This window comes from Bufo bufo, chromosome 1 (genome assembly GCF_905171765.1).
Source record: "Bufo bufo chromosome 1, aBufBuf1.1, whole genome shotgun sequence".
In the NCBI taxonomy this organism is placed as follows: domain Eukaryota; kingdom Metazoa; phylum Chordata; class Amphibia; order Anura; family Bufonidae; genus Bufo; species Bufo bufo.
The window spans coordinates 726,385,838-726,457,926 of NC_053389.1; the positions used below are offsets into that span (position 1 = coordinate 726,385,838).

Genomic DNA, 72,089 nt, shown 5'->3' on the forward strand with positions numbered 1-72,089 from the left:
ACAAAAAAACTAAGCAAAATAGTGGCATATTATGGAAGCAATCTCCCCTACTTCTACACTACCTCGGTTTTCATTTTCAGGTATTGGTGCTGTATAGATCACTGTAGGGTGACACTTGTGTGCAGTGTGAATGAGGCCTAAGGATAGGGTTGCTTGTTATAATAGACCTAACCTTGCTAAGAAACAGAAGGGCTACACTTCCCTCTGCCGTGTGCTGTACGGAAGGGCCTACCTGCACAACCCCCTGAACCGTATACGGTACTCAGCATTCATCCTTTGCATTGTCTTACAGGACTTAATTACACTTCATACATGAATACATTTTATAGGCACAGTGTGACATGGTCAGAAAAACCTAGAGGTAGCGACACAACAACGCGGTGACATCTCTGTACTTTATTGATTTGACATCAAGGTCTCGGCACAGTCCGTATGGTTACATTTAATGGCGTCTCTGAAAGTCACATATATCAGTGTATTTACTCTGGATGAGAAGAGGCTGCAGAGGTTCCCCTGTCTTCTACTGGGAAGGTACTGCACCCATATAAGACACCTGAGCATGCAGGTATAAAAATACTACTGTGGAGAAGGACAAGCTCCAGCCGCAGGACCTTCCAAACAGAGAGAAGATACAATGGAGATGTGGAAGTGACGCCATGGAGGCATACTGAAAACTGGAGGAAAAAGACATTTATTTGAGGTTTTAGGTCAGTATGGTGGTGTCGCACATTTTGGTGCATTCCATATTTCCGACTTTTCACTTTTACCACTTTTCAAAAGTGGGTGGGGCTTAGTGGGAAGGGCATGGCCTCCCATAGCAGGGCAATAGGCCGCATGCACACGACCGTGGTTGGGGTCCACATCCGAGCTGCATTTTTGCCGGGTCAAATGCGGACCCATCCTCTTCCATGGGGCTGCAAAAGATACGGACAGCACACCGTGTGCTGTTCCCATTTGCACGTCCGTTCCGAGGCCAAATTTGAACATGTCCTATTCTTGTCCATATCACGGACAAGGAAAGGACTTCTCTATTGAGGGCTAGACAATCCGTTCTGCAAAATGTAGAACCCCCACAGCCGGTGTCCATGATTTGCGGAGCGAAAAAGTCATATGCATGAGGCCTTACTATAATTTATTGCAGAAACTGGAAGTAAGGGTAGGTTCACAGTTGAGTTTATCAGATCCTAGCCAGATACTGCAGTTCACCGCCAGATCCCATTGTCTATATTGATATCTGGCTGCCTTCCAGCATGAGTGCCGGGTTTCAGTCACACAAAAACCTCATGCCCGGGAGACTTGTGCCTCTTAATAAATTTGATGGACTTCATACTAAGACTGGAATTTGTAACGCCCGTCTTACTATATCTGCCCCCCCTGTGGTCAGCGGTACACAGGCGAGGGCTGAACCTATGCTCATATCTACATCAGAGGCTACGCTGGCAGCCTCCGTCACAGATTTAGTGTTTCTGATGGGAAAAATAGTGCTGAATGAAGGGCTGCGTTTTCTGTCAAAACAGCAGAGACCGCGGCAGAACCCACTGTAAGGGTCCATTCACACGTCCCCAAAATGGGTCCGCATCCGTTCCGCAATGTTGCGGAACAGGTGCGGACCCATTCATTTTCAATGGGGCCGGAATGTGCTGTCCGCATCCGCATTTGCGGATCCGCACTTCCAGATCTGCAAATAAATAGAACATGTCCTATTCTTGTCCTCAATTGTGGACAAGAAAACGCATTTTCTATGAGTGCCGGCGATGTGCGGTCCGCACATTGCCGGTGTCCATGTTTTGCGGATCCGCAAAACACATACGGACGTGTCAAAGGACCTACAGTCCATGAGGCTTACAATGGAAACCACAGAATAGGTGTGAACAGAGACTTATCCTGAAAATTCATCAGGAATGATCGGTACGCTTCAAAGAAGGATTGAGAAAAGCCAAGTATGAATCTGTCAGGGGCAAAAAGCAGGCCATGATCCACTGCACGATGGATAATCTAAATTCTAAAAGACTAATACAAGGCAGAAGTCTGAAAGGCAGATCTCTCCCGCCGACTGACCAGCGGATCTGCCCCCCATCTAATTCAATGGAGCTCATCCGCAGCTTTTCCATGTAGAATCTGCAGCTGTAATAAACATGCCATAGATGTTAAAATCTGCATTTGATTATTTTTCCCAGTGCATGCAGTAAAGGGCATCTGTCAGCAGTTTTGTCCCTATGACACTGGCTGACCTGTTACATGTGCACTTGGCAGCTGAATGTTGTGGTTTCCATTACACCTAAAGGATCTGCTCTTTCTAAAACTGCCGCGTCCTCTCCACTTTGATTGACATGGCCAGGCATGATGACATTTTCCCCAGTGCAGAGGGCACAGCGGTTGTAGAAAGAGCAGATCCTCTAGGTGTAACGGCAACGCCCCCGTTGCTCCTAGAGGCTCATTTGCATCTATTAAACATAATTTTTCTCAGCAATGCCGGCACATATGAACATGGGACCAACACAGAGGCCTTCAGCTGCCAAGTTCACATGTAACAGGTCAGCCAGTGTCATAGGTACAAAACTGCTGACAGATGTCCTTTAACCTGCTCACTTGCATGTGAATATTCCCTTAGTGGCCATTAGCATCCAGGCTCAGCATATCTAGACTGCAGCTAACATTTGGTAATACAAGATGATTAATACTATGAAAAATTGCAAACCATAAAGAAAATGAAGGTGATAGCAGAGAAGTGAGGAAGACATGAAGCTGCTCCTGTAATACAATCCCTAGTAATTGCAGATAACGATCCTGGGGTCATAAGAAAGTGGTGGCAGGGGTCCAACCTCTAGGACCTTCACCGATTCTGAGGGCTGGTGTAACACTTCATCCCTTTCTAAGTTTTTCCTGCCCAATGGCACTCCTGCAACCAGCCCTAGTCACCAGAATGGGGCATCGCAGAAGTCCTCCGCATACCACATGCCAGGGGCACTGAAGCAGGGCACAGCATCCCCTTATTTTCTCAGGAGCGGTGGGTGTCCCAGAGGTCAGACCGCCATGGATCATAATGTGATGCATATCCTAGAGATGACAAACTGTAGAAGAAGGCAGATTTCATTCACTTCTCGAAAATGAGTTTCTTTTGGTTTCTGCGTCTGGTTTTCTTGCACTAGTTTTAATAAATCTCCCTCAACGTGTAATCATAGCTGTAAGGCCTCATGCACACAACCATGTCTGGATTACAGTCCTAAAACCTCGGATCTTCCATGTGCAATCCGCATTTTTCTCACTCCCATCAAGAGAAATGATTGCTCCTGTCCGTAATCAAGACCAGAATAGGACATGTTCTAGGACTGTGGACCTGCAAAAAAACCACAGACGTGTGCATGGCCCCATAGAAATGAATGGGTCCGTGTACTATATGAGGTCTAAATTATATATATGTCCTGTATATATTATACAGTACATCAATCACTACTCCAACGAAGGCAGTGTCGCCGCAGTCTGTCCTCAGTGGTACAGAAAAGCAAGATTTTATTAGTCTGGGTCCTAAAATAAAAAAATCTGATGCGGCAGTAGATTTAGAACAGTATATCGTTTCTCAAGTTTCTTCTATACAATCCTCTGGTTGAGTAAAACACCAATATATTATTACCTTACCTAAAACCGATGTGTGGTTTTGTACATTAGCGCTAATTCTATACACGTCCCCCCCTATGGGCACATACATTAAAAGCGCCATCTAGATGTGAACGGAGATTGGATAAGAGCAGCATTATGCCCAATACATGGAGTAGAGGATAATACACGGTTCATTTATCACATGGTGATCGGCTAGAATACTGATCCATTTAAAGAAACATACAGCGCCCATAGAGGTCCATTAGTCAGTGTCCCTTTGGCCTCCATCTGGCTTCTATAGGACGGTATACTGCTTTTACAAAAACTAATAGTATTCGATATAATGGAATCCCAAAGATCAGCAACCTTCTGCAATCTAGCTGCTGTTAAACTACAACTCCCAGCATATACACTTACTTGGCTGTTCTTGTAATGCCCATAGAAGTGAAAGGAGGATTCGGAGAGTTGTAGTGTCAGAAGAGCGCCGGCATCCAGTCTAGAAGTCTATAGGTGCCATACCTGGAGGGGGTGCAGAGCCGTGTGGATACGGCCTTGTGGTTTACTCACACAGGTTGCAGTTTGTGCTGCGATTTTCCAAAACACTTTGCAGTAAATCACAGCAAAAACCACGACGTGTGAATAAACTCCTAGAATTGCCCCTCACTGAGAAAACATTCTCCAAAAAGTTGTAGAGAAATGTGAAGCGATGTCTGTCTATGGGACCTGACGCATGGATGGGGACTGTAGCTCTTACACATGACGCTTTTCACTACAGTTTTTGCCTTTCTTCCTCCCTCCAAAACTATAGGAGGAATTCTTCCAAAATAGAAAAAAAAAAAAGCCACCATGGAAAAAATCTTCCATGTGTGAATAGGGTTTTGTAAAACACTGAAAGCATAACATCTGAACATACTCTAAGATGAATAATCTAGCAACACCGCTGGCTAATTTTTACATTCAATTGCAGGTATAATAGGCAAAACAAATGGCTGTTGGATTTAAAATGTTGTGCCGCTTGGCTTCTGCAGCCTGCATGTATTCCAATACATAGCAAACTGATGAATGCCACTCCGGGTCAATTCCGTCACACGGGCTCTCTGATGGCTCAATTTAAGCCAAATTATGATCAACGACACATGAGGGGCTGAAGACCGGGCCGTCAGAGAGCTGATGGAATTGACAGTAACTGGCATCCAGCAGCTTGTTATGTGTTGTAATACATGCAGGCTGCAGAAGCCAAACGATGCAAAATTAGTAATAAAAAAATCAATTCCAAAATAGTTTTTAGCCCATAATATCTGCAATATGATAAAAGATGATCCAAAAGGTGTCCATAGCCTAAAATCCTGTTTTATAGCAATCTACCATGGAAGCAGTCTATTTCCACTGTGTGGCTGAAGCCTACACAACTTAGGGCAGGCTTGAGCTATAATGTGCCTGTGACGGAACCTTGGAAGCTATGCTACATCATCCCCTACCTAGGTTTTCAGGGCATCTGGCTGCGGGCACGGAAACACAGACCCGGCTAATAATGTGAGTCTATCCTCATTCAGTTTGTGGATCTTGCCGCCACAAGATTTGGTCCCATAAGTAATACGACAGATTGTATTTTATCACTGTATGTTCTTTGTCACACACTGCATTTTGCACACAGTGATGTGCTGTCAGGGACAGTGTGTTATAGTAATATCGCATCAGTGGAAAAATCTCACCGAGCACCCTGAGCATCCAACACAATAATCACAAACATTCATATTGTTAAAAAAAAAAAAATCATACAAAAAAAAAAAACAAATCTGAAAAGACAACCTCATCTAGGGCGCGTCAATGCTCATTTTAGAGGCTGCAGATCTATAGAAAAATGCTGATTTAGTTTCGCAATTTTTATATATTTTTTCCTTTTTTTTTTTTTAATCGTAAAAACAAAATAACTTTTTCTTTATGTCCTCACGATTGGGGTTCATCAGAAAAAATTGAGTCTTTGAGCTTAAAGGGGTCCTCCGGAGGTAGGTCACCTGAATGGGCATGGGTGCTTGTAGGGCTGGTCTCCATAAACATGTTTGGGATGTCGTTTCCAAAATAGATCTTACTGTTGGCAGCGATGGCTTGGTATTTAATAAGTTGTAGGTATTCGGGGGTTAATTTAAGCTGCAAGAGAAAGATAAAAAAAAATAAGCAGGTGAGACGGCAGAAGGGCACAGGAACGAATGGAGGTACTTACAGGTGAAACTCGAAAAATTCGAATATCCTGCAAAAGTCCATTTATTTCAGTAATGCAGCTTAAAAGGTTCAATATTCTAGGCTCAAAGTGTCACCCTCTAGTCAGCTAATTAATCCATACCCCCTGAGCAAAGGGGACCTGAGATTGTGACTTTGGGGTTTCATAAGCTGTAAGCCATAATCATCCAAATTATACCAAATAAAGGCTTGAAATATCTCGCTTTGCATGTAATGAGTCTCTCTCATATGTTAGTTTCACCTTTTAAATTACATTACTGAAATAAATGAACTTTGCCCGATATTCTAATTTTTTGAGTTTCACCCGTATGTATAGAGGATCCATTGCCTCTCCTGACACGTCAGTTTTACTAAATACTTGTATTCCCCATAATGTGATAACGATATGGGTGATGACAATCTCTGTACAGTGCTACAGTATAGGGAAGCACTATATAAATGAATAAAATAAAGAGGCTTTAATGGTGTAGAGCAGGGATGCTCAAACTGTGGCCCTCCAGCTGTTGCAAGACAACAACTCCCAGCAAGCCAGGACAGCCTACAGCAGGGCATGGTGGGAGTTGTAGTTTCACAACAGCTGGAGGGCCGCAGGTTGAGCGTGCCTGGTGTAGAGACTTTAGGCTGAGAGAGGTTCCTTGCATTTCCAAGAAATTCACGGTTTGTCTTTGGTAGCCATTCACAACCTATTTCAGCAGTGCCCCAGTGATCGCATTGGAAAAAGCTGTGTACTGGGGTCGTACACAATAGGATACCTCTTGGCGCAAAACCACAACCGCGAATGACGTCTTATAAGAAGGTTTTTATTTTTGATCAGGTGACGACGCAGCAGCCCGATCCATAGCATCTGGATTGGTCGCGCTAACCGCATGTGCCCGGTTCCAAAGACTTGAAAAAGGAGTACTCTTACTCCGAAACGCATTGTCATCTGATCAAAAATAAAAACCTTTTTATAAGACGTCATTCGCGGTTGTGGTTTTGCGCCAAGAGGTATCATATTGTGTATGACCCCAGTACACAGCTTTTTACAGTACTCCATATCACTCTTCTGGAGTGCTGGCAACTCTAAGGATTGAGAAGATACCGGCAGCACCAAGCCCCCCCTTCCTTGTTTCTCGGTTCTTTTGCCAAATTTCCAGTAGTCACACGTCAATGACTGACTTTAAAGTGGTATTTATCATGTAGAGAAAGTTGATACAAGGCACTTACTAATGTATTGTGATTGTCCATATTGTCTTCTTTCCTGTCTTCATTTTTCCCTCACATTATACACTGCTTATTTCCATGGTTATGACCGCCCTGCAATCCCGCAGCCGTGGCCGTTCTTGCACACTATAGGAAAAGACGCTGACCTCTCTGGAGGCTGGGGCCACGGGAGTGCGCATAGTCAGGCATGCGCAGCAGCTCCAGTCCTGGCCACCTCAGATCTGCGCTGCAGCGGTGGTGGTAACCTCTGGAAGTGATCAGTGTATAATGTAATGGAAAAATGAATCCAGCCAGCAAAGGAGGCAATATGGACAATCACAATACATTAGTAAGTGCCTTGTATTAACTTTCTCTACATGATGAATGCGATTTGCTAAAGAGAGACACAACCCCTTTAAATGTCAGTCACAATGCGATCGCTGGGGCACTGCTGAAAGAGGTTGTTAATGGCTACCAAAGACAACCTCTCTCATCCTAAAGTCCCAGGGATCAGCAACCTCCGGCACTCCAGATGTTCAAAAACTACAACTCCTATAATGCTTCATTCACTTCTATGGGAGTTAGAAGAGCACCCGAGCATGTTTGCATGCTGGGAGATGTAGTTTCACAGCAGCTGGCGTGCCGAAGGCTGCTGATCCCTGCTCTACACCATTAAAGCCTCTTGATTTTATTCATTTATATGGTGCTCACCTTATACCTGCGTCTATGGTCCCTTATTATTATCCCCTGATGAATCGGGGAAATGCATCTAGACTGTTTGAGTTTTAGTCCTTGATACTGGTTGATCATCTGTAGGTAGCAGTGGGACTATTCTTTGACGTCAGCCTTTTTTTTTTTTTTTTTATCATGTTCTCCCTACATCACAATGGTTTTCAGTGATTTCTAGTTGTCACTTTAGTCACAAAATACTAGGAGGAATAACAGAGGAACACAGAGTTTCAGATCACACACCCAGGTTTGGAGGCAATTTTGGATGAAGGTTTGTTTTTAAGCCAAAGCCACAAGTGGTTGTCACAGGACGTATACTTCTTCATCCCGCTGGATCCATTGCTGGCTTTGGCTCAAAAAATGGCAACTAAAACAAGAAGTTTACCCAACCTTACAATAATCACTCTGCTCGAAGGAAACCATATGCACACAGAGATTGTAGAAAACACACGTTCTGGAGCGATGACCATGCATAGTGTGGGGAGAGCTGATAAGAAGGGAGGTCTTCATAGTAGGCTGTAGACAGGAGGGCACCACCACGTAGTGTGATCAATGTGCAACTTTACCTTATTGGAGTCCGCTAATCTCTGTGCTGTGTAAAATTCCGCATCGGCCCTCGCCCTCTCTCGAGCTAGGTAAGCAGAATCTGCAGGACAAGAGCATGTGAGAGACCAACCTATTATAACAAGTGGCACGATTAATTTGGACTGGCTCATGTTCAAGAAACCAAAGCTTTATGTTCTTGGTAATCATACATGTAAAAAGGCATCTGTCAGCAGCTTTGCACCTATGACACTGGCTGACCTGTTACATGTGCACCTGGCAGCTGAAGGCCTCTGTGTTGGTCCCATGTTCATATGTGTCCGCATTACTGAGAAAAATTATGTTTTAATATATGCAAATGAGTCTCTAGGAGCAACGGGGGCGCGTAGAGGGTCTGCTCTCTCTGAAACTGCCGCACCCCCTGCACTTGAATTGACAGGGCCAGGCACTGAAAACACCTGGCCCTGACTTCTCCTAAAGTCTCACACAGCGCCATGCACTTCAGTATACGGCGCAGGTGCAGTACAGGAAAGGGGCTCACAGTACAGAAGTTGCCGAGAGAGCTGAGCCTCTAGGTGTAATGGCAACACCCCCGTTGCTCCTAGAGGTTCATTTGCATATATGAAAACTTTATTTTTCTCAGCAATGAGGACACATATGAACATGGGACCAACACAGATGTCTTCAGCTGCCAAGCGCACATGTAACAGGTCAGCCAGAGTCATAGGCACAAATCTGCTGACAGATGCCCTTTAGGACCCTGCATTGATCCCTTCTAAGATATGTACCACTCCAGATAACACTTGTATCCACAGTCAATCGTATACAAATGATCGATCAAGTCCTACGTACAAGAACGGTCATACCTTCCCATAGGCCATACATAAAGAGGAGAAGCCTGCGGTACAGCAGTACACTAGATATCAGGCCTGCAGTGTGCCGTTATATTGCACAATATCCTCTCACCAAGCGATGCTTGAAGAGGAGAATAAGCAGATTGTTTCCGTATGTTAACACAAGCGGAGTCTGGAATCCAGGACAGGATTAAACAAAGTCCTGGATAAAGGAGGACCACAGACATGGACCATACTACTAGACTGTGTTACCTTCAATCTCAGAAATCCTCTTCTCAGTTTCTTTCTCCATAACCTTCTGTCCATATTTAATCTCGGCAACTTGGGCCAATTTCTCTGCCTCTGGGGAGGAGAATCGGACAAGATTAATGATGTGTGAACAAACTGCAACCATTTGTAGAGCAATTACTACATAAGTAGAGCTAATCCTTGAGGCACATTGCTTGTGGTGCTTCCTTTTCCTCAGTACTGTGGATCATGCCATCATTCGTGTAATCACTGAGTTGTTACCACGTGTTGTATGTGCTGTACGGTATATGTCTGCTGAAACCTGATTCTCATGGGGACTCATCTGCACATATCTTAGGACACATCACTTGACCATTCACTACGTGGTGACCGAGAACCCATCAGAAACTATCATTCAGTATGTCAGGTTTTGTTATACACATTTTTACATTCATGCTTTACGTGCCCATATTAAATAAAAAAAATTAAAAAAATATCAAGTCCCCACTGAGGACACACAGTAGCAGAAATTGTCAGCTTTGCTGTGTAGAACTGGACACAATCCGCAGAGGGGGGAAAGACTTTCCTTAAATCAGGCTTTTAATTTTTTTACTATTAGAATTCATTCTTCATTAAAAGGAGTTGTCCAAGTTATTTTTATTGATGACCGATCCTCAGGATAGGTCATCAATATGGATAAGCGAATTTCATATTTAGAAATTTGTTTTCGGTTCTGGTATAATGTGAATTGCATTATGGATTCCGTTACCACGGACCATAAGGCAATTCTATGAGGGAATGCATAACAGAATGACTTTAGAGGCATTACTTTATTAATTCCGTCGTAATAGAAGTCTATGGGCTGCATAATGGATCCGTCCTGTTTCAGTTACGCTAGAGTCCTAAATTTAGGTTTTCTTGTGAGTACTCAAAACATGGCTGGATTATACTACGGCATCCCCGAGGATACTGAAGGATGCTGTACACAGGTACCGGAGAGAATTATTGACTGCATGGCGGCGCTCAGTCGTCTGCAGGATTATTCGTACAAACATGTCAGACTAAACGGGCCATCCAGGGGGTCATTTTTTTAATAAAACAGTCTCCCCTGTCCTTGAGCAAGAGGGCAGAAGAATTTGGCCAATCGTGCCCCATTTGTGTACTTTTGGCAGGCCACAAGCAAAACTTTCCGACCCGGCCGAGTGTATTTTCTGCAGACAGAAGTCTGCCATTGTGGTTGATCGTTTGTGCTAGTTTTTAAAATGATAGTTCTCAAAGAATTTGCATTTCGGCCATCTTTTATATCAAATTTATGGGCGCATTTACTGCAGCCATTTAGGTCACCCACCGATTACTGCCTTTTTCCTCTCCGTTTCTGCTTCCTTCTCCACCACCTTCTGTTTCTGTGCAGCAATGAGGAGCTTGGTTTTCTCACTCTCCCTGAAAAATCAGAAATGACATTTATTCTCAACTTTCAGCTGCACTTTTTTTTTTTTAAGAAACTTTTACTAGCAGCAATTAAAATGGTTATGACCTACCCCGCGAACACAGAAACTACATGAACGTGTTGTAGTAAGGGGAATTAGTTGTGATAACTACGTTCCCACCCTTATACTCCTCCACCGTGCAGGACATAATGTACTTGTAAAGATATTAATTGGCTATGTGCTCAAAGAGCATGTGTCAGCAGGATCAACCCTATTAAATCAGTTATAATGCCTAGCAAGGTCGAGCCTTCTGATTAAACGCATAGCTTTTATATGTAGATCCACTGCTTCATAAGTACATGTAATCCATATGCAAATGATCAGTAAAGTGCACTGAGGGCGGGCCAAACCACTCTGTGTCCCCTTGCTCCTCCTTCCTTGATTGAAAGGATCAGGCGAGACGATAATGCAAGAACCTGGCCCTGTCAATCAGCAAAGAGCTGGAGGGGCTGACAGAAAACAAAAGAGGAGCAAATGTGCACAGAGTAGCTTGGGCCCGCCCTCAGTGCACTTAACTGCTCATCTGTATATGGTTTAAAAACGAATTATCCCCAGAATAAAGCCGTGGATCACTAAGTGAAAGGTATTATTACATTCAGCTGAACTAGCTCTACAAGACATCGTGGCTGGTTTAATAGGGTTAATTGGGCTGACAGATGCTCTTTAATGTAGACAGAACTTACATGAGCTCATAGTTTCTGCGGATGGATTCCGGAATATTTGGCTTTGTAACTCGGACAGCCTGGAAAGAGGGGACAAAAAGAAGGATGCAGAAGATCAATAGTCAGGTCCATTATAGAACAGAGAAACACAAGTCAAAAGGGTTTGTAATTCTTATAAAGGGATGTCATATCGCTAGGATTGGCCCTCACTTTATGATCGGCCAGGACCACCAGCCATCCTGAGAATGAAGGAGTCACAGCGCTGGTTTAATGCTAAGTCACGTTCTAAGTTTCCACTTCCCTAGCGAGAAATCATCACTTCATAAGATGGAAAAATCCTTTATTAAGAAATATAAATTTTTATTGAGATGAACGTTCCTGTGAAAGATCTACCATGTGCCCAAAGCAGTGGTCATCTTACGTTCTCCGTGCAAGGAGGACCAGTCGGTGATCACAACATCGGGACCCACCAGTGCAGACATAAACAGGTATCTTCTATTTAGCAATTATTTTGGTGTTTGGAGAAAAGTTGCCTAAACTCCACATCAAGGGGAAATTACATTTTCACTAATAAACCCTCACTGCTTCCAATACTACTGACTTTGTCTCCATTATACAGCTTATGTTAGGGCTTCTCACTCACCCTTTTCTGTCCCCATTAGGTTCTTCTGTGATCATTTGAAGGGTCCTGTGAATGAAGCCTTACATCTAATATTCAATAAAATACAGTGAAACCTCTTTGAGAAGACCACTTACCCAGTTTCCATTCCACTACGTATCATGCATACTGGTCATCTTCTTTGAGCAGACCACCCAACTTCTTAATACAATTTTGGGTGGTTGTCTCAACGAGGTTTCACTGTATTCAGATTTTTGTTTTCAAATTGTCAATAATGTCCATACATTGTAAGTTTATAGTGATTGTTAAGATATGCAGAATATGCAGTCCCTACAGTGGTGCTTGCAAATTTGAGGACCCTTCAAAACGTTCTATATTTCTGCATATATTTGACCTAAAACTACATTGGATTTTCAGAGAAGTCCTAGAAGTAGATAAAGATGATCAAATCAAACAAATGGTTGAAAATATTAGACTTGGTCATTTATTTATTGAGGAAAATCACATGTCTGTGAGCGGCAAAAGTATGTGAACTTTTAGGATTAGCAGATCATTTGAAGGTGAAATTAGTCGGGTGTTTTCAATCAACGAGGTAACAGTCAGGTGTGGGTGGGCAACCTTTTATTTAAAGAACAGGGATCTATCAAAGTCTGATCTTCACAACACATGTTTGTTGAAGTGCATCATGGTACAAACAAAGAGAATTTCTGAGGACCTCAGAAGAAAAGTTGTTGATGCCTCTCTGGGTGTAAAAGATCACAAAACCCATCTCTAAAGAGTCTGGGCTCCACCAATCCACAGTCAGACGGTGCAAAAATGGAGAAAACTCAAGACCATTATCACCCGCCCCAGGAGTGCTCGACCAATAAAGATCTAGCGAAGAGCAAGGAGTGTAACAGTTCACAAGATCACAAGGGAACCCAAAATAACCTCTAAGCAACTAAAGGCCTTTCTCACATTAGCTAATGTTAATGAGTCCACCATCAGGAAGACCATGAACGACAATAGTGTGCGTGGCAGGATTGCAAGGACCAAGCCACTGCTCTCCAAAAAGAACATTGCTGCCCGTTTGAAGTTTTTTAAAGATCACCTGGACAAGCCAGAAGGCTTTTGAAACAATGTTTTGTGGATGGCAGAGACAAAAATATAACTTTTTGGTTTACATGAGAAGTGCTATGTTTGGAGAAAGGAAAGCACTGCATTCCAGCACAAAAACCTCATCCCATCTGTGAAATATGGTGGGGTTAGTGTCATGGATTCTTCCTCTTTTGCTGCATCTGGGCCAGGACAGCTTGCAGTCACTGATGGAACAGTGAATTCTGAATTATACCAGCAAATTCTAAAGGAAAATGTCAGGACATCTGTCTGTGAGCTGTATCTTATGAGAATGTGGGTCATAGAGCAAAACAACAACCCCGGGCACACGTGTGGTTCTATAAAAGAATGGTTAAAGGAGAATAAAGCTAAAGTTTTGGAATGGCCAAGTCAAAGTTGCTGCACAAGGAGGTCACACCAGATACTGAAGGCAAAGGTTCACATACTTTTGCCACTCAGACATGTGATATTTGATTTTTTTTTTCAAAAAAATAAAATGACCAAGTGTAATATTTTCAACTCATTTGGTTGATTTGGTTATCTTTATCTACTGTTAGGACCTGTGAAAATCTGATGTAGTTTTAGGTCAAATTTATGCAAAATTCTGAAGAGGGTCAAACTTTTGAGCACAACTGTTTATTAACAAAGAACAGATATTTTAGGCTACGTTCACACTAGCATTTTTATTTTCCGGTATTGAGATCAGTCATAGGGTCTCAATACTGGGAAAAAAAACGCTTCCGCTGTCAATGGGGACAAAACGTAACTGAACAGAACGGAGTGCTCCAAAATGCGTTCCGTTTGGTTGCGTTCCCATACCGGAGCATGACTTTCAATGGAGTTCATGACTGATCCGTCTTGGCTATGTTCAAGATAATACAACCGGTTCCGTTCATGACAGATGCAGATGGTTGTATTATCAGTAATGGAAGGTTTTGCTGAACCCTGCCGGATCCAGCAAAAACACTGGTGTGAAAGTAGCCTAAGTTGGCCATTTCTTTATGGGCATTATGTGAGTATGGGACATTTATAGCATATCCTGCACATATGCATTTATAAGGTGCTCCTCCATAAACTCCCAGGCTGGCTATCCTGACGCACATGACATATGTCCTTCTTAGCTTGTACACATAAAATACAGCCATCTTTCTAGAAAACACAAGAAGATGGCAGAAGCCACTGGCTGACTTTACCTGGATAATTAATCCTGGAGCCATTTCATTGAGGTCTTGCTGCAACGCCAGCTTGAGGTTCTCATCTATCTGATCTGTAGAGAAGACATATTAAAGCACGTCAGAAACTAATCCTATTTTCTCTCAGTGGGAAAGAGACCCCTAAGGGCTGATTCACACAACCACGATTGGCCTGGGAGACACGAGCTGTGTCTCGGCTACATCTCTCGGACCAGCAGCGGCTCCCTTGACCTGAACTGACTGCATCATAGTAAGTTCTGATACAGTCAGTTCCTATAGAGCTACGATCAGATATGAACTGACTGTATCATAAAGCACTATGATGCCGTCAGTTTGAGTCAGGAGAAATGCGTCCAAGACACGGCCCATGTTTCCTTAGTATTCCTTGTGTGAATCAGCCCTTAACCCTTTCCCGACATGTGACGTAATAGTACGTCCCATTTCGGGTCTTTAAAGATGGCGGCCGCCAGCAACCGGGTGCCTGCTGTTTCCTACAACAGACACCCGCGGGTAATGTCGATCGCGGACATTTAAACCATCAGATGCCATGGTATCCGAGCGCGTTGAAAACTGACTGGTCGATGACAGGAGGCTGCTGCACAGTCTTTCCAAGTGCATTGGAGTCTATGATAAAATAGCAATAAAATTATTGATTGTTATAATTCCATGTGGGAACTATAAAAAAAAGTGTAAAAAAATTAAAATTTAATTAAAGTTTTTACAAATAAAAAAATAAAGTTTAAAGCACCCCCCTTTCCCCAAAATGAGAATAATAAAAAAAAATGTTAAATTAAAAAAAATAAAATAAACTACCCTACTATCAAAATATAAAAGTATTACGGTAATCCCATACGAAAAAAAAAGGCGAAATGGAAAAAAAGGGTCAAAAGAGCCATCAAGGGTCATTTTTTTGGTCACTTCTTTTTTTGGTCACTTCTTTTTTGGTCACTTAAACAAAAAGTGAACAAAAAGTCGTACACGCCCCAGAATGGCATCGATGAAATGTACAGATTCCCCCGCAAAAAATAAGCCCTCATACAGCTCCGCACACATAACTACAAAAAAGATATAGGGGTCAGAATATGACAGCAAAAAATAAATAAATAAAAATTATTTCGTTTTTTTCTGTATCAATTAGCAAGGAAAAGTATATATATGTGGTATCGCAGGATTCATACTGACCTGGAGAATGAAATTATATATATATATATATATATATAAAAACTGTGGCAAAATTGTTTTTTTTTTCAATTCCACCACCTTTGGAATTTTTTACCCACTTCCCACTACATTCTATGCAATATTAAATGGTGGCATTGGAAAGTACAACTTGTCCTGCAAAAAATAAGCCCTCATATCATGTGAACGGAAAAATAAAAACGTTATGGCTCTGGGAAGGCAGGGAGCGAAAAAACAAAAACGCAAAGTCAAAAAAACCTCCAGGGTAGAAGGGCTTAAAGCTATTTTCCATTGGTTGTGGACCAGTTGTAGGTACTAGTACTACATATCTTTTAGTCTGGAGCTTACACATCAATCTCGCACAACTAATATTAATCTGTACGGAGACAGGACAGATGGACAATTGCCAAATAGGTCCACCCTTACGATCGAGCTAAACAATATGAACCAAAGCTGCTCAAATGTTCCTGCCTCAGGAATAGACCAGCCAGATGTGTATCACGGGCGTCATTGCACGGGTATGGGATAAGACTGAGAAGACTTACCAAAGAGTTCTATATAGACCTCCTGCAGGTTGTGGACGCTGCAGAACTGGTTGAGCTCATGGTGGATCTTGTTGAAGATTAAAGCTTTATCATAATCTGCAGTAAAGTTCTTCACTATATCATAAACTAGAGAAGGACAGAGAGAAGATGGACACAGTGAGGTGCAATAGGAAGGACTGGACATTCCAGCCAGTGTTCACATCACCGGAGAGATGTCTGCCCTTCTCTGTAGCTTTGGCTCCCCTTTAAAAACATATTCTCACTATCGGTTCCTCATACAAGAAAGACCAGAGGCTCAGCACAATTATTGGTCACCAGACGATCATTCAATGGTTGTTCAACCATCCACCCGCCTCTATCTAGTTGTGCATCAGTATTTGTAAGACAAACCAGGACTGGATCCTAAACGCTATGAACATAATGTGAAGATTTTATACTCCATGATTTCATGGGACGGCTTCCGACTTTAGAATACCGATGAAATCTGCAATGTGCGAATAAAGTCGGTTTCTAGCTGAGAAGGCAAGGACGTAAACTCTTCTGTGCGGATTTGACCCTTTGCAATGCAAGGGCGAGATCTGGGACAAAACTGCATCAAATCCGCACCAAAAAAAAAAGTAAGTAGCACCTATGGTTTTTGGTGCAGAAATGCGCAGAAATCAGCATGGAAGTTCATGCAGAATTTCTCCAACACAGGCCCACACCTGTGCGCAGGTAGCCTAAAGGAGAGGGATAGGAGATGCCATCAATCTAGGACTGGTAAAAGATCCGAAGGGGACACGGTGCAGTTTCTTATGCACAGCTGGGTGGCCAGGAGAACCCATGTGCAGGGAATGCAGTGTTAAATCAGCCCCTTCAACCTCATGATTGTCTCAGAGATCGGACCCCCACTGATCTTTAAGTGAACCTGCCGTCCGACCTTCCACCGCCATGTTATAGATTAATACCTGTAGCTTACTGATTGCGCTTCCCATGTGCATGCTCATACAGGAAAGGATGCCAATCACCAAGTAGAACTGCCCACTAAACTCCTAACCACAGAATGAGCAGGTACTTAACGCAATAAATGACACGTTCTACTGAACCTGTGTAGTAATCTGCTCAGCTCCTCCTGCTCTATAACATGCTGCCTGGTGACAATCCCCTTTAAAGTGATGGTGTGGACTCTTAATATTCCATCACTTATTCTATTAGGTGCATGGCGTGTGGTGATCTAGCAAAGGAGCAGGAAAGACCTGGCAAGTCCAAGTGAACACTACTTACCTGCACTAGATATGAGGAAATTGACCACTTCTATCCGATCAAAATATATCATGACTCCACCACTAAAAGATATTAACATAAGAAAGATCATCCACTGTGCAGAAATAAAGACAACCTAGTGCGGGCATGTAGTCTGCCAACACTTCACAACATACATTACTTAACGCCACGGACAGTCGCAGAGCATGAAAGGGAATCTGTCACCTGGTTTGACCATATTAAGCTCTCACCATTGCCATGTGTATTAAATTACCTTCTCTCCTGGGGTGGTTTTCTCTCTTATATTCATGCTTTCATTTTGCTAAAAAAGTGATTTTTGTATTATGCAAATGAACCCTGAAGGTGCCCAGAGGGGCGTTATTCTTCACCCTCTGAGCCCAGTAACGCCCCCCTGTAGTGCCTAGCCCACCTTAGTTTAGAGCCCAAGCACGCCTCCTCGCTATACAGTATCGTCCCCTAGTTTAACGGCGCCGCCCCCTCTGCTACGTCAGTTAATTCATTCAAGCCAGGCACCTGGAATCTACAGTTAGTCCGGCTGAAATCTCGCGCAGGCGCAGTACCACCTACTGCCTGCGCGATCCGACCGCTCCTGAGGGCAACAGCGATAAGACGACGTCACTGGGCTCTGCGCATGCCCAGTGACACTTTTGAGGCTGTTGCCCTCAGGAGCGGTCGGATTGCACAGGCGGTACTGCGCCTGCGCGAGATTTCAGATCGCTTTTTTAGCAAAATGAAAGAATGAATATAAGGAAGAAAACCACTGCAGTAGAGAAGGTAATTTATTACACATGGCAATGGTGAGAGCTTAATATGGTCAAACCAGGTGACAGATTCCCTTTAAGGAAACCAATCAACCCAAGGTGGTATAAGGTGGTAGATGTCCATTGCCCCTGAAGAAGCCAGAACACTGGCGAAACATGTCGGGGGACAGCTGTAGATTTTAAACTGCTCTGCACCTCTCCACTGTTTAGCACCTAGCGGCCAGACATTGATGGTGTTGTGTCGGTCTCACTGTTTAATTAATAGGGCGACCACTGCTGGGTACTGAGTTGGTTGTAACGGTCCCCTACGTTGCTGCTTTCTCCTATCAGCAAAGCCCTATGTATGTAGAGGGATTAATCACTACTCCCCTACTAGCTTATCAAGTTGTCATCACAACTAATTTTTGTTACAAGTGAGCCACAAATGGTGCTGTGGTAGTGTCATCCTCTCGGTAGATAGTGCACATTTCTCACACTTTCATTGTGCACTGCATGCCACTCACAGTGCAGAGGTGCATTGTGTTTTTAATTTATTATTTCTTGGTCTTGTCTAATTTCAATTAAAGAGTGTAATCGCACACATGTCCAGTACATTTCAATTTTTAGCGAATTATAATAAAAGTGAAGTATTAATTTATACCTGGGTCAAGACAGGTTCTATTGCCTAGTTAGGCATTTGTAAATAGTTCTTAGAAGAAAGAAACCATGTTTTCCAAGACCCAGACATGAAAACTGTTGAGGGTAGCATCACAAGGTGATAATAGTACATGATCTAGCTCGTTGTGGCAATGGCCCCCATAACGTTTTAGCCAAATCCCATGTCCCCAGAGCTCACCTCGTGCCGCACGGGACGTTCTTCACCTCGTCTGTCTGTAATGTGCTCTAAGGAACAGATGGGACATAAGAGTAATCCGATAGTTACATCGGCAGCTGTAATATCCACTAATCTATGGTAACCCAATCATCACAAACGAGCTGCTGAAATAATGTCGACTGAATCTCATTACCATGCTTTTATTGAATATACACGTCGGCTGGACCGTGCACAAGTCAGAGAGCAACTTTCCTTTATTTCCATTAGGTGCTATTACTATCAGGAAAGAAAATGCCCACCAATCTTGAGAATGAGGGGAACGCAGCGCTGGAGAATTCCTCTGGGTCTCTCACCGTTTTGCCTTGGTCACCAACTGCAGCCAAGTAGGAGTGCTATGGTTCCTTAAAGGGGTTGTAAAAGAATGGGGGAAGGGGGGGGGGGGGGGGGGGGGGGGTAGTCTGGCAACCCCCTCCCACACTTGGCCAGACCTGTAAAGGAAAGATTACTTACCTTCTTCCCGTTGCTGGCTCCCCACTCCTCTTCCTGGCCTACAATGCTACTCGGGCTCCCTCGATGTCAACATCCGGTCTAACATCGCCAGGGAGGGGGGGATCCCCTTATGTCATGACAAGTCACATGACGCAAGGGATCCAGTCTCTGCCGTGGCTAGTGATTGGCTGCAGTGATGTCAAACCAGATGTTGACAGCAAGAGAGCCCAGAGGAGCACTGCAGACCAGGAGGAGAAGGAGCGGGGAGCCAGTGCCGGGAAGAAGGTAAGTAATCTTTCCTTTACGGGTGCGGTCATGTGGGGTGCTTTGCCAAACCCCCCACCCTCCCCATTCTTGCACAACACCTTTAACTCTTCGGACCAATGGGGTTCCCAGAGGTTGGCGCCAAGTATACCGCATCGGAATTGGCATGGAAAACCGCCTCAAATCTGCCTCCCATTGCTTTCAATGGAAAGTAGTGACTGAAAAAAGAAGCGCCCTGCCCCGTCTTGCTGCCGTTTCAGCGCTGAGTCCTCATTGAATATGGCTAATCAGTGTGCAGATCCGCTGCAGAAACGCAAGTCTCAGCCTAGGCTTACCACCATGAGTTCCACAGCCGTCTGATTTTCCCGACAAGTATTTTGCCCTTGTGAAGTAGTCCTTTTCAATCACCACTTTTCTCCCCTGCTGTTTCCAGTATCGTGCTCCAGTCCTTCAGAGCTGACATCATTTTAGTGACATTCTGTGCATACCAAGTCACGGTGCAGGCAATCACTGGCCTCAGCCGCAGGGTGGATAGAAATCAATGATTTAATATATATATATATATATATATATATATATATATATATATATATATATACATATACACACACACATACTGCTCAAAAAAATAAAGGGAACACTTAAACAACACAATGTAACTCCAAGTCAATCACACTTCTGTGAAATCAAACTGTGCACTTAGGAAGCAACACTGAGTGACAATCAATTTCACATGCTGTTGTGCAAATGGGATAGACAACAGGTGGGAATTATAGGCAATTAGCAAGACACCCCCAATAAAGGAGTGGTTCTGCAGGTGGTGACCACAGACCACTTCTCAGTTCCTATGCTTCCTGGCTGATAATTTGGTCACTTTTGAATGCTGGCGGTGCTTTCACTCTAGTGGTAGCATGAGACGGAGTCTACAACCCACACAAATGGCTCAGGTAGTGCAGCTTATCCAGGATGGCACATCAATGCGAGCTGTGGCAAGGTGGTTTGCTGTGTCTGTCAGCGTAGTGTCCAGAGCATGGAGGCGCTACCAGGAGACAGGCCAGTACATCAGGAGACGTGGAGGAGGCCGTAGGAGGGCAACAACCCAACAGCAGGACCGCTACCTCCGCCTTTGTGCAAGGAGGAACAGGAGGAGCACTGCCAGAGCCCTGCAAAATGACCTCCAGCAGGCCACAAATGTGCATGTGTCTGCTCAAACGGTCAGAAACAGACTCCATGAGGGTGATACGAGGGCCCGACGTCCACAGGTAGGGGTTGTGCTTACAGCCCAACACCGTGCAGGACGATTGGCATTTGCCAGAGAACACCAAGATTGGCAAATTCGCCACTGCCGCCCTGTGCTCTTCACAGATGAAAGCAGGTTCACACTGAGCACATGTGACAGACGTGACAGAGTCTGGAGATGCCGTGGAGAACGTTCTGCTGCCTGCAACATCCTTCAGCATGACCGGTTTGGCATTGGGTCAGTAATGGTGTGGGGTGGCATTTCTTTGGAGGGCCGCACAGCCCTCCATGTGCTCGCCAGAGGTAGCCTGACTGCCATTAGGTCCCGAGATGAGATCCTCAGACCCCTGGTGAGACCATATGCTGGTGCGGTTGGCCCTGGGTTCCTCCTAATGCAAGACAATGCTAGACCTCATGTGGCTGGAGTGTGGCAGCAGTTCCTGCAAGACGAAGGCATTGATGCTATGGACTGGCCCTCCCGTTCCCCAGACCTGAATCCAATTGAGCACATCTGGGACATCATGTCTCGCTCTATCCACCAACGTCACGTTGCACCACAGACTGTCCAGGAGTTGGCAGATGCTCTAGTCCAGGTCTGGGAGGAGATCCCTCAGGAAACCGTCCGCCACCTCATCAGGAGCATGCACAGGCGTTGTAGGGAGGTCATACAGGCACGTGGAGGCCACACATACTACTGAGCCTCATTTTGACTTGTTTTAAGGACATTACATCAAAGTTGGATCAGCCTGTAGTGTGTTTTTCCACTTTAATTTTGAGTGTGACTCCAAATCCAGACCTCCATGGGTTAAAAAATTTGATTTCCATTTTTTTATTTTTGTGTGATTTTGTTGTCAGCACATTCAACTATGAAAAGAACAAAGTATTTCAGAAGAATATTTAATTAATTCAGATCTAGGATGTGTTATTTTTGTGTTCCCTTTATTTTTTTGAGCAGTGTATATAAAATCTGATTTTTGGGATTTAAATCAGATTTTTTTTTTATATAAAATGCTTTTTGAGGAAAATATATTACCATCCAAAGTAGGGTTGTCCCGATACCGATACTAGTATCGGGACCGATTCCGAGTTTTCTCGGCGGTACTCAGCCGCCGATACCCCGCCCCGATACATAAATACAATACTTTTTTTTTTTTTTTACATCAAGCGGGCTGGTGAGCGGTGCATAGAGGGGGCAGTGAACGGGAGCTGAGAAGGGGTGAAACGAGCGGTACATGTGTGTAACTGTAATAATTAGTGATGCCATGTGTTTTGTTTTCTCCCCTCGAGCGGGCTGGTGAGCGGGTGCTTATAGGAGGCATGTAGCGGCAGCTGAGAAGGGGTGGAGAGAGCCGGCAACGATAATTATTGCTGGTATGTGACTGGGTATTACTTACTGTTTGTTTCCTCCCCTCGAGCTGGCTGGTGGGCGGCTGAGAAGGAGAGCGCCAAAGATCATCCAATTAGCATGCATTTTCCTCACCTTGTGCTGCTAATTGATGAGAGGACACTGGAGAGTGGGCAGGAGAGAGAGAGAGGGAGGAGAGTGGGAGGAGAGCAGGCGGAGAGCAGTACGAGCAGGACGGACATCGCAGAAGCAGGTAAGATTAGAGTGAGACAGTCAAGTGAGTCACTGTGGTGCCACTGCCATTTAAGCAGGACTGGTTCTTTACGTACTATTGATTTGCGCAAATCTTCACCATATACTGTATGCTATTTAATCTTTCATTTAGTTGGCGCAGCTGTCCCCTTTTCCTGGAACCCAAGAAAGGCTTCTTATTCATGTTTCTGTTTTTTTTTTTAAAAAAGGCACTGCAGTGATTAAATAAAATGAATACCACCAAAATAAGCTCTATTTGTGTGAAAAAAAAAATTATAAAAACAAAAAAAAGGAAAGTACGGTGTAGCATGACTGCGCATTGCGCAAATATCACTCAAAGTGTGACAGCGCTGAAAGCTGAAAATTGGCCTGGGCAGGAAGGGGTGAGAGTGCCACTGCCCGATAAAAAAGTAGTTAAACAATAGATGCTTATTTTTTTTTATTTTGCCTTTTTCACCCAAGGTCGTGCAAATTATCAACACCTTTCAGTTCACACTGCACAGAGACACCAGCAGAATGTCAGCTGTGTGGAAGTATTTTAAAATTAATGAGGACAACCGACGGATTGCAGAGTGTAAACTTTGCTCTGTAAAATTATCGAGAGGAGGTACAAAAATCAGCTCTTTCAATACCAGTAATCTGATAAAGCATTTGAAAATAAAACATAAAACTGAGCATGCAGAGTTTACCGCCAGCACTAGCACTCAGCAGCCAACTTTGCAACAAACTTTTGCCAGAAGAGAAAAGCTGTCAAGAGACAACCCCAGAGCTGTAAAGATAACAGATGCCCTCACCAAATTTATTATTTTGAATGATCAACCTCTTTCCGTTGTTGAGAACATGGCTTTTCAGCAATTTCTTAACGTGTTAGAGCCAAAGTATGACATTCCCAGTCGCCACTACATAACGGACGTCATCTTACCAAAGATCCATGGTGCGGTTCAAAAGCACATTACCATCATGTTGCAGAACGACATTAAGGCAATTAGCTTCACAACAGACATCTGGAGCAGCAGTGTGAGTCCACTGTCTCTTATCAGTTTAACGGCGCAGTGGATAGACGGCGAATTCTCTCTGCATCAGGTCATGCTCCATGCTACAAAATTTGAAGGCTCCCACACCGGTCAAGCAATTGCCAACATATTTGAGGAAATGCTTCAGAATTGGGCAATTCCAAAAAGTTTGGTTCATGTTGTGGTCCGGGACAATGCCAAAAACATGATAAAGGGTATGGAAGATGCTGGACTTCCCAGTATTTCATGTGTTGCGCACACATTGCAGCTTGCCGTCACAGAGGGACTGTTGTCACAGCGCAGCATTTCAGATGCTGTGGGAGTCGGGCGCAGAATAATTGGCCACTTCAAGCATTCTACTCTGGCATACTCTCGGCTGCAGGACATCCAGAAAGACCTTGGTCAGGCAGTAAAAAGACTCCAGCAAGACGTGCAAACTCGTTGGAACAGCACATTTTACATGCTGAAGAGTCTATTTGAGCAGAAACGTGCCCTTGGAGTCTATTCGTCTGAACATGAGCTCCCTGCCACCATTACTTCAAACCAGTGGAACCTGATAGAGAAGTTGCTCAATATCTTGGCTCCATTTGAGGAGATGACCCGCCAAGTCAGTTGTTCTGATGCTTTCGCCTCTGATGTTATTCCTGCAGTAACAGTGCTACAGAAAGTTTTGTCAAAAGTGGATGACGACCAGGGCATCAAAACAATGAGGAGCACTTTGCTTGCTTCTTTGCAGAAGCGCTTTTCTGATACTGAGAGAAACCCCCTTTACTCTATCGCAACTTTACTGGATCCAAGGTATAAAGATCGATTTTTTGGTAATTCAGAAACTTCCAGGGAGGCAAAAGAAATGTTATTACAGGAACTGCAAAACTTTTCTGATGAGACAATAGTATCACTATCTGAGGATCATGAAGAACAAGCTTCCAAAAGACCTCACTGTGACCAGCCAGGTACCAGTCTGTCCAGTGTATTTGCGGAAATTGCTGGTGAAGGTTCATCTACATCGGAAAGCAGTGCTCCAAAAGCTGCTACTATACAGCTGGAAGCTTACCTGGGAGAGATCACCATACCTCATTCAGAGAAACCCCTGAAGTACTGGGCAGTTCACAAAGTGAGGTTTCCAACTCTGGCTAAAATGGCCCAAAAATTTCTTTCTGCCCCATGCAGTAGCGTTGAAAGTGAAAGACTGTTCAGCTTAGCGTCCAATGTGCTTACTGATAGCAGAAACAGGCTAATGGCTGAACATGCAGAGATGCTTTTATTCCTTAAAAAGAACTTGCCACTAACTTTTGACAAATAATAATTCTATTACCTATATTGCCGTTAATCCATCCCATAATGTTTGTTCCCCATGTTAAACAATGCACTGTTACAGTTTTTTGCTGTTTTGCACTTTTAGTTGGGTTGTGATTTAACATGTGTTTAGTTATTGTTGTTGTTAATATATTTTGATGTTGTAAAATATATTTTTGGGATTTATCAACATGTTCTTTGAAAATTCTTTGAGTTTTGTAGTTTTATACTACTGCGTGACAAGCAAATAAAACAGTTTTATTCTTTTAAAATGTCTTGAGTTCATAAAGTTCTTCATAATTCTAAAGAAAATATCCTTAGTCTGTATTGTGGTTTGAAAACGGTCACATGACATTTAAAAAAAGTATCGGTATTCGGTATCGGTGACTACTTGAAAAAAAGTATCGGTACTTGTACTCGGTCCTAAAAAAGTGGTATCGGGACAACCCTAATCCAAAGGTTATTCCATCATGAAATAAAGATTCGTTTTTTTAATTATGTAGAATAAGGCTGTACGTGGACTCCTATATTGTTGAATGGATTAGGCAGTGGCTGAGGGACAGACAACAGAGGGTTGTAGTCAATGGAGTATATTCAGACCATGGTCTTGTTATCAGTGGGGTACCTCAGAGATCTGTTCTGGGACCCATATTGTTTAATATCTTTATCAGTGAAATTGCAGAAGGCCTCGATGGTAAGGTGTGTCTTTTTGCTGATGACACAAAGATTTGTAACAGGGTTGATGTTCCTGGAGGGATACACCAAATGGAAAAGGATTTAGGAAAACTAGAGGAATGGTCAAAAATCTGGCAACTAAAATTGAATGTTGATAAGTGCAAGATAATGCACCTGGGGCGTAAAAACCCAAGACCAGAATATAAAATCAGTGATACAGTCCTAACCTCAGTATCTGAGGAAAGGGATTTAGGGGTCATTATTTCAGACTTAAAGGTAGGCAGACAATGTCATAGAGCAGCAGGAAATGCTAGCAGAATGCTTGGGTGTATAGGGAGAGGCATTACCAGTAGAAGGAGGGAGGTGCTCATGCCGCTCTACAGAGCACTAGTGAGACCTCATTTGGAGTATTGTGCTCAGTACTGGAGACCATATCTCCAGAAAGATATTGATACTTTGGAGAGAGTTCAGAGAAGAGCTACTAACTGGTACATGGATTGCAGGATAAAACTTACCAGGAAAGATTAAAGGACCTTAACATGTATAGCTTGGAAGAAAGACGAGACAGAGGGGATATGATAGAAACTTTTAAATACATAAAGGGAATCAACTTGGTAAAAGAGGAGAGAATATTTAAAAGAAGAAAAACTGCTACAAGAGGACATCGTTTTAAATTAGAGGGGCAAAGGTTTAAAAGTAATATCAGGGAGTGTTACTTTACTGAGAGAGTAGTGGATGCATGGAATAGCCTTCCTGCAGAAGTGGTAGCGGCAAATACAGTGAAGGAGTTTAAGCATGCATGGGATAGGCATAAGGCTATCCTTCATATAAGATAGGGCCAGGGACTATTCATAGTAGTAAGTATATTGGGCTGACTAGATGGGCCAAATGGTTCTTATCTGCCGACACATTCTATGTTTCTATATGTGTAATTATTTTGGTAAATAAATTCCATTAATCCATTCACAATGTCATGATCTTCCAGAGGTTTTTGTAAGAATTTTGGGCCGTTTCTCTGCCTACAAGATATTATCACAGATGCTTGGTTTACTTTTGCAGTTCTCAAAACTGAATTTGACTCAGCAGAGATCCCATGCCTCTTCACAGCTAAAATGTTATAACATGAACAGAGTTGAGAAAAAGACCTTAATCCTAACTTCTACAAACCTATGAATGCAGAATCAACCTAATCAAACTAATATGAAAAGTTGTTATTCTAAAAATCTTCATCTACTTGCATATTATAAGTTATACCAGCAAGAATTAGTCTTTATGTAGAAAACGATGATTTAAATCAAATCCACCCTGCTCAGCCGTGTACAGCACTTGACTGTTGAGGCCAGACATTGGCTGCATCAGTGACATGGCATGTGTGGGACGTCACCACAGCAGCCAGGAAAACAAACAGTGACAGGGAGGACGGGAGCAGGACGCTGGGAAGTATCACTCCTTTTCTTATTTTATCACATTCACTGTTGCTGTGAGCGATTTTATTTAACCCCATTAATGATAGATGGATCATGCTGGGAGATGTAGTGCGCAGCAGACTGAAAGCACTTCAGGCAGACTGATTCTGCAGAGACCAAGATACTATTCATTATACATACCTGTACAGACTTGAAGGAGGTTATAAATGGAAACATTAAATGGAATCCGGGTCCACTCGTCGACGTAAGTAGTGCTCCACCCCTGGAGGAGAAAGGAGAATTGTTCAGTTTCGTATTTCTCCCTAAATCACATGCAAATCAAGGAAAGAAGTGAGGAAGAGGAAGCCGGTCTGAACACGGAGTGCAAATTCTGCAGCTCATCTATAGAGGGATTTTCGGCTCAAAGTAAAGATTTCAGGTTTTTATAATTTGTGCCAAATTAAAGAGCTTTGTAATTAGGAGTGTAATCGCTTTATGGTTTCATTATATATATATATACATATACATACACACATACATACACACACACACACACTAGGGAGATACATAAATAGCAATCCCCCAATACGAAGCATTCTGATCATATACAAGAAGGCCGAAAATCTCACAGATTATCACTAACGAGAGTTCATAGTAACGCTCGTTAGCGCTGATGTGGCGGTGTAAATGTACCACCGTTTCCCGGTGGCAGATTGTGCTGTGTAACACGACAGTATGGGAAAGAGCGATGGCATTAGTGATCACTCCTCCCCATACCCTGGAGGAGATCGCTGCCTGTAAATGCACCGGTCTCCTCCACCAGCCGCCTTCCCGACAATCTGCTTGTACATCGTCCTACTGCTCAGATAGGCCATCACTTGTGATGAGTGGAGGTGTGACTGGCGGGATCCTCACCGTCTCTTAGATCGAAGAAGCAGTCATATGGTTAAAGGGCATCTGTCAGCAGATGTGTCCCTATGAAACTGGCTGACCGGCTGCACGTGCCTTTGGCAGCTGAACGTGATCACTAGCGTTGAGGGAACTCGGCTTTGTGCTTCATTAATGAAGCAGAGTTCAGCTTCGGATTTCGATACAGTATTTGATGTGAATAAATGAAATGACACGTGATAGAGGCGAGACGAAGTAACTCTCGCGATATTTGCTGACACTTCGGAAAGACCTCAGCGTAGGTCATACATTTTACAGTAGGACGAAGCCAATATCCTTAAAGAGGACCTTTCATGGGTCCGAACATTGTAAGATAACTATCTGGACATGTAGAGCGGCGCCCAGAGATCTCACTGCACTTACTATTATCCCTGGGCGCCGCTCCGGTCGCTCGCTGTGGACCTGTTCGCAATTACCATACAGCACGAGAGAAGGTAACGGGGCCACAGCAGGCGAACGGAGCAGCGCCCAGGGATAATAGTAAGTGCAGTGAGATCCCTGGGCGCCGCTCTACATGTACAGATAGTTATCTTACAATGTTCGGACCCATGAAAGCTCCTCTTTAATGTAGTCTTGAAAAGATTCGGGTTCGGATACAGCAATCCGAACCAGATTCTCTCAACCCTAGTGATCACATTTGCACCGCCTGGCCCTGTCAGTCAAAGTGCAGAGGGTGCGGCAGCTGCAAAGAGAGCTGAGCCTCTAGGTGTAATGGCAACGCCCTTGTTGCTCCTAAAGGTTCATTTGCATCTATTAAAACTTCATATTTCTCAGCAACGAGGGCACATATGAACATGGGACCAACACAGATGTCTCCAGCTGCCAAGCAGGTCAGCCAGTTTCATAGGTACAGATGCCCTTTAACATTGCACAGAGACGACCCTGGTCACCTGCCATATAGTCATCCGCTGCATAGCCCCATGGACATGAATGGAGCTGTGATGCATAGTGGTGGCCAGGAACACCACTGTGTAGGGAATAAGCTGAAAATACCTCCCTAAGCTTTTGTCATCAGCTGCGGTCCCAGGAGATGGTTATCACGTATCACTAACAGTGATGGCTAACCTCCGGCACTCCAGCTGTGGTAAAACTACAACTCCCAGCATGCTCCATTCATTTCTTTGGAGTTCTGAGAACAGCCAAGCAAGTGTGCATCTTGGGGGTTGTAGTTTTACCACAGCTGGAGTGCCGGAGGTGAGCCATCATAGCACTAGGATGACAAGACCCCTCCAGGGAAGTGCCTTTGATAAGAAGTCTGTGGGAGGGAATTGAGACATCAGGAACCTACACTTTGAACTAAAAACGAACTGAGACGTTCCAGAGCCGTCCATGTTTGTCCTTCCTGCTCCCAGGTGGTGGAGTCGCCCCATCTTCAGCCTTCATGTACAGTCCTCTACTCCACAGAAACTGCTGTTATTTTAGCTTTGTTTGAGGACATGCAAATGAAGGCAATAATTCCAGCATCTTCTTGGATGTGTTGCAAGTCTTGCCAGAAAGTGAGGCGGCCAAGCCAACATCCTGCCGGATCTGAGCAGTAAATCTATTGCCTCCACTGCTTGTGACACTTGACTATATGAGAAGAACAATGTTAACCGTTTCATGGCAAACAAGACAGGACAGAGGGAAACCAAAAATATGTCATCCAAACGGCAACAGGGCTTCAGCCTGGAGACGTCTTAAAGAAGCACTCCCACAAAATTGCTATGCCCTGGCCCATTAGAAAGTTACATGATATACACAATGTAGTGAAAGTAATCTTGGGAGTTATCCACTTCATTCTGATCCTCAGCTGTGTCATGTGACCGACACTCTGACCCTCCAGATGACACAGCGTCTTAGGTGCCGAACAGGAAGTCCTTCCTATCATACTCACATCGAGGCTCCCATAGGAATGAATAGAGAGACCGACTTCCTGTCCACACATAAAACCTTGTGTCATTTGGAGAGTCAGTGTGTGGGTCACATGACATAGCTGAGGATCAGAATGAAGTGGCTAACTCAAAGTTACCGGTTAGAAGATTGCCAATAAGATAATGGGCAGTGATGGCCAGTTCACAGTGTTCGCCAACGAACACATTCGGGCTGCCATCTTAACTCGCAAGTCTGGCGATGCACAGGTAAGCCCTTACCTGTGCCGGGAGCCGCTCTGAAACAAATGCGGTCACCGGGAGCAGGGAGTTCCGAGAACAGCCCGTTAAAGGCCCCTGGCGGCTGTTCTAGGAACTGCCTGCTCCCAGTGACCGCATTTGATTTCAGACCGGCTCGCGGCACAGGCAAGGGCTTACCTGTGCATCGCCAGACTTGCGAGTTAAGATGGCAGCCCGAATGTGTTCGCTGGCCATCACTGATAATGGGTGGAATCAAAAGGGACATAGATGCTACACAGTCCTACCACTTTACAAATCATTAGTCAGACCACACATGGAGTACTGTGTACAGTTCTGGGCTCCTGTGAACAAGGCAGACATAGCAGAGCTGGAGAGGGTCCAGAGGAGGGCAACTAAACTAATAACTGGAATGGGGCAACTACAGTACCCTGAAAGATTATCAAAATTAGGGTTATTCACTTTAGAAAAAAGACGACTGAGGGGAGATCTAATTACTATGTATAAATATATAATCTATTTATCCCCAGGACTGTGACTGTGACGAGGGGGACATCCTCTGCGTCTGGAGGAAAGAAGGTTTGTACACAAACATAGAAGAGGATTCTTTACGGTAAGAGCAGTGAGACTATGGAACTCTCTGCCTGAGGAGGTGGTGATGGTGAGTACAATAAAGGAATTCAAGAGGGGCCTGGATGTATTTCTGGAGCTTAATAATATTACAGGCTATAGCTACTAGAGAGGGGTCGCTAATCTGGGGAGTTAGGGTCCATTCACACGTCCGTAATGTGTTTTGCAGATTCACGGATCTGCAAAACACACACACAGGCAATGTGCGTTCCGAATTTTGCAGACCGCACATTGCCGGCATTAATAGGATATGTTCTATTTTTTTCGGAAACGAAAATGCAGACCCGGAAGTGCGGGTCCGCGCCACACGTTGTGCGGCCACATAGAAATGAATGGGTCTGCAATTCCGTTCCGCAAAATGCGGAACGAAATTGCGGACGTGTGAATGGGGCCTTATTCTGATTGGAGTCGGGAAGGAAGAGGTTTCCCCTAAAGTGAGAAAAATTGGCTTCTATCTCACAGGGTTTTTTGCCTTCCTCTGGATCAACTTGCAGGATGACAGGCCGAACTGGATGGACAAATGTCTTTTTCTCAGTCTTATAAACTATGTTACCACATGTAATATCCACCTCCTACTGTGCATAAGTGGAGACTGTAAATGCAGATGCCTCTTACCTATAATAGACCCCGATGTGTCCTTCCTCTATCTTGTGTATGGATGAAAGCAGGGCAGCAGCAGTGAATGCCACTGTAATGGCAGCTAGAGCTCCGATGTGGGACATCCTCCTGGGTCCTGTAAAAGAGACATAAGAGACTATCCTGAGCTTCACCGTACATACACTGAGGCAGCTTTCTATACACCTCCCCCTCCATGTTTGCTGTCCCTAGTGATCAGCGCTCTTACCTCTGCCATGTCCTACCCCCACTGCTCACCAGAAGGACTGCTCCTGACCAGACAGCCGATTCCAGCAGTACCTGTTCATTCGCTTTCTGGGAAAGCTAGATGAATATGAATATGGCCGCCATTACCTCAGCCGAGAATGTATGTTTTCTCAATAGGGAAAGCAGAATAATCTGCAGCAGACATTGTCGCAGCAGATTATTCCCCTTGAGAACAAAGGATCAGGCATGTTGGAATCCAACAGGCCACACTTTCTTTCCTCTCTCCTATACATTAGATGGTTGGCCAGTCCTGACAAAATTGGCAAGTCTAGCCACATTCACTTAAAGGGGTTCTCCAGGAATTAAGAAAATTGAAATACTTAAAATATTACTTTATTATAAATATAATCCCAAATACCTTTCATTAGTTATAATAGCTCATTTTGTCTGAGGAACAATCAGGGGAAATAAAATGGCCACTGTCCTATTACTACACACAAAACCTGTCCTGATCACACAGTGGGAGAAGTTACTTCTCAGCCTACGTCACAACACTGAGGTGAAGAGCTGCCTCATCCGCCTCTCTGCTCTACTTGTCAGGGATTATGATCCTGACTACAGTTTAATATGATATTTAACTGAATCTCTGTAGGAATGGAGTTCATGAGGAGACATGAAGTACAGAGAGGATGGACAGGACAGGTAATGTGGGGCTGTGGTAATGGAGACTGTATACAAGTGCTACTGACCATTATCTACACCCCCACTATCCTCTCTGTACTTCAGGTCTCCTAATGAACTCTATTCCTACAGAGATTAAGCTGAAGATTTTATCATCTGTATTCAGGATCATAATCCCTGACAAGCAGAGCAGAGAGGAGGATGAGGCAGCTCTTTACCTCAGTGTCATGAAGTAACTTGTCCTCATGTGTGATCAGGACAGGTTTTGTGTGTACTAATAGGACAGCGGCCATTTTATTTCTCCTGATGATTGCTCCCCAGACAAAAGGAGCCATTATAACTAATGAAAGGCATTTGGGAATATAATGTATAATATAGTTATATTTAAGTATTTTCATTAATTTTACTTTCTTAATTCCCAGAGAACCCCTTTAATGTGCATTACCAGCTTGAATCCAGCAATACGTGCACATAACTAAACAGATCTGTTACAATGGTGTCTGGTAAAGCTGGGGGACAACCAACATGGCCGCCCTTACATCCTCTATAGTGGATACCACTCAGCTTTCCCAGAACTTAATGGAAAGTACAGCCTTTATTTCTTGACTCCAGAGGCAACGAACTACGGCATCCCCAAGCTGCACTCATATATACAGCCCACCGAGCCTCGTTAAATGAAAGGGTTAAGCTAAAAGTGACGCGGCAGCTGGATTTACCTTACATTTCATTCTTTTACTTTATCTCAACCACACGCTGAGAAAACCCCAAAAATCAATAGCAGAGGCGTCAGTCTGCATCGATCGCATAGAGAATGAATGAGGTGACGAACACCGCCATCCCTGCTCGTCCGCACTGTGTCGCCCTGGCGTATTTAGGCTCATTTAATAATGGTGACCTGATAAAACAGCCTCCGGTGAAGGGTTTAAAAATAATTCTGTGCAGTTGCCATACAGTTCCTGTATGGGCTCATGTACACGGCCATTTTACCCGGCCGTGCCCATATAGTGGCCCACAAACAGTGGGTCCGCAATACACGGGCACTGGCTGTGTGCACCACACATGTGGACTAATGAAATGGGACCCATTCAAGCAATTTTTGCGGTGCGGACGGACCATGGACCCATTCAAGTTGAATGGGTCAGGATCCGTCTGCGGCATCCGCACGGATGTTGCCCGTGCATTGGGGACTGCAAATTGTGGTCCCCAATGCACGGAACGGCCGACTAACGGCCGCGTGCATGAGCCCTAATTGTGAACGGATATGAGCAGATCGGTGCCGGATTATCAGACGTATTCTGGATAACTATAGTAAAGATACGTTTACACGAGCCGATTATCGTGTTAATTACCGTAAAATCAAATGAAACTGCGCGATTTTCAAGTAGTGCTAAAGCAATGAATGATAGAGCGACAATCGGTAGATTTCTCGTTGGTTCAATCGTTTGTGTGGGCACACAGATCAACTTTGGACGCTAACGATTTTGTACGTGTAAACAGGAACCGTTCACTGCGAGCACGATTACACCGTGGGAGTGTTTAAGCACGACACTAAAAATTAGCTTTGTGCAAATTCAACTGTCTGCTTTACAAACTATGGAATACGCGATCGAAATTACGATTTTGTGAATGATAATCGGCACTCACTACACCAAGAAACGACTCGCACCGATCATCGCCTCGTATAACGGTACCGTTAGGTTAGGCTCTGCTCCCAATTCTGTCACGCCAGGTGTCTAACCGTCAGACAAGCATAGCCTAAGGCGCTATTCCGGAGCTACAGGTCGATGAGATTCCTTAGGCTGGGTTCAGACCTGAGCGTTTTACAGTGCGTTCCTCAACAGGCAAGAACCAATGCTTCCCTATGGGCATGGTTCTCACCTGAGCGTTTTACAGCACGTACGATCGCGCTGTAAAACGCCCGACGCCCCAAGAAGTACAGGAGCTTCTTTGGGGCGTCTTGTTGCGCGTTCCCGCCCATAGACTTCAGCGGGAACGCGCGACAATGGGCGTTCGCTTGTTCCGGAGCTGCGTCTGTAAACGCGCATACAATCGCGCATACAGAACGCTCCATCCCGTACGCTCAGGTCTGAACGCAGCCTTAGGAATGGTTGCAGGACAGATTCATCACATCTGCCGTGGTTCCTGGAACCCATGACACCAATGTGAACAGAACCTTAGGGTGAATTCACACACGGCAGATTAGGCCTCATGCACACGGCGGGTCGGCAATCCACGGCCGCTGGCCCCGTGCACCCCGCATCACGGATGCGGACCCATTCACTTGTACGGGTCCACAATTCCAGAAATGCGGGAGGGAACACCGGAAGCACTACAGACTGCTTCCGTGGTGTTTCTTTCCGTGGTTCCGCACTGCAAAAAAATATGACGTGTCATATTTTTTCACGGTGCAGACATACCACGGACCCATTCAAGTTTAATGGGTTCGGCCTGCTGCACGGATGTTGCCCGTGCATTGGGGACCGCAACTGCCGTGTGCTTGAGGCCTTAGTCAGATACATTTCTAGAACTGTTCAGGGCCTGCAGAAATCCATGTGCTCGCTGGCAAACAACCCAATTCAGATGACGAGAGCTGATCTTAAGCCTCCGAGTGTGAATTTACCCTGATGCTCGCGTCACACATAAATGTGGTCTGGCGGTTTTTTCAGCGTAAAAAATGTCTGCAATTTGTATGACTTTTTAAAGCATTTTAGTGGCATCTTGTACATCTGATGTCACTTGCTCTGTAGATTAAGGCTACAGTCACGCGGCCATTTCCATTCTGCGGTCCACAAAATTTGGATGTTGACCGTGTGCGTCCTGCACTTCTCACAGGCTCCATTGTCATTATGCCTATTCTTGTCCACAAAACAGACAATAGGACATTTTTATCATTTGCAGCACGGCCACGTGGATGTGGACAGCACACGGATAATATCATGTGATGTCCGCAATTTTTTGTGGCCACATAAATGAATGGATCTGCGTGTGATACACAAAAAAAAAAAAGGATTGGATGCGGACCGCGTGCAACTTTTATTAAAGGGGTTCAGCTCTTAACCCGGACATATCCCCATTTTCACCCCCCCCCCCATTTCATGCTCCCACGCTCTCCCTTTGCCCTGTGCTGTATTGCGCAGAACAAGGGCTTTCTTTGGTTTATATTATTACACTGCTAGGCAGAGGCTTCTGCCCAGCAGTGAGCCCGGCTCTGATGGGTGGGCTTTAGCGCTAAAGCCGGCCCATTAGTGCAGGTGATGTCACCGGGTTCACTGCTGGGCCTCCACCCAGCAATTCCTATGAAGAGCCCGGTACGTCACCGGATCTCTCCGTAAAATGCCTTTGTGCCGCGCAAATCAGCGCAAGGCAAAGGAGAGTATGAGAGCATGAAACGCTCTGATGCTCATATCAGGGTAAACATGGGGATATGTCCGGGTGCAACCCCTTAAAGTGATCGGCTATCCTCAGGACAGATAGCTGATCAGCAAGAGTGCAAGGTGTTAGACCCCCGTCAATCAGCTAGTGATAGCCTATGCCGAGGATAGCTCATCCTTTTATATACAAACATTAAAAGAAATGCAGACTGAAGGGAAGTTCACACGTGTGACGTCTACTGACATTTTTTCGCACTGTAATTTACAATCAAAACACCAAAAGCAGCTTTCCATTGACTTCAGTGGGTAAAACACCACCAGGGCATGTTACTTCTTTGAAGTGGATGTTATCTGTGTTCCCCATTGAAGTCAATGGGGAAGGGCTAAAATAGCTACTGGTTTTTGGCAGCATTTAAGCGGCCAAATACTCGCTGCTCACAGAGGCAGAGGAGTGGACAGATCTGCCACTGTTTTTTACTAGGCAGGTTTTACCCGTGTGAACCTACCCTCAAAATGTCCCATTTCTGATCTCCACTGGATCTGACATCAGACATGAAGATACCCCAGTCTATACTGGGCACATGATACTCCCCAGATCTCGTGTGATCGCCTCCACAACTGTACCATCCAGCGTGCAGTGGCAGCTCTATTAAAGGGAACCTGTCACCAGGATTTTGTGCATAGAGCTGGGGACATGGGCTGCTAGATGGCCGCTAGCACATCTGTAATACCCAGTCCCCATAGCTCTGTGTGCTTTTATTGTGTTAAAAAAACGTTTTGATCAATATGCAAATGACCTGATATGAGTCCTGTGTCCGGAGAGGAGTCCAATTTTCTGAGCGCAGCACCGCCCCGCGCCCTCCGAATCTCCTCCTTGCCGGCTGACGTCACAGAGCTGGAGCGCCGAAATCTCGCGATGCGCGAGCTAGCGCATGCGCAGTGTCGGCATCATGTTCATTCCCTGTGCTGGCATCAGCACAGGGAACGAACTACGCATGCGCTAGCTCGCACATCGCAAGATTTCGGCGCTCCAGCTCTGTGACGTCAGCCAGCAAGGAGGAGATTCGGAGGACGCGGGGCGGTGCTGGGCTCCTTTCCGCTGGACTCATCTCCGGATACAGGACACATATCAGGTTCATTTGCATATTGATCAAAACGGTTTTTTAACACAATAAAAGCACACAGAGCTATGGGGACTGGGTATTGCGGATGTGCTAGCAGCCATCTAGCAGCCCATGTCCCCAGCTCTATGTACAAAATCCTGGTGACAGGTTTCCTTTAAGACAACATGCGCTCCTATAGCCCCGCATTCTTCTCATCTTGTGGGATTCTACTTACAGTTTCCCCAAGAAACCATGCAATCCCAGCAGAGAGTCTCAGTGACAGGACGTGCGCTGGAATAATCTCCTGTGTTATTCCGGTAGGAGTCCAGGGGATCCACATGCATGGGCCATATGGCAAGGAGCTTTGTGTCATATGGTGCCCATAGACTGCCCCCGACGAGACGTGTCCACAACCTGTGACACTTCTGCACCCCCAGGTATGGAGCACATTTCATACCATATGGAGCATGATGTCCTTCTTACATTGTCACTTTTGGCATTACATTTTTTCCTCACGTGGTCTCCATTAGTAGAAAAGGCAGACGCTGCGGTCACAGTTGCGTGGATCTCTCTGGGGACTGTCATTGGTGACTAATGAAGTTACAGCCAGATACGACATTTGCCAGCGGTCCTATCATGGCCACCCTGGGTTACACACATTGGCACAAGTCAGCACGCTAGCAAAGTGGAATCACACAAAGGTCCTACTGAGTTACAGGAGCTTGGGGTACACATAGCTTTATCTCCCCTGACATCGATGCCCACCGACCAGCTGTAAAGGGCATCTGTCAGCAGATCTGTACCTATGACACTGGCTGACCTGTTACATGTGCGCTTGGCAGCTGAAGACATCTGTGATGGTCCCATGTCCATATGTGCCCGCACTTCTGAGAAAAATTGTGTTTTAATATATGCAAATGAGCCTCTAGGAGCAATGAGGGCGTTGCCGTTACACCTAGAGGCTCTGCTCTCTCTGCAACCGCTGCGCCCTCTGCACTTTGACAGGACCAGGCAGTGAAAACATCATCACACCTGGTCCTGTCAATGTGCAGAGGGCACAGCAGTTGCAGAGAGCGCTGAGCCTCTAGGTGTAATGGCAACGCCCCCGTTGCTCCTAGAGGTTCATTTGCATATAATAAAACACCATATTTCTCAGTAATGCCGGCACATATGAACATGGGACCAACACAGAGGCCTTCAGCTGCCAAGTGCACATGTAACAGGTCAGACAGTGTCATAGGTACAAATCTGATGACAGATGCCCTTTAATCATGCCCTGCTCTTTGCCTGACCCCACACTAAACAATAAGTCAGCCATATGCTGCCCTTAGGAACAGAGGAGCACCCCATAACCCCAAAGATCTCTCGCCCTACAACATGGCGTCACACACGCAGCCCCAGGCCTGACCTTACTGCTCCTCCAGGTCAACGCTGATCTGTGTGATCCAAAGCTTCTTTCTCTTCCACCTGCTTCAGTTTCTTCCTGGAGTCGCTCGCCGACACGTCATCAGCCTGCGTCCCGCTGAGGCAGCAGCCATCTTTGTTGTGGGCACGCAGCGCGCGCGGGTTGGTGATCGCAGTACCGGTAGGTAACCAGCAGGTGGTGCTGTAGACTGTAGGTTACAGAGTACACGTGCGGAACCTGCTCCACGAAGGTGAGCCGGCGCCGAGTGATGTACAGTCATGTCTATCAGTGCAAAGGCGGTCACAGGTGATTAAAAGCGCCTGAAATACGGACGACGTGGCTGCAGACGGATGTATGTCATCATTCGTGTAATGAGCTTAGAAGGTATTGTGTAGGCTTAACAGCAATTCTAGCAAAACAGTTCCGAGGATATAATGTAGACTATTACAGAAACGTCCTCATGGTTGGAAATGTGCAGCTTTTTCTCCCAAAGGTAATAACAGAAGTAGCATGGTGAGTGCAGCTCTCAGGCAGCTTCCCTCTGCTTCTAAAGGGGTTCTCCACCCGTCTGCCTTTTGCCCATTTGTGGGAAGAGAGTTGTGGCCAGTACCGACCAAACTCTTTTCCCAGTCAGGGGTTATCAAAGACCTATAATGCCCGGCCCCCCATACTGGTCATACTTACCCCGCTCCCCAGCACCCGCGTCGCTTCTGATGCAGCCAATAGCAGACCACGATAGGGACGACCCTTCCTGGCGTCAAACGCCATGCTAAGGAGATGCAGCGGCAACCGTAGCGACGCGGGTGCAGGGGTGCAAGGGTCAATGCACACGTTCAGGATTTATGTGCGGAGAATCCACTCTGAAATCCGCAGGGGTTCACAGGGAAATCTGTGTGGAAATCTGCATCCATTCGTGCGGATTTACATGTGGATTTGCGTGCGGATTTGGTGTGGATTTCCGCATGCAGATTTTACTCTCCCCATTGAAGTAAATGGAGAAAATCCGGTCAGGAAAAATAAAATAAATTGACCTGCTGCGGATTTAAAAATCCTCACGGAAAAAAAATCTGCATCATGTACGTGAGAATTAAGGGTTCTCCTAGAACACAATGTACATAACCTACGGTGTGGATTTTCCGCACAGAAAATCTGCACCCAATCCTGATCGTGTGCATTTAGCCTAAAGGCTCGTCCAGACATAGTCTCCCCCCCCCCCCCCCCCTCATGCTGACATTGGGCACGGAGAGCCGCATCTGCTGAGGCAACCATCTACCACCCAACGAGGGCGCGGGTCCCACTAATAAAATAGGATTTATTCGGCATTATACAGTTACTTCAGCGTGGCAGATCGGGCAGGAAAGCATGCATGAACCCCTTTAAGTGGCCCTGTAGCCTCAGACTGTATTCGTCAACAATGTTGTTGTTTTTTTTAGGTGTTTTTTTGGTGTTTTTTCTTTTTAAAGATAGGGTGACACACCTGCATTGTTTTTGCTCATAAGGTGGCATTTTCTGTCTTTTGTAGATGCTGTAGATCTTGGAGTTTTGACATCTTTTCTATAGGGGAAAAGCCCCATGAAGAATACTCTGCTGAGCAAAGACACCGCAAAAAACACCCAAAACACCCAGGTCTCATGCACACAACGATATTTATTGTGGATCGGATGTGGACCCATTCATTTCTAAGATGTAGACAGCCCACCATGTGCTAAACACTTATAATTAGATATTACAACCAAAAACATACACTGGAAAGAAAACACCTAAAAAAATCCTTGGTTAATAATAATAGAAAAATATAGTTCAAAATCTTATTTTATTAACGAGAATAAACTATTTTATTAATAAGATTTAAATACATCAAAAAGCACATATATGGGTCACTTCAATAAAAATTATTAATTGATGTCTTTTCCCGTGATTATTCTCTATGCTGGATATTTAGCAATGAATTTGTGCAATAAACTGTGGGGAAAAAAGTGTGTAAATGTATAAAGCATAAATCAATAGTAAAAGTGCAAATGCAAAAAAATAGGATATGCTATGTTATACAAAATGAGCGAAATGGGTTGAGGTTCTTACAGGGTCCTCATCACTGTCCAGGATGTCCCAGCCGAGTCAGTATTTTTACAGTTAGGTCCATATATATTTGGACACTGACAAAAATTTCGTTTTTATTACCTGTTAAGGGTACATTCACACGACCGTATGTGTTTTGCGGTCCGCAAATTGCGGATCCGCAAAACGCGGATACCGGCTGTGTGAATGTAGCCGGCCCCATGATAGAAATGCCTATTCTTGTCTGCGATAGAGCATGCCCTATTCTTGTCCACTATCTTTTTTGCGGGGCCACGGAACGGATCTAAGGATGAGGACAGCACATTGTGTGCTGTCCGCATCTTTTGTGGCCCCATTGAAATAAATGGGTCCGCACCCGTTCCGCAAAATTGCGGAACGGATGCAGAGCCAAAAATACGGTCGTGTAAATGTACCCTTACTAAAACATAATTAAGTTTTAGTTATATAATGAACATGGACATAAAGTCCAGACTTTTAGCTTTCATTTGAGGGTATCCACAAAATTGGATGAAGCGTTTAGGCCTCTTTCACACGGGCGCGTGTGAGGCCCGGACAAGATGCGGGTGCGTTGCGGGTAAACGCAATTTTTTTGCTACGTGTTCTTCACAGAAGTTTGGGTTTGGGATCGGTGTTGTGTAGATTTTAACATGGTTATAAGAGAAAATAATAGCATTCTTAATACAGGATGCTAAGTAAATTAGGGATGGAGGGGTTAAAAAATAAATAAAATAAATTATTGAACTCACCTCATCCACTTGTTCGCGCAGCTCGGCTTGTCTTCTTTCTTCTTCTTTGAGGACCTGGGAGGAAAAGGACATTTGGTGACATCGCTGCGCTCATCACATGGTCCATCACCATGGTGACGGACCATGTGATGGACTCATGTGATGAGCACAGTGACGTCACCTTTAAAAGGTCCTTTTCCTCCCAGGTCCTCAAAGAAGAAGAAAGAAGACAAGCCGGCTGCGCGAACAAGTGGATGAGGCGAGTTCAATTATTTATTTTTTAACCCCTCCATCTAGGGATCGACCGATTATCGGTTTGGCCGATATTATCGGCCGATATTGAGGATTTTGAACGTTATCGGTATCGGCATCTATTTTGCCGATATACCGATAACGTATGGGGAACACAGATCGCGCTGCTCTCAGCGCTCTCTGTGTTCCCTCCGCAGCACAGGGGAGAAGGAAGCAGTGTCTCCTCCCCCTGTGCTGCTGCTGCCGCTGCCGCCAATGAGGGGATAGAACATAAGAGGAGGGGAGGGGCTGTGGCCGCTGCGCCACCAATGAAGATAAGCCTTTCATTCATTCATATACAGGAGGCGGGAGCTGGCTGCAGAATCACATAGCCGGCTCCCGACCTCTATGAGCAATAGCTGCGGTCCGCGGTAGTTAACTCCTCAGGTGCCGCGGATCGCAGCTACTGCTGATAGAGGTCGGGAGCCGGCTATGTGATTCTGCAGCCAGCTCCCGCCTCCTGTATATGAATGATCGAGAGACTTATCTTCATTGGTGGCGCAGTGCGCCCCCCCAAGTCCCCCAGTATTAATCATTGGTGGCGCAGTGCGCCCCCCACCCCCCCATCCCAATCCCGGCCAATAGTAAAAACATTGGTGGCGCAGTGCGCCCCCCCACCCCAACCCCCCCCCCCCCAGTATTAATCATTGGTGGCAGTGGCCACAGGATCCCCTCTCCCCTGCTCCTCCGATCGGAGCCCCAGCTGTGTAAGCCTGGGGCTCCGATCGGTTACCATGGCAGCCAGGACGCTATTGAAGCCCTGGCTGCCATAGTCAGTAACCTTGCTGCTGTGTGCACAAAGCACAGAGCAGCAGGGACAGTGTGAGCTCCTATTCACCCTGATAGAGATCTATCAGGGGGAATAGGACAAGGGTTCTAGTCCCTAAGGGGGCTAAAAGTTAGTAAAAAAAAAAACACAAAAATATTAAGTATAAATGAAAAAGATTTATAAAAAAAAAAAAAATACACATTAACAATAAACAAAAAAAATACACATTAACAATAAACATATTAATTTTCAGCAGATTTGTGTAGGAATTTTTTTTCTTCTCAAAAATGAAAATTCCCAGAATATCGGTATAAATTATCGGCTATCGGCCTGAAAGTTCACAAATTATCGGTATCGGCCCTAAAAAATCAATATCGGTCGATCCCTACCTCCATCCCTAATTTACTTAGCATTCTGTATTAAGAATGCTATTATTTTCCCTTATAACCATGTTATAAGGGAAAATAATAAAGATCGGGTCCCCATCCCGAACGTCTCCTAGCAACCATGCGTGAAAATTACACCGCATCCGCACTTGCTATAGGGCTTGCGTTGCGTTAAAAACGCACAATATAGAGCTTGCTGCGATTTTCACGCAACGCACAAGTGATACGTGAAAATCACCGCTCATGTGCACAGCCTCATTGGAGTGAATGGGTACAGATTCAGTGCGGTTGCAATGCGTTCACCTCTCGCATTGCACCCGCGCGGAATTCTTGCCCGTGTGAAAGGGGCCTTAGGAGTTTCAGCTCCTTTACATGTGGCATCCTGTTTTTAAAGGGACCAAAAGTAGTTGGACAATTGACTCAAAGGCTGTTTCATGGGCAGGTGTGGGCAATTCCTTCATTATTTCATGCTCAATTAAGCACATAAAAGGCCTGGAGTTGATGTGAGGTGCGGTGCTTGCATTTTGAAGATTTTGCTGAGAAGTAAACATGAGGTCAAAGGAGCCCTCCATGCAGGTGAAACAAGCCATCCTTCACCTGCAAAAACAGAAAAAACCCATCCGAGAAATTGCTACATTATTAGGAGCGGCAAAATCTACAGTTTGGTGCATCCTGAGAAAGAAAGAAAGCACTGGTGACCTCAACAATGCAAACAGACCTGGACGCCCACAGAAGACAACAGTGGTGGATGATGGCAGAATAATTACCACGGTGAAGAGAAACCCCTTCACAACAGCCAACCAGGTGAACAACACTCTCCAGGATACAGACGTATCATTAGCCAAATCCACCATAAAGAGAAGACGGCATGAAAGTAAATACAGAGGGTTCACTGCACGGTGCAAGCCACTCATCAGCCTCAAGAATAAGAAGGATAGATTGGACTTTGCTAAAAAAAATCTTAAAAAACCAGCATACTTCTGGAAGAACATTCTTTGGACAGATGAAACCAAGATCAACCTCTACCAGAATGATGGAAAGAAAAAAGTGTGGCGAAGGCCTGGTACAGCTCATGATCCAAAGCATGCCACGTCATCTGTAAGACACGGCGGAGGCAGTGTGATGGCTTGGGCATGCATGGCTGCCAGTGGCACTGGGTCCCTAGTGTATATTGATGATGTGACACAGGACAGAAGCAACCAGATGAATTCTGGGGTTTTCAGAGACATACTTCGCTCAAATCCAGCCAAACTGATTGGTCGGCGTTTCATCATACAGATGGACAATGGCCCAAAACAGAAAGCCAAAGCAACCCAGGAGATTATTAAAGTAAAAAAGTGGAATAATCTAGAATGGCCGAGTCAGTTACCTGATCTGAACCCAATAGAGCAGGCATGCTCAACCTGCGGCCCTCCAGCTGTTGTAAAACTACAACTCCCACAATGCCCTGCTGTAGGCTGTTCGGGCATGCTGGGAGTTGTAGTTTTGCAACAGCTGGAGGGCCGCAGGTTGAGCATGCCTGCAATAGAGCATTTCACTTGTTAAAGACTAAACTTCAGACAGACAGACCACAAACAAACCGCAACTGAAAACCGCTGCAGTAAAGGCCTGGCCGAGCATTAAAGAGGAGGAAACCCAGCGTCTGGGGATGTCCATGAGGTCAAGACTTCAGGCAGTCATCGCCAACAAAGGGTTTTCAACCAAGTATTAGAAATGAACACTTTATTTACAATTATGTAATTCGTCCAATTACTTTTGAACCCCTGAAATGAAGGGATTGAGTTTAAAAAATGCTTTAGTTCCTCACATTTTTCTGCAATCATTTTGTTCAACCGACTGAATTAATGCTGAAAGTCTGAACTTTACCTGCATCTGAAATGTGTTCAAAATCCATTGTGGTAATGTACAGAGCAAAGATTAGAAAAATGTTGTCTCTGTCCAAATATATATGGACCTGGCTGTAGATTCTAATATAATGTATGCACTTTATCAAGGATTTATGGACGACTGCTGGTAATTTTTTTAACTTGAATTGATTTACTGAGTCAGCACGTAATTCTTATTCCTACTTTGTGATCTTTTTTTTTTGCACTTGTACTTTTACAATTTATTTACACCCTTAAATAATTGTGTAATAATACAGTAATTTTCCTTGTTCCGTGGCTTAGCAAAAAAATATAGGGGCACATTTATTAAGACCGCCATTTTAGACGCCGGTCTTAATAAAGGCCCTGTGCTGCCGCTGGATCCGCCGAAGTTATGAAGAGGCAGAGGCCTCTCCATACTTCGGCGCATCCAGCGCCAGTTTTAATGGTAAGACAGCTTCCTAACCATTTTCTACCCCTAAAGCAGCCATAGAAAATGGTGAATGAGACGGGTTTGCCGGACTGTCCCTGCCCACGCCACGCCCACTATTTTAGAACTGGTGTGAGCGAGGCAAAGTCGCAGATAGCAACTAATTTAGTAATATATCAGCTTAGCAAATGACCCCCATTGAACATATCCTATTCTTGTCCGTATTGTGGACAAGAATGGGCATTTCTACAATAGTACGGGACGGGAAAGTGCAGGGTGCACACAGTAGGTATCCGTGTTTTACAGATCTGCGGATTTTGGTTGTGTACATGAGGCCGTATTCTCTCATTTACTGATGTGTTTTTGTCCCAGTTTTTTTCCCTAGAAAGTGCTAGTGTTTGTTTTCTAATGGCATTTTTTTGTATATATATACAGTACAGACCAAAAGTTTGGACACACCTTCTCATTCAAAGAGTTTTCTTTATTTTCATGACTATGAAAATTGTAGATTCACACTGAAGGCATCAAAACTATGAATTAACACATGTGGAATTATATACATAACAAACAAGTGTGAAACAACTGAAAATATGTCATATTCTAGGTTCTTCAAAGTAGCCACCTTTTGCTTTGATTACTGCTTTGCACACTCTTGGCATTCTCTTGATGAGCTTCAAGAGGTAGTCCCCTGAAATGGTTTTCACTTCACAGGTGTGCCCTGTCAGGTTTAATAAGTGGGATTTCTTGCCTTATAAATGGGGTTGGGACCATCAGTTGCGTTGAGGAGAAGTCAGGTGGATACACAGCTGATAGTCCTACTGAATAGACTGAATTTGTATTATGGCAAGAAAAAAGCAGCTAAGTAAAGAAAAACAAGTGGCCATCATTACTTTAAGAAATGAAGGTCAGTCAGTCAGCCGAAAAATTGGGAAAACTTTGAAAGTAAGGGCTATTTGACCATGAAGGAGAGTGATGGGGTGCTGCGCCAGATGACCTGGCCTCCACAGTCACCGGACCTGAACCCAATCGAGATGGTTTGGGGTGAGCTGGACCGCAGAGTGAAGGCAAAAGGGCCAACAAGTGCTAAGCATCTCTGGGAACTCCTTCAAGACTGTTGGAAGACCATTTCAGGGGACTTCCTCTTGAAGCTCATCAAAAGAATGCCAAGAGTGTGCAAAGAAGTAATCAAAGCAAAAGGTGGCTACTTTGAAGAACCTAGAATATGACATATTTTCAGTTGTTTCACACTTGTTTGTTATGTATATAATTCCACATGTGTTAATCCATAGTTTTGATGCCTTCATAGTCATGAAAATAAAGAAAACTCTTTGAATGAGGAGGTGTGTCCAAACTTTTGGTCTGTATTGTATTTTTCCCACACTGATCTACAGAGGCGTGGGGTACACACTCTTCTATATTGAAGCGTATACTTAAATAACGCCTGTGATCAAACACCGTATATGCCCACAAATCTCCACAAAAAGCCTGAACTTGATGCTGCACAGGTCAGGCGTTTTTAGATGTGCGGCAGCACCCTGAGACTGGACTCACATCATGTAAATCTATACATTTGATTTAAAGATTTTTATGGGAAATGCTTCCAACATATAAAACTAATAGGCCCATAGAGCTCTAACAGAATTCTGCCAGAAGAGTGCCCTAATAGGCATACGTCAGCCCGTATATGTGGGGAGACCATTTTATCAACTATATTAATAGGATGCCGCAAAGACCTGTGTCCTTATAGATATATGCAGCAGTAGGGGTATATGGCAAAACCTGAATACAGAACATGTAGCCTGAAATGAATGGGGGAGATTCCTTTAAGGGGTTGTTCCACGAAAAATACTCTACTTTATTCAAACCAGCACCTGGATCTGAATACCTATGTAAGTAAAGAGTAACTAAACCTTTGAATGAACTTTTAATATGATGTCCCTAATGCCCTAAAAAAACTTTTTCCAATATACTTTATTTATCAATGTTTTTCTTAGTGTTTTTCCTACCTAAAGCGCACCATTTACTGTGCGCTTAAAACTTAGTTCTGTCAGTGGTGTACAGAGTGCGAAGTTTCTGAATGAAAGGATTAGCTGAGCGGAGCGGGCTTCTGCTTCTGCCTGCTCCGCTAAGGTAAGAGCTGACATGCAGTTCTCTTACATTAGCGGAGCAGGCAGAAGCAGGAGCCCGCTCCGCTCAGCTAATCCTGGCATAGTACATGGGTACCCATGTGCTATGCCAGGAGTTAGTAATCGTCCAGGGAGCACGGGCAGGAGCAGCAATGTGCACTCCTGCCTGTACTCACTGCTGCTGGTGCCCCATTCATAAATTTCACAGCTCGTACTCCATACACCGCTGAGCTGTCGGCGGTGTCCAGAGAACTGAATTTTAAGCGCAGAGTGAATGGTGCGCTTTAGGTAGTAAAAACACTAAGAAAAATACAACATTAACCCCTTCCCGACACATGACGTACTATTACGTCATGGAAGCCACTGCGTTCCTGCAATTTCACGTTATAGTATGTCATGGGGATCGGGCGGGCACCGGAGCGGTGCGCTCACTGTTACTGCAGGGGCCCGACAGTCCCTGGTAGCCAGGCCCCTGCTGTATCCGCCGGCATCGCTGTAAAAGCCGATGCCGGCGGATTAACCCCTTCTATGCCACGGTCTCTGCTGGGGTTTGTGTCGGGTGAGGGAGGGCATCGAGTCCCCGCGCTGCTGTGGCGGGGACTCGATGTGTCAGAAGGCAGCCTGATGCTGTACAGAGGCTGCCCAATGCCTTGCACGGCATCGGGACCTGCCTTCTACTGGTGCCGAGGAGATCCAGCCTTAGGCTGCGTCTCCTAGGCAACCTGTTAGTGTACTACTCACTGTAATACACGAACAGGCAATGCATTACAATACAGATGTATTGTAATGCATTGCAGAGGGGATAAGACCCCCAAAAGTGAACATCAGAAATAAAGTAAATAAAAAAATAAAAAAGCCCCTTTCCCCTTATTTTATAATAAAAAAACAGAAAAAAAACAATATATTTGGTATCGCCGTGTCCGTAATGAACGGCTCTATAAATATATCGCATGATCTACCTTGTCCGATAAGAACCATAATTAAAATGTGCAAAAAAAAGCCTTTTTTGTCACCTTACATCACAAAATGTACAACATCAAGCGTCCAAAAAGGCATATGTACCACAAAATGGTATCAATAAAACAGTCACCTCATCCCGCAAAAAATGAGCTCCTACCTAAGACAATCGCCCAAAAAAAAATAATATAGCTCTCAGAACATGGAGACCCTAAAACATAATTTTTTTGTTTCAAAACTGCTATTATTGTGCTAAAGTGAAATACATAACGCCACGTCCGTAACAACCAGCTCTATAAAAATATCACATGACCTAACCCCTCAGATGAAGACAGTAAAAAATAAAAAATGTGTAAAAAAAAAAGCCATTTTTGTCACTTTACATCACAAAAATGGCAGCAGCAGACGATCAAAAAGGCGTATGCCCCCCAAAATAGTACCAATCAAACCGTCACCTCATCCCGCAAAAAATGATATCCTACTTAAGTCAATCGGTCAAAAATTAAAAAGCTACCACTAAAATATGATTATTTTTTGCTTCAAGACTTTTATTTTGCTTAAGTGAAATAAATAAAAAAAAGTATACATATTAGGTGTAACAACCAGCTCTATAAAAATATCACATGACCTAACCCCTCAGGTGAACACCGTAAAAAAATAAAATAAAAACTGTGTAAAAAAACACAGTTTACATCACAAAAATTGTAACACCAAGCGATCAAAAAGACGTATGTCCCCCAAAATAGAACCAATCAAACTGACAAAAAAATTAGACCTTACTTAAGACAGTCGGTCAAAAAATAAAAAAGCTATGGCTCTCAGACTATGGATATACTAAAATATCATTATTTCGGTTTCAAAAATGCTATTATTGTGTAAAACTTAAATAAATATAAAAAGTAGACATATTAGGTATTGCCACGTCCGGAACGATCTGCTCTATAAAAAGTCACATGACCTAATCCCTCAGGTAAACGCTGTAAAAATAAATAAAAACTGCGCCAAAATAACCAATTTTTTGGTCACCTTGCCCCATAAAGTGTAATAATGAATGATCAATAAATCATATGTACCCAAAAATGGTACCAATAAAAACGGTAGAAAAAATAAATAAATAGGGCGTTCAGAAAATGGAGATACAAAAACCTAATTTTTGTTTTCAAAAAGACTTAATTATGTAAAACTGAAACAAACATCATAGAAAGTAGACATATTTGATATCATTGCGTCCGTAACAACCTGCTCTATAAAAATAGTGCATGATCTACCCTGTCAGATAAATGTTGTTAAAAATAAAAACGGTGCCAAAACATCCATTTTTTGGTTACCTTGCCTCACAAAAAACATAATATAGAGCAATTAAAAATCATATGTACCCCGAAATAGTACCAATAAGGCTACATTCACACGTCCGTGGTGTGTTGCGGACCCGCAAATTGCGGGTCCGCAACACACCAGCCCGTCACCCCCATAGAAATTCCTATTCTTGTCCGCAAGCTGCGGACAAGAATAGGACATGCTCTATCTTTTTGCGGAGCTGCGGACCCAAAATCAGGGGCTGCGCTCCGCAATTGCGGCTGCAGACAGCACACTGTGTGCTGTCCGCATCCATTCCGTCCCCATAGAGAATGAATGGGTCCGCACCCTTTCCGCAAAATTGCGGAAAGGATGCGGACCCATTTTGCGGACGTGTGAATGGAGCCTAAAACTGGCACCTTATCCCGTAGTTTCCAAAATGTGGTCACTTTTTAGAGTTTCTACTGTAAGGATGCATCAGGGGGGCTTCAAATGGGACATGGCATCTAAAAACCAGTTCAGCTAAATCTGCCTTCCAAAAACCATATGGCGTTCCTTTTCTTCTGCACCCTGCCGTTTGGCCATACAACAGTTTACGACCACATGTGGGGTGTTTCTGTAAACTGCAGAATCAGCGTAATAACTATTGAGTTTTGTTTCGCTGTTAACCCTTGCTTTGCTACTGGAAAAAATGGATTACCAAAGAAGTTAAATTCCGAAATTTCCTCTCCATTTTCCATTAATTCTTGTGGAACACCTAAAGGGTTAACAAAGTTAGTAAAATCTGTTTTGAATACCTTGAGGGTTGTAGTTTCTAAAATTGGGTCATTTTTGGGTGGTTTCTATTATGTAAGCCCCACAAAGGGACTTCAGACCTGAACTGGTCCTTAAAAAGTGGGTTTTGGAAAATTTCTGAAAAGATTTCTTCTAACATCCCCAAAAAATAAAATGTCATTTTCAAAATGATCCAAACATGAAGTAGACATATGGGGAATGTAAAGTAATTACTATTATATGAGGTATCACTATCTATTATAAAAGTAGAGGAAATTAAATTTGAAAATTTAGGAATATTTCAAAATTTTTGGTAAATTTGGGATTTTTCACAAAGGTGAAATATATTGACGCAAATTTATGACTATCATGAAATACAATGTGTCACGAGAAAACAGTCTCAGAATGCCTTGGATAAGTAAAAGTGTTCCAAAGCTATTACCACATAAAGTGACACATTTCAGATTTGCAAAAAATGGCCTGGGCAGTAGAGAGAAAACTGGCCCGGGGCAGAAGGAGTTAATAAATAAAGTATATTGGAAAAAGTTTTATTAGGGCATTAGGGACATTATATTAAAATTTCATTCAAAGGTTTAGTTACTCTTTAAAAAATGTATTATAGCCACTGAGCTATTCAATAAAATGTATCTGTATAGCGCCACCTGCTGTGTTTTTTATTTTTTATTTTTTTTATTTCTTTATTCTGCTCACTGAGAAGGCCGCACATGCTCAATTTCATCCTTCAACTGCCTCCTGAGCTGTGATAGGGAGAGAGCTCCAGCAGAAAAGACACGCCCCCTTAGCTGCAGCAGAAAGGACACTCCCCTTGAGCTTTCAGCTTGATATAAAAGTCTAGCATAGCAATGGGTGGGGAGATCTCTGGATCCACGCGAGGTACAGGGCTGGTTCTAGCTTTGTAAGAAACAGATTGGCATGTACAATATAATATCTGATTTTCATTTTTTACATTAATTATGGGATAACCCTTTTAAACTTCTTTGTCAGTTTTCTGGTGTGGAAAAGTCACCAACTTTGGCGGAAGTCCCAGTTTGCAGCAAAACTTGCAACATTTTGCTCCTTTCCAATACACTAGCCATTGTTGTAAAAAGTGGGCGAAGCGTGGCTGGGAGGGGGTGCACACGTTAATTGTGTTGGGCTGCGGAGGTGCTGGGGACCCCTGTTCTTCCGATAGGTGGGAGTTCTGGAACCTGCACTTTTGGTTGCTCTAAAATAGTCGTGCGAAAGCAAGTTGCAGACAAGTCGCACGTATTTGTGACACGTTACCATGTATTTTAATACTGGCATACCGCCTACTAAGCAATATGGCACCACTGCTGAGATGTGGCTGTGTGTTGTTCACCTCCACTTATAACCGCGCCTCATAACTTCCTGTGTGCTGACACCTAGTGGTGCTGCTAATGTTGCAGGTAAGGATGAGCGATGGTTGTATCGGCTGGGGATTCGGTCGGAATTTTTTCAAAAAGTTGGGATTGAGACTAACCCACATTTTTTTTGTGATTTATTTCGGCAAATGAGTGAGAGAGAGACACTTATACACAAATGTGTGTCTCTCAACAATACATATAAGTTGTATATGCAAGTAGGTAAACAGTAAGGGCTCATGCACACAAATGTATTTTCTTTCAGTGTCCGTTCGTTTTTTTTGTGGACCGTATACAGAGCCATTCATTTAAAAAAAATAGAACATGTCTATTGTCCGCATTACGGACAAGGATAGGACTGTTCTATTAGGGGCCAGCTGTTCCGTTCCGCAAAATACGGAATGCACACAGACGTCATCCATATTTTTTGCGGACCGCAAAAGACATACGGTCGTGTGCATGAGGCCTAAGAGGAACACATCAGCAATGTGGGCGCTGTATTATTTTCACACAGCGGATTAGCAGAGATGCCTTCCTGCGTTTTTAAACATGCTTATGTAGCAAAGCTAGAAAAATAGCTAAGCCAGCCTCACATCTGCAACTATTATTGTTCTTTCAGGACAAAAGCCTTTAATCAGAAAAAAGTAGATGAGAACATTTCTAGTTGCAAGTCCTTAGAGGGAAACTCAGGGGGGGGGGGTACTATTTCTGTTATAGAGACAAGTTGATACTTTTGTAGGCTAGACAACGCTCCATCTGCTGGCGTCAAATAGCTTTAGGAAAGCTAATTTGAATATCTTTTCCAGCAACCCAGAGGGGCATCACCTGGCCTACAATACTGCGCACATGTACTCTGCATACTAGAGGCATCACCTGGCCTACAATACTGTTAAGGGGCAACTAAGCCAGTTTTCCTTTACACCAGTTTGATAAACCTCCCGCTCCTGGTCCCAGCACCGCTGCAGCTGGTTCTACCAGTGCGCAGATGAAAACATCCGGTGTCGGGGGGGAAGCAGCCAATAGCAGGCAGTGACGGGGATGAGCCTCTCTAGCACCCACGATGCTAGGGAGGGCTCGTCCCCGTCACCACCTGCCATTGGCTGACCAAGCCCCCCCACCGACACCAGATGTTTTCATCCGCGCACAGGGAGAACCAGCTGCAGCGGTGCTGGGACAAGGAGCGGCGCAGGGAGTGGGGAGCCAGGTAAGTAGATTTGGATAACCCCTTTAATGTTCCAGGAAGCAAACCATGACTATAAGACCCTGGTGGTATGGTGTATGTCCTGCTGAAAGTGTTCTTCTGCCATAGGTTAAGTAGCTGCCATGAAGGGATGACCTTCGATGGCCACAGTACTCAAATAAGCTCTACTGTACAAATGTCCATCCACAGGTATCAGAGGACCCAGGGAGTGCCAAGACAACCTCCCCCACACTATTACCCACCTTCATTGGAAGACAGGAAGGGTTCATTGATTCATGCTTCCTGTGCCAAGTTCTGACCATCGGCATGGTGCAGCAGAGGTCTGGATTCATCTGTTTTTGCACTGCGCAGGGATCTAATTTTTGCACCCTTTTACCCACTGGAGTCTTGCCTTTCTGTTTCCCTCAGACAGCAATGGCATCGATACTGGCTGTCATTGCCCGTCCATGCTAAAGAACGATAAGTTGTGGGTTGTAATTGGCACAATTTGCTGGAAGGCTCATGCACACAACCGTGATGGGTCCAGGAAACCTGGTCCGTGTGTCAGCTGCATCTCCCCTGATCTGAACTGACTGTATCATAGCAAAGCATAGATGCCAACTGTCCCCTTTGCATGGACGTCCCTGATTGTCAGGAAAAGGGATGAAAATGGGTGGGGTTATCGCTAGTCCGTCCCATTTTCTTCCTGGACAGCCCAAATTTTCAAGCAGATCTGGGCGGAGTCTGGGCATTCCTGGGTTTTGGGTGCCCTGATTTTACCAACCTAAAAGTTGGTAAGGATGGTAATGTATGATATAGCCAGTCTCTATCTGATTGTGGGGCTATTGCAGTGTATTCCAGTCATCATGTGAGTACACTGCAATAGTCCCTCAGTCAGATACGGACTGTAAGAAATCACTAGGATACAGTCGGCCTGGGAGATGTGACAGTCACATGGACTGTGTTTCCTGGGACGATCAGACATGTGTATGAGCCCTGGCAGTGCCCTGCTTCAACCGTGAAAGGGCGGGTGTCTAATAAGTGCCCATTCACAGGAAAAGGAAGGGCGGTGGAGATGTCACGCTCCGCCTGGCTCCTGCTGGAGACATGTTATATATACCAGCCATGCACACACATTCAGTGAAAGATGGCAGAACCTGGCAGGATTGTCCAACTTTTTAATGTGTTTGGGTATCCCAAATCTCCCCATTTTTTTCCCCACAGGACATAGTGGATGCGGACCCGTCTCACAAATGCATTGCAATACCGGATCCGCCTCTCCGGTTGTCATCCGGAAAAACGGATCAGTTTTTCCGGAACATTTGGGGCTGGACCTGACATTAATGCTGATATTTGGGGGGTGGACCTGACATTAATGCATTTCAATGGAAAATAATGATCCGGAATTCCGGCAAGTGTTTTGGAATTTTGGACGGAGAAAATACCACATCATGCTGCGGTATTTTCTCCATCCAAAAACCGTACATTGACTGAACTGAAGACATCCTGATGCATCCTGAACGGATTGATCTCCATTCAGAATGCATTAGTAAAAATGATCAGTTTGTTTCCGGTATTGAGCCCCTAGGACGGAACTCAATACCGGAAAAGAATAACGCGAGTGTGAAAGTACCCTTAGTTAGTCTATTTATCATAGCTGTGCTCCTAAATTTTGTGGAAATTTCTAATTTACAGACAGAGACTAATAGTCTTCTCGGAAAATAGATTAGAAGACATGTTGAAAGAGCGGTCTAATTTAAAATAAAAATGTCATTCTGCACTTCCGAACTGTCTCTCAGGACAGCCACCCGAACCAGCAGGAGCAATTAGTAATGTGAGGTGACCGAAGGCGCTGAACTAATGTGACACGTTGGGAGTGATAGAGATCATTAACGCAGGCAATGGCATGTTAGGTCTGCTGTGTTGTTAGATACGGCCTGGATAAGAGTATATGAATATAGACAAAGCGCTATCACTTACATCCCCGTGTCATGTAATGTTAGCAGAGCAATTACCGCTACGTACTAGCGCCCGCTGCAGTATACACCGCCAGAAAATATGGCAGCTGGACGGTACCGTGGAGGGGAAGAGATTTTCTATTTTAATACCCGTAATCACTCACATTCTGCTAATCCAGTGGAAGCTACCAGAGCCTTTCCCACAAATCTTATAGAGGATGATATCACGGGGCTGACACACTTTGTTTTTGTTTTTTTGGAGGGGGGGGGGGGAAGCTTTTTTGGCTTCTAATAAACATCATGAAATGCATGTGATTTGTAACCAGCATCTTTTTCAGGTGGACTTTTTTTAGTCACACATTGTTTTACTTGGATTTTGTTCCATTTTTTTTTAAATTTCCTATAGAGTCTAAGGGCTCATGCACACGAACGTATTTTCTTTCCGTGTCCATTCCGTTTTTTTGCGGACTGTATGTGGAACTATTCATTTCAATGGGTCCGCCCAAAAAAACGGAAGTTACTCCGTGGGCATTCCGTTTCCATATGTCCGTTCCGCAATAAAAAATAGAACATGTCCCATTATTACAAAGAAAAAAATAAGGGGTTGGGTCAGCACAACCTGCCTGTAGGTGCACATCACTATGGCGAAATACATATACAAACGGAAAATGCAAATGTGATCGCACACTACATCCAGCACTCTGCCCTCCATGCTGGACGAGACATTGGTTTATATTTTGGCCAAAGCATAGTAAGCCACTCACCGCGTCAAGGTCGTCCCATGAGTGGTCCCTAACTCTTGTTCCTACCTGTTCATGGGCCATGACAGCCACATAAAATCCAGGGAATGCAGGTCAGCATGCAAGCCAAGTACACTTTGCTTGTAACCCCGTCCGGTGCCATTACAGCTTTCATCGGATCCAGGGATGCAAGTACCAACATGCATGCTGAACCCACCATATACTTCTCCTGGAGCCAGATGGCTAATGGTAGGTTCTATACAAGCAGACTCAGTTTGGAGGCGTGGCGATCTCCTTGGAGTCATTGCACACCTGACCAGTTAATCTGTCCTTGAGGCTGGTTTTAAAGTCAGTATAAAACTGAGTCTGCTTGTATAGAACCTACCATTAGCCATCTGGCTCCAGGAGAAGTATATGGTGGGTTCAGCATGCATGTTGGTACTTGCATCCCTGGATCCGATGAAAGCTGTAATGGCACCGGACGGGGTTACAAGCAAAGTGTACTTGGCTTGCATGCTGACCTGCATTCCCTGGATTTTATGTGGCTGTCGTGGCCCATGAACGGGTAGGAACAAGAGTTAGGGACCACTCATGGGACGACCTTGACGCGGTGAGTGGCTTACTATGCTTTGGCCAAAATATAAACCAATGTCTCATGTCCCATTATTGTCCGCATTAGGGACAAGGATAGGACTGTTCTATAAGAGGCCAGCTGTTCCGTTTCGCGAAATACGGAATGCACACAGACGTCATCCATATTTTTTGCGGCTCTGTTTTTGCGGAGCTCAAAATACATACGGTTGTGTGCATGAGCCCTAAATGTTATTTTAGGGAGGCTTCACACGTGGCAGAAAGCTTCTGCCAGAAAATCCGCAACATCAAGATACCTCCGTGTTATCCTATGGCAAACTGATTCTGCAACAGAATCTGCGCCGAATTTCCTGCAGCGTTTTCCACTGCAGAATCAGTCTGCCATAGGGTAACACTGTGGAAGTCTTGATGTTACGGATTTTCTGGCAAAATTTTCGGCCAAGTGTGAAGGCTCCCTTACACAGACCAGTTATCTGTCAGACGCTCCCGATCCCTCTCAGATCGTCTGCGGAGGTGACTGCTGCGTCTGCATGCTGCAGTCACCTCCACTGTATGGGGACAAGCAAACAAGTCACTGATCGATTGTCCCCATAGAAAATAATTGTACCAGTGCAGCAGATCGCTGTCTATACACCACAATGTACTGCGCAGGAAGGATGATTTTCCATGGATTTTGTGAGATGCCATCCCCCGGTGAATGAGCGTTTGGTCGTTTATCAGGTAATTGCTGGCACCTTTTACACGGTCAGATTATCTGGAACAAGCGTTTATACAAATGTTCTTCCCCGACCGTCTGACACATAATCGATCTATGTAAATTAAAAGGACCTTTAGGGTACACGTTTAGTATTCATGTGCGGAAAATCCGCTCTGAAATCCGCAGGTGTTCACAGGCAAATCCGCATCAATTGGTGCGGATTTGGTGCAGATTTTCCGCATGCAGATTTTACTAAGTGAATAGAGAAAATCCGGTCAGGAAAATTAAAATAAATTGATATGCTGCAGATTTTAAAATCCGCACCGCAGGTCAAAATCTGCGCAGAAAAAATCTGCATTGTGTGCATTGAGAATTTCTAATTCTCATAGAATACAATGTACATGACTTACAGTGCAGATTTTCCGCACGCAAATCCTGATCGTGTGCATTTAGCCTTAGGGTACGGCCACGCGGTCAGGATTCCTGTTGCAGTTTTGGAGGCCAAAATCAGGAGTGGATTCAAAAAACATTAAGTTGGATCTGTCCTTAAGGGTCCATTCACACGTCTGTGTGTGTTTTATGGATCCGCAAAACACTGACATCGGCGATGTGCGTTCTGCATTTTGCGGACCGCACATCGCCGGCACTTAATAGAAAATGCCTATTCTTGTCCGCAATTGCGGACAAGAATAGGACATGTTCTATTTTTTTCGGGAACGGAATTGCGGACCCGGAAGTGCGGATCCGTAATTCCGGATCCGGGCAGCACATCGTGCTGCCCCATAGAAATGAATGGGTCCGAAATTGCGGACATGTGAATGGACCCTTATACTTTCTCTACTCCTGATTTTGGCTTTCAAAACTGCACCAGGAATCCTGACCGTGTGGCCGTACCCTTAGGTTACATTGACACAACAGTGAAAAACGGACATGCAAAACGTTTTTTTAATGGCGATCATACGTCTGTTTTAGGAACAATGGTAGTCTATGGGGTTATACAGACGGCTGTTGTTTTGTCGGTCAGTTAACAACGGACATCAGAAAATAGAATATGTTCTATTTTTTTCAATTTTCACGGACTGACACCATTGAAGGAGACCGTTTTTAATGTCTGTTTCTCAGAAAGGCAACTAAAGGCTTCTTTCACTGTCATGTGGATGTAGTCTAATTCTAAGGGAAAACCCATGGACAAGGGCCACGATGAAATCTGTACAAAGACATGCTGCGGATTTCAAAATTTGCACCACGTGTCAATTTATAGTATGTGCAGAAAATTTCCACACCATGTAGATGAGATTTAAAAAAATGAAATCGTTTGCTTAGGTGGAACTGTGTTATGCCGCAGATTTGCCTTACAAAAATCCATGGGTCACATTCCGATTATTAGAAGTTATCCCCTATCCATAGAATAGGGCATAGCTATTAGATCGGTGGGGGTCCTACCGCTGGAACGCACATCAATCACAAGAATAAGGGCCCCGTACCCCCTGCAGCCCCCTTGACATGAATGGAGCAGCCGTTCGGGCACGTGTCCTATCCTCAGGAATGCCACTCTGCATCCCCACCGATCAGGTGTTCTGCAGGAGATTTTCAGTTGGAGTAAGCTCTGCAGTTACCAGCTCTGTCCACCACATAATGGGGGGAGCTGTGTATTTCTGGAGTTGACTTCCATGACCGAAGCTACACTGAAACAGCTGATTGGTATGGGGCGGCATATCTGACCCCTGTCAATCCGATATTGATGACCTCAGGATACAACCGCTTTAAGCTGCAATTCTTTTTATTATGCAGTGATAAAACTCCGCTTAGAGAAGCAGAAGTCCCCTTAAATAAATCTCCCTATAAATCCCCTCCATAGGGATCCACACAGATATTCTTCCACTATGCATGCGCTTTACTGTTAACATTCTGCCATAAAAAAAGAAAAGTATATTCATATATTCCTTTTCACTAAGGAACATGCCGCCAGATCTCTAGCGCTAGTATGAACTAAATATGTGTGTGTGTGTGTATATATATATATGATAAATTCCACGGCACATCCCAAAAAAATGTGAGTTTTATTCACCAGAAATACAGCAACGTTTCGACCCACTCAGTGGGATCTTTTTCAAGCAATGGTGATAACCATTGCTTGAGAAAGATCCCACTGAGTGGATTGAAACGTTGCTATATTTCTGGTGAATAAAACTCTCATTTTTTTGGGATGTGCCGTGGAATTTATCATTTTATGTAAGTAAGGTGGGTGGATCGCCCCCACAGTCACTGGCACACAGCCACATTATTTTTGCTGTGCTGCCCTTGTTTCTTTATATATTTACACACAATGCATTCGGAAAGTCTTCAGACCCTTTCACTGTTTCAATAACAGAAAAAGATACACAACATCCTGCACGATGTAATAAATGAATATGCAGATGCGTATGGCTACATCTATAAAATAAAAAAAGCTGAAAATAATGCTCTAACACAATCGATGCAAACAATATATATGGACTAAGCCCTCATTCTGATATGATAAAATCTGAGACTCTCAGCCAATATATTTTGATCAAAACACATCTGTGCCCGCCTACCAGCGCCAAGGTGGTCTCAGGATACTTTCACACTAACGTTTTTCTTTTCCGGTATTGAGTTCCATCCTAGGGGCTCAATACTGAAAAAAAAACGGATCAGTTTTATCCTAATGCATTCTGAATGGAGAGCAATCCGTTCAGTATGCATCGGGATGTCTTCAGTTCACGTCCAAAATTCCGGAACACTTGCCGGAATGCTGGATCCGGCATTATTTTACATTGAAATGCATTAATGCCGGATCCGGCCCTAAGTGTTCTGGAAAAACGGATCTGGTTTTGCATGCGCAGACCTTTAAAAATGTGAAAAAGATAAATACCGGATCCGTTTTTCCGGTTGACAACCGGAAAGACGGATCCGGTATTGCAATACATTTGTGAGACGGATCCGGATCCATCTACAAAATGGTATCCGTTTGCATACAGATTGTCAAATCTGGCAGGCAGTTCTGCCGGAATCCAGCGATGCTAATGTGAAAGTACCCTCAGTCAGACAGGTCCTACTCTAAACCTATCTATGCCGTTGGGCATCTACATTCAGGAGAGCAGACCCTGCACATATAGTGTGCTGCTCCTAGTCACCCCTGTGTGCACCCAGCAACTGATGAGAGGAGCAGCCCCCACAGCTATATGTACCCCCTAATCAAGGTTGCCTGTGGGATAGGTGGGGCAAAAGTGCACAAGAATGCTACTCCCCAGATAATAGGAGCACATTCACACTTGAAGGTGACAAGTGTATACTACAAACTAATCATAAATCACAGAAAAAAGATAAAAAAAACATCTTGCACAATGTCATACAGTATATCCATGCAACATTTTTGTTTTTCCTTTTTAATAAATTAGCAAAAAATTCATGTCATTATGGGGTACTGAGTGCAGAATGATGGGGAAAACTAGATTTTTTAAATTTTTTATATTATTTTAGCACAAGGCCGCAGCATGTAAGTGAAAGGGTCTGAAGAATGCATTGTATATACAAAATTTGCCCTTGAAGCCATGGTCCCCCAAATTAGTCCTTGCAGGCTGAATCCTAAGGGTATATGCACACGATGCATATTATGTGCAGTTTTGAGCCCAGCGCATTTCCAAATGTCATATACATTTAGCGAATTTTGTACGCATAGAGGTTGACCTGTGATGTGGCTTCTAAAATTTGCAGCATGTCAATTGTTTCTGTGGCATATAGGTAATTTGGTGTGGGTTTTGATGTGCCTTAAAAAAATGCACAAAACCACCATAAATTGTGCGGATTTATGTGTGTTTTTTAGCATGTTTGTGCGTTTCTAATGCAGATTTTCTGCATATCAATCAGCATTGTGTGCACATCCCTTGGGGTTATGTGCACACAATGCATATTACGGACAGTTTTTGTAAATCTCATGTATACAGTGCCTTTTTTTTTACTTGCAAAAATTAACCCCTAAGCGTGCATTTTGAAATCCGCAGCACGTCAGTTGTTTGCACAGTCTTTCGTGTGTAGTCCCCATCCGGGTGTCCACTATGCAATTTATAGAACACGTCATATTCTGGTCTGCAAAATTCAGTCCATGGACCCATTAAAGTCAATTGGTTTGCAAAACAAATATGCGGATGACACACAGACGGTTTCTATCTTTTCGGATCCGTGATTTGTGCATGGTCGAGTTCTTGAGGCCTTTCAGAGGGGATTTGACCCCTGTCAAAATCTGCATGTATTTGTACGGATTTGGTGCAGAAATAGAGCAAAATGTGCATGGAAAATGCCCATAAACCACACTGCTGTTTGTATGTAACCTCTCTAAGACTTACAGTAAGTATATTTTTAGGGAAACACCCCCCCCCCTCCCCGCGGATGATTAATGCTTGAATTGGCCTTGAGAATTTGAGTACCTTGCATTATTTAGCAGCGTAGGAATCATTAGTCTCCTAAATGTAAACCATGCCTTTAGACTTTTGTGATTGAAATAATGCGAGAAGCCTGCATTAACAATGTCGCCTGCTGGCGCATTTACAGTTGGTTTGTTTTACATACGGTATAATGTGCAAACTCATTGACAGGCCGAGGTTTGTGTTTAAATCCCCGTGGAAAAAAAACAAAAAAACCACTCTGCAAATAAATAGCTGCGCTAATAAACCTTGCCGCGCATTGTATTTAAAGCCAGGTGTTCGATATTGCCGGTGTCAAGAGCGGTTTGCAGGACAGATCCTACACATCTCGCTGTGGTCCGCCGAGTAATGCCACCTTAATATAAGCATATTACTCAGCAATTTATCATTATTTACTGACACCGACTTGTGCGTTCCCGCTTGTATAAGACCGCGACGTATAAGCGATTGGCCTGGTAGAATGTGTCACTCATCCTATTATTTAATGGTGTTTTCATATGTATTGTTCGCCTTTTAAGTTGTGCTGCTGTCTGCGTATGGCTGTGACATCCGAGGCAACTGTTGGACCTTGTCACCGATTCCACTTGAGGGTGCCGAATTCCTGACTAATGAGGCTTTTTTTCCTCCCTGACATGAGAAGCGGCATCAGTCATGCACATGTATAAACAGACACACATGTAACCCTAAACTGAGCAGAGGCTCCATGCTCCAGTCAGGCCTGTCAGGAAAATGATTAATGGCCAAAAGGCTCCAAATTACCTTCATTGTCAGCTCCGTATTGTTAGTTCTGACAACTAATGAGCTCCGACAGCCCTTCCTTTCTCACACAGCACTTAAATAGCGTGTGATTTCTCTCTCCAACCTTTAACTCATGTGCAGCCAAGAAGTCACCGCTCTCGCCTTCACTGTTTAATATCTCCAAGAAATGCCCCTTCTTGGCATTGAGGAGTTGCATTGGCATTGTTTGGTGGGCAGCTGCCATACCCGCCTCATTGTCAGGGAAGTGTTCTACAAAATGTTTAATGTTATTTATGGGGGGGGGGATAATTCTAATTATGTGCATTATTTGGCGCTGTTAATAGAGACATACCCAGACTGAGAGGGGGACATAGTTCATTCACAACGGGGGCTTTCTCCTGGTGCTGGTCGATGACCTCATGCTTCCTCCCCAGAGATCAAATGTCTTTCACCGCCCACCACCATTGCAGATTTCGAGACAGATGCAGAAATGGAAAGGAACTTCCATTTGGGCTATTAGAAAATGATATAATTGTATATACTCTATTAGTCTAGATCTGCAGATGAGTCCTGCATGGACCATATCGACAGACCCATGCTCAAACAAGACCCCCCCATTCTCAGTCCCCACCCCATTCTCAGTTCCCCCCCCATTCTCAGTCCCCCCCCATTCTCAGTTCCCCCCCCCCATTCTCAGTTCCCCCCCCATTCTCAGTTCCCCCCCCATTCTCAGCCCCCCCCCATTCTCAGTCCCCCCCCATTCTCAGTCCCCCCCATTCTCAGTCCCCCCCATTCTCAGTCCCCCCCCCCATTCTCAGTCCCCCCCCATTCTCAGTCCCCCCCATTCTCAGTCCCCCCCCCATTCTCAGTCCCCCCCCCCATTCTCAGTCCCCCCCCCATTCTCAGTCCCCCCCCCCCATTCTCAGTTCCCCCCCCCCCATTCTCAGTCCCCCCCCCCCCATTCTCAGTCCCCCCCCATTCTCAGTCCCCCCCCCCATTCTCAGTTCCCCCCCCCCATTCTCAGTCCCCCCCCCATTCTCAGTCCCCCCCCCCATTCTCAGTCCCCCCCCATTCTCAGTTCCCCCCCCCATTCTCAGTTCCCCCCCCCATTCTCAGTTCCCCCCCCCCATTCTCAGTTACCCCCCCATTCTCATTACCCCCCCCCCCCCATTCTGTTCCCCCCCCCATGCTCAGATTAGACCCTCATGCTCAGATTAGACCCTCATGCTCAGATTAGACCCTCATGCTCAGATTAGACCCTCATGCTCAGATTAGACCCTCATGCTCAGATTAGACCCTCATGCTCAGATTAGACCCTCATGCTCAGATTAGACCCTCATGCTCAGATTAGACCCTCATGCTCAGATTAGACCCTCATGCTCAGATTAGACCCTCATGCTCAGATTAGACCCTCATGCTCAGATTAGACCCTCATGCTCAGATCAGACCCCCATTGCCCAGATCAGGACACCCACCTCCATACTCAGATCAGAACCTCCCATGCTTAGACCTATAATTAAAAAAAAATCTCTTCCCTCTTCTGATCAGGCACTGGGCTCCTGCTCGGGCACCTGCTACTCTTCAGTTCTGACACGCTCTCCACTGTGACCTGATGAGCACAACGTCGGGTCATAGTGCGTGTCTCCACGTACTACGTTCTCACACTGTGTGCATCAGGACGTAGTGGAACGTGAGCTGGACCTGCAAAGTAGCAACAGTGCCCGATCGGAAAAATAGATCTGAGCATGGGGTGGAGAGTGAGGTGGCCTTACTGCTTACCGGCTCCAGAGCTAGAGCCGCACTTGAAGAAGCAAAGATCCTATGCCAGTTTTAGTGTACAGTCTATTGGAGTGAAGTGTGCCAAATTTATTAAGAAGCTGACAAATCTTAATAAATTTGGTGCATCAGTCCGTGTGCCAGAAAACCATATCTACCTCAGATATGATTTATGCCCCACTCTACCTGCTAAACCCTTATGCCTTTATTGCCACTTTCGAAAAGTATTGACAAGTATGCAAAATCACAAATTAAAGAGAAAAAAGCATGGCCCTCACATCCCCATGCTATGCATTGATCTATAATTGATTTCACAGCACAATTCATATCGCTTCTCAGTGTAAATAATAGTATGCCAAACCCTAATCCACATGGCATTAGTAAAAGTTTGGATCAAAATGCTTTGGCCCCCTCACCACACCTAGGTTGCCTCTGAGTGGGTACCTACACTAAATTCGTGCAGCACTACATGGCAACCGCCATCACTGCAACACCACGCCAGCCAGAGGTGCGACCCAGCAGTCCAACAACACCCCTACTGTCAAACTAAGCCCCCATGGCACTGGGCAACACCAACCCACAGGCACAGCTCCGCAGCAACATCAAAGGTGAGCTTTTGACATCTGTTCACATCTGTAGATCTTGCCATGTCGTTTCTTTGCTTCCTGCTCTATTTTAGTTTTTATTTTACTTACTGTGACACAGTGAGGGGAATGGTCTGGGAAAACAGGTATTTTCCTCCCAGCATGTGCTGCTGGGCTGATTTGCAGCTAGGTGGGGTCAAATACTGGACTGAATTTGAAATGTCATTCCAGGTTTTTGGCAGCACCTGGCTGTCCTTAAATAGGCAGCTGGGCTCAGCACCAGGATCTCTGTGTTGGGAACTGAGGCTTGGTGCCAGATTGGAGGGCTGAGACCCAGGGGCTGAGGAAACAGGGCCCCTAAAGCCTGCCATGGACTGCTGGAGGCAGAACTGACATCAAGGTGACTTGTCTTATATGAACTTTCCAATTTGTGTGAAGTAACACCAAGATGTACTTTCCATTGTGTGTGAAATAAACACCAAGACTGCAAAGTAACGCATTGTTTTGTGCATTTGCCTCAAGTGTGAATAAACACTGAAGTTTTGCGTTTAGAACTTGTCTTTTGCCTCTGTACTGCGTCCGCTTACCCTATCTACCAGAGCGAAACGCCACAATTGGTGGAGGATGCGTGCAAGCGCAGTGAGGCAGGCGTGATCGCCGAAGTATTGTTGTTTTAAATTTTTTCTCCGAGCACGGTTGTATGTCTTGCATTAAACCCGCTAAATTTCAACCCGTGACCCTCGACAAAATGGAGGCAATAATGAAGCCTCTTGTGGAGGCTACTGTGTCCGCTTACCCTATCTACCAGAGCAAAACCCCACATTACATAGCACCAACATATTCCACAGCTGTCTCTGGTGGAGTGCACAATATAATTTCCCTATCAGTATGTCTGGAGAATATACGTGCAGGACCCCAGCATTGCGAGGTACTTGTGTCAGCCTCAGAACCGCTGAGTTTGTATTGGGGGTGATTTATTTGGGCTAAGATATAAACTGGAGAAACATATGTGTTGTTGGATTTATCTCATTGGCTGAACTGACAGTTCTTCCTAATTGACTGTTACTGGCTTTCATCAGTTAAGAGCGTTGTCTTGACAGGTCATATGATCGATGTCTTCTATTTTGTAGCATTTCCTCTATTGCTCCTGCATGGAGGATACTAAACATATGGAGACCAGCAGCATTTAACTGCTCGACATCACAAACAAGGACCTCCATAAATGTGCTGGCTAGGAGAAGGTTGTTGGTCTGAAGAGTAGTACAGCACAGAATTTGTTTTAAAAAGGAGTTGACTAGTGGTAAGGTTGCCCTTATTATTTGTAAATGTTTTAGTTTACATAATTTAAAAGCTTAAAAGGTATGTGCACCTTCCCAAAGAATGTACTGGTTGAGGATATTTATAATTAAAATAAAGCAACTTTGTCAACAGCTTTTTTGCAGACCTACCCATCCTCATGATAACGGACTACAAACAACCTTTGTGTAGTCTGATTCCGCAATCATACTCCCTTCCAACTGTCTCCTACTTCTTACTAACTTGCTGAACCTATATTACCAAAATGTAGATAAAGAAAGAAAAAGAGTATATTTGCAGGATCAGACTACATACACTTTGTTGTCTGTTACTATGTAGGTCTGCATAAGACCTGTAGTCACAAAGCAGAGCATTTTTAATCAAGATGGCTTGTGTAATTTTTTACATTAGTTGCCTTGGTACAGTTAAATATATCTTGTGATGTGTCATACATGTATGTGAAAAGAAGTGACACAACTTTCTAAGAATAGTGTCACTGATTTAGTGGACCTTTGCTAATTCTCTCTCTGGCTCTGTAATGCATGTCTGACAAACAGGAAAAGACTGAAGAACACAGGATGTGAACTCACAAGATGAGGAGTTGTTACAATATAAAGGACATAATTAATTACAACCATAGATAACTTACTTAAACCAAATATAACAATGGCCACTAGATGGCAGCAAGGTAAACTAAACATAGTGGTAAACAAATATAAAAGAAAAAAATACAATTAAATTCTAGTTGAGACACCATTAGCTGGGACAGTACAGTTTACATAAAACATCAATAATGACAGTAATTTATCTGTTTGCATAAACTATTTTCTAAGCGATGATTTTTTTTTTTTTTTTTTTATTGTTTAATTGCTATATACATTTACGCTATCCGATTGTCGTCTAATATCAATTGTTAAGTTTGAATTGTAACATTTATCTGCTCCCCTAAATCCTGACTGTTGTCAGATTTTTTTGTAGCAGAAATCTCAGAATTACCAGAGGGGTTTTAGCACTTTATAGATGTCCTTGTGGTCTAGAAATCAGAAGTGGTCATCAATCACAAACATCACCAATGTGACCTATGCTTAAGAGGTAATGTTGACTGGATTGTCTCATTAACCACTGCCCAACTGTTATAGAAGTACTGGAAAGAGAGAGGTCTTCTTCATTATGACAGTGGGGAGGAATGACCCCGGTGACAGTAGGCTCATCTGTTAGAAACTTTGACTGCCTGTTTACACTGTGTAGGAAAGTTTGATAAAGACTTGTCTGAGACAATAGAGAACACCCTATTGTGAACTGACAACTCCCCAGTCCTTGTTGTCAGTATCTATTGTATTCTCTTATGTGACTTGTTTTCCCCAAGTTAATTTTGTAGCAAAGAGCATTTATCAAATATGTGAAAGGGCAGGTGGACAGGTGTAGGAGCCGCCACCAAATGGCCTATATTTGGGGTATGCACTTCCATCCCATTTGTTCAGTTAATGGATAGCAATCATTCTTGTCTTCTGTCAGGCAGAGGAAGTGGTTGGGAAAAGGACCCCATGGAAGCTGCCTTATCTACCATGGGAAAGGAAGTCAGGGTTATTCTTATCATTGTGTATCTATGTGCCATTGAGCGTGCACACGGCTCATCACCGTGCAGCACCCGCACAGCGCAGGCATGACATGGACACAAGGAACTGCCACAGCTAGAAAGCAGATCACCAGACCTACATCTGGCAGTCTTTATACCAGGGTGATTATTTTGTCTGACAGTGGTTTGCTTCATAACTAAAACAGAAGAATTTATGATCTCCCATACGCTTTGATAATGGGATATGAATTGGCACGGGATTATATAGCAGCAAAGCGGTGTAAGAAGATTGATGTACTACCAAGATCACAAAGTTTTAGACATCAGATGCAGGGGGAATGGGGGGGTTGGCCAACTTTAAGCATATGTGTACTTCCAGACACATCTAGAGGCGGGTTATTTCCCTAGAGAACAAAAATATTCATTTCTGTCAGGGACCTTTCCACCTACAGTACGGAGTCAGCTGAACCCGCCATTCTCAGCAGGTTCGGTTGACAAAAGACTAATGTGTATGGCCAGCTTTAGGATAGGTTCACATTTGTGTCGGAGGTTCCAGCAGGAGCCTCTTTCCCAGATTCGGGCGCATGCATGCAGCAAAACATTTTTGTCCAGCAGATTGCTGGTATTCATACCTGGTACCTGACAGCCCCGATTCTAGTGAATGGGATTTGTCAGGCGCGGGCAGTGTACAACATATGCTGCATCTGGCGATTCTGGTGTTCTGTTCTTATGCCACACATATGAGAACCCAGGCTGGATTCATGCATTTAACCCTTTCAGGCCCAGAGTTTTTTTGTTTGTTTTTGTTTTGCGCTTCCTGTCTTCCCAGAGCCATAACTTTTTTTATTTGTCTGTTCACATAGCCATATGAGGGCTTGTTTTTCGCAGGACAACGCCACCATTTAATATTGCATATGATGTAGTGGGAAGCGGGGGGAAAAAATTCCAAATGGGGGGAAATTGAAAAAAAAAAAAAGCAATTCCACCACAGTTTACATTTTTTTTTATTTACGACGTTCAATGTGCGATAAAACTGACCGGTTACTTTTATTCTACAGGTCAGTACAAATCCGGCGATACCTTTTTATATGTATAGTTTTTCATGTGTTTTGATAGTGATAAAAAAGTTTAAAAAAAAAATCTGATTTATTATTTTGTCGCCATTTTTTGCGGATCGATCTGAACTTTTCCTTGATACCATTCTGGGGTGTGTATGACTTTTGATCACTTTTTCTAGAAAATTAAGCGACCAAAAATGGCGAATCGGCCATTTGGACACTGTTTTGCTGTTAGCCGTATGGGGAATATATTTTTATACTATGGCCGTTTTTCGCACATCGCAACAACCATGATGTGTATTTATTTATTTATTTTTTTAGGAAAAGAAGGATGATTTAGAATTTTAATATTTTTTTAAACTTTTTTTTTTTTTACACTTTTTTATAGTTCCCATAGAGAACTATAACAATCAATCATCTGATTGCTATTATCATAGATTCTATGATGATTTTACTGCTTTCCTATGGAGCCCTATTACAGGCAAGGGCTCCATAGGAAATACTATGCAGCAGCCTCCTGTCATTCATAAAGACAGGGGCTGCTGCATACACGCTTCGGCTCCTCCAATCACAACACGGGGGAGCCGAAGCATAACTGAAAGTGCACACTTTCGGTTTAAGCGCGCTCAGATGCCGTGGTCAGGATTGAGTGTCCGCGATCGGCATTACTTCTGGTTGCGGACATGAGCCGCGGGTGTCTACTAAAAGAAGCACACCCGCGGCTATGGCGCGAGCAGGAGCGGGTGCCATCTTTAAACACCCGCCCAGCGCCTTACATGTACAGTGCTGGGCGTGAAGTTATTAAATTTGGCAGCGCTCCAGATGGCGACCAAAACGGTTTCCAATGCGCCTTAAAATTTGCAGATGGCGACAAGACTTTTTAGTCTAGTTGCCATTTGCGACTGGACCACAGCGATGCAGCTGAATATTGCGGTGGGGCACGGGAGCCCATAACTCCTTGCCCCGACGCCGTCATAGGCTTGAGGCCTATGTGGTAGTAAAAGCCCAGAGCAGGCGAGCATGATGACGTCATCGCGCCCGCCTATGCCGCATCTGCGTCACACCATCCCGGGCCGTACCAGCAGCGAGTGAGCGCCGGCGAAAGGACACAGGTGAGTAAAAGATTTTTGATTTTCGGGAACATTACTGGTCAGAAGGGGGGCATTGGGGGACATTACTGGCTGGAAGAGGGGCACTGGGGGACATTACTGGCCAGAAGGGGGGTATTGGGGGACATTACTGGCCAGAAGGGGGGCTTTGGGAGACATTAGTGGCTGAAAGGTGGCACTGGGGCACAGTACTGGCCAGAAGGGGGGCTTGGGGGACATTACTGGCCAGAAAGGTGGCACTGGGGGACATTACTGGCCGAAAAGGGGGGCACTGGGGGAAATTACTGGCTGGAAAGGGGGGCACATTACTGGCCGAAGGGTGGACCTGCGGGATGTTACTGGCTAGAAGGGTGGGCACTAGGGGACATTTCTGGCCAAAAGGGGGGGAAATTACAACTTTGGGGCATATTACTACTGTGGAGGCAGTGTGGGGCATTTTGCTACTGTCAGGCCGTGTAGGGAAAATACTGTGGGGCAGTATGGGGGAAATTACTATTATGGGGGCAGTGTGGGGGGAAATTCCTACTGTGGGGGGAATTACCAGTGTGGGGGAAAATTACTGTGGGGGCAGTGTGTGTGTGTGTGTGGGGGGGGGGGTTACTATGTGGGGGGAGTGTGTTGGGGGGAAATTACTACTGTGGGGGCATATTACTAATGTGGAGGCAGTGTGTGAGAAAATTACTATGTGCAGGCAGTGCGGGGCATATTACTATTGTCGGGCCGTGTAGGGAAAATTACTACTGTGGGGGAAGTATAAGGGAAATTGCTATTGTGGGGGCAGTGTGGTGGGAAATTACTACTGTGAGGGCAGTGTGGGGGGAAATTACTATGTGGGGGCAGTGTGGGGGAAATTACTACTGTGGGGGCAGTGTGGGGGAAAATGACTACTATAGGGGCAGTGTGGGGGGAAATTACTATTGGGTAGGCACTGTAGGGGCATTTCTATTACAGGGACATATTTGGGGACATTATTTATGGGGACACTATACAGGCATTATTACCTGCAGCACAATCTAGGGTTTTATTATTATTACTGGGGGCACTCTAGGGGGCATTTATAATAGCTGTAGACACTGACTATAGGGACATTTTATCTACTGGGTCACTATTTTTTTCAGCAGTATACTACCTGGGGCATTGGGGAGCAATTTATTTATTATTAAAGCGCCATTTATTCCATAGCGCTGTACATATGAAAAGGGGTATACATACATAATACAGACAATTGCACTAAGCATAAACAAGACAAGTTACAAACTGGTACAGAAGGAGAGAGGGCCCTGCCCGTGAGGGCTTACAATCTACATGGTATGGGAGAAGGACACAGTAGGTGAGGGGCAATGGGCACAATATTGGGAGTGGAAGCAGGATGACACTGTCGGGGCACTAGGATGGGGAGGTTGATGGGAAAATTGAGAAATCTAACGTGTCTGTGTAACAAACTCTGTAGAGGCGAGATACGGCTGAAGAATTAGTCACGGCGGTCTGGGTCAAATGGAGGAGAAAAGGAAAGAGAAGGTCTACATGACAGGAGATGTCACTGGATGTAAGAGGTATGTGGTGCTGTATTCTCCTATATGTAGTGCTGGCTCACTACTGTGACCTGCGTCTCATCTTCTCCTCCAAGTCCTTTTTTTAATCATAATTATATGCATTTTAAATTTGGCGACTAAAGATTTAATTTGGCTCCTAAATTTTTCAGTTTAGGAGCCAATGGCTCCTGGTTATTTTTTTTAGTCTGGAGCACTGTTTGGTGCTGTTCTTTAAGCCAAACTTTCTTCTTTTGGATCCCTTCCTTATTTCATTACAGACTTTCAGCCTCTGGATTCAACCAAAAATGTTCCCATCCACTGACTGCAAGAAGGGGCAGTGAGGCACTTGGGGCAGGGGGAGCAGAAGGGGCAGTGAGGCACTTGGGGGAGAATAGGGGACAGTGAGGAACTTAGGGGAGCAGAGGGGACAGTAAGGCACTTAAGGGAAGCATAGGGGACAGTGATGCCCTTGGGGGAGCAGAGGGGACAGTGAGGCACTTGGGGGAGCAGAGGGGACAGTGATGCCCTTGGGGGAGCAGAGGGGACAGTGATGCCCTTGGGGGAGCAGAGGGGACAGTGAGGCACTTGGGGGAGCAGAGGGGACAGTGAGGCACTTGGGGGAGCAGAGGGACAGTGAGGCACTTGGGGGAGCAGAGGGGACAGTGAGGCACTTGGGGAGCAGAGGGGACAGTGAGGCACTTGGGGGAGCAGAGGGGACAGTGAGGCACTTGGGGGAGCAGAGGGGACAGTGAGGCACTTGGGGAGCAGAGGGGACAGTGAGGCACTTGGGGGAGCAGAGGGGACAGTGAGGCACTTGGGGGAGCAGAGGGGACAGTGAGGCACTTGGGGGAGCAGAGGGGACAGTGAGGCACTTGGGGGAGCAGAGGGGACAGTGAGGCACTTGGGGGAGCAGAGGGGCGGGACTGGGAGCAGAGGGGACAGTGAGGCACTTGGGGGAGCAGAGGGGACAGTGAGGCACTTGGGGGAGCAGAGGGGACAGTGAGGCACTTGGGGGAGCAGAGGGGACAGTGAGGCACTTGGGGGAGCAGAAGGGAAAGTGAGACAACTAGGGACTGGGGAGCAGAAGGGAAAGTGAGACAACTAGGGCAGGGGAAAGTGAGAGGAACCGCTAACCTGAGGAGGAGGGAGGATTTATGCAGCATCCGTTCAGCAGTGTAAAGACCATTCCCCATTACTCTCACTGGTAAGCCTGCTCCTTGGTAAACACTGCCGAAGAGTTTCCTGCCGCCAGCGCCGCGATCTCAGCCTCCACAGTGCTTTTGTTTGATTGCGTTGCCATTGCTGAGATTGAGACAAGAGCATCGCTCTGGTCTGTCAGGTATTAAATTGTTGCGCAGCACCCTTGTCCCTCAGAAGTACGAGCTGGGGCTGAGATTGTACCACACAGACCACAGAGAGAGGAGCCAGCCTTGCAAATTAAACTTAGAAGTGTAGTGCTGCGAGGCACATTGTTTTTACATTTGCACCGCCCATTAATTGTTGTAATGTGGCGCCCTGGCAGTCTCCTATTAGTGTTGAGCGAACTTGTGTTTTCAAGTTTGGCGGTACAAGGTTCGGGTTCTGGTTAACTATGAATCCCTTTATGGATTCTGCTAAAACGGACCATAACGGAATTCTATGACGGCATGCACCACGGAAGCCTATCTATGCTGGCCATAGACGAGGGGGGGGGGGGGATTTG

General features: G+C 44.7%; 1 protein-coding gene across 1 annotated transcript; it reads right to left on the reverse strand.

The window, feature by feature from the left end:
- Nucleotides 1-5,207: 5,207 nt before the first annotated feature.
- On the reverse strand, nt 5,208-38,164 carry ERLIN2 (ER lipid raft associated 2). Its single transcript, XM_040414382.1, has 12 exons — nt 38,037-38,164; nt 31,267-31,384; nt 27,170-27,251; nt 19,011-19,057; nt 17,415-17,476; nt 16,152-16,277; nt 14,428-14,501; nt 11,542-11,600; nt 10,720-10,811; nt 9,396-9,485; nt 8,313-8,392; nt 5,208-5,745 (listed from the first exon to the last, which is right to left on the reverse strand). The coding sequence occupies exons 2-12, from the start codon at nt 31,371-31,373 to the stop codon at nt 5,545-5,547; spliced, it is 1,020 nt and encodes a 339-aa protein (XP_040270316.1). The 5' UTR covers nt 31,374-31,384; nt 38,037-38,164; the 3' UTR covers nt 5,208-5,544.
- Between the last annotated feature and the right edge of the window lie 33,925 nt (nt 38,165-72,089).

Excerpts from the sequence above, each read along its gene's own strand:
- ERLIN2 (XM_040414382.1), bottom strand. The coding sequence starts at position 31,373 with ATGTCCCACATCGGAGCTCTAGCTGCCATTACAGTGGCATTCACTGCT. Across the intron at positions 9,486-10,719 it reads GAGGAAAAAGGCAGTAATCG|AGGCAGAGAAATTGGCCCAA; the intron begins GTGGGTGACCTA and ends TCTCCTCCCCAG. Across the intron at positions 8,393-9,395 it reads GAGGATTTCTGAGATTGAAG|ATTCTGCTTACCTAGCTCGA; the intron begins GTAACACAGTCT and ends CTTGTCCTGCAG.